Source organism: Nicotiana tabacum, chromosome 12 (genome assembly GCF_000715075.1).
Source record: "Nicotiana tabacum cultivar K326 chromosome 12, ASM71507v2, whole genome shotgun sequence".
Classification (NCBI taxonomy): domain Eukaryota; kingdom Viridiplantae; phylum Streptophyta; class Magnoliopsida; order Solanales; family Solanaceae; genus Nicotiana; species Nicotiana tabacum.
Genome location: NC_134091.1, coordinates 113,804,959 through 113,865,906, shown reverse-complemented (window position 1 = coordinate 113,865,906; position 60,948 = coordinate 113,804,959). Strand labels below are relative to the sequence as shown.

The 60,948-nt window shown below is 37.6% G+C and overlaps 1 protein-coding gene and 2 long non-coding RNA genes across 3 annotated transcripts; all 3 read right to left on the bottom strand.

Annotated features, from left to right (window-relative positions):
- Positions 1-867: 867 nt before the first annotated feature.
- LOC107800683 (F-box protein PP2-B11-like) lies at positions 868-1,819 on the bottom strand. The gene is made up of 3 exons (XM_016623908.2): positions 1,690-1,819; positions 1,498-1,583; positions 868-1,415 (listed from the first exon to the last, which is right to left on the bottom strand). The coding sequence occupies exons 1-3, from the start codon at positions 1,690-1,692 to the stop codon at positions 1,007-1,009; spliced, it is 498 nt and encodes a 165-aa protein (XP_016479394.1). The 5' UTR covers positions 1,693-1,819; the 3' UTR covers positions 868-1,006.
- Positions 1,820-20,303: 18,484 nt separating this feature from the next.
- Positions 20,304-20,799, bottom strand: LOC107791878 (uncharacterized). The gene is made up of 3 exons (XR_012697454.1): positions 20,716-20,799; positions 20,525-20,610; positions 20,304-20,442 (listed from the first exon to the last, which is right to left on the bottom strand). It is a non-coding gene; the product is annotated as an uncharacterized LOC107791878 (long non-coding RNA).
- Positions 20,800-33,581: 12,782 nt separating this feature from the next.
- LOC107791879 (uncharacterized) lies at positions 33,582-34,261 on the bottom strand. The gene is made up of 3 exons (XR_001649360.2): positions 34,146-34,261; positions 33,957-34,042; positions 33,582-33,874 (listed from the first exon to the last, which is right to left on the bottom strand). It is a non-coding gene; the product is annotated as an uncharacterized LOC107791879 (long non-coding RNA).
- Positions 34,262-60,948: the final 26,687 nt, after the last annotated feature.

Genomic DNA, 60,948 nt, shown 5'->3' with positions numbered 1-60,948 from the left:
GCAGGGATAGCTCCGAATCACCTAAACGTTTATGGGCATATCAGAAATGATATATTGAACAATAGTAATTGCTTCGCAATGACCGTTTCTCATTTGTTTTTGGCATTTTAGAGCCATAACATAGGAATTTAGGTTGATTTCAAATTTTTCGTGTGCTAATGTTCATGCAATCTTTATGAAATCGGTACGAATCCCCTAAAATTTTTGTAGGCCCACTAGAAACAACCTAATATGTTTTTTTCTTTTTGATGAAATATTGAGAATGCAAACCGTTAATTGATTACCAAACGGAATTGCGAAGGAAAATTATTGTATAAGTAGTATATGGTTCAGAAGATACGAACTCTTCACGCTTCTTTAAGCTACGACAACAAATTATCCAGTTATCTAGTTAAAGATCAACTGTAACCAAAGGAAAAGCTAAGAAAATTGCAAGGGCCGTTGAATAAGAAAAATCGTGTTCAATTTATTTATTTATTTTGGTCAAATTCGAAGTGCAGTTTACCATATACTGAGTTGGGAACTCATTTTCACAATGTAAGAACGCAGGGATTAAGCCATGATTTGAAACTTATGAGTTCGGAATTTTAGTCATCTTAAGTTATTAGACTCTAATTTAATAATATGTACGTATTCAATAAAGTTTTTAAGAGCAATATAGAGTTTGGACCACAATGCGATTTGAGGCCTCGGCAGGTCTGCGTTATGTTATGCAACTTGTTGGTATGTTTAGACGAGGTTCCTGCAAATTGAATTGTAGATGGTGCATATATTGAAGTTTCTGGATAGAGCTTTACAGATTATTATTGCATGAGTATGGGGTTGATTACAGATTATTATTGATCCAAGACCGTACACCAACCTAACTAGTAAAAAGGATAGATCATATATAAGATCACATACACTTACAACACGCTCACTCTTATCATAGAGAGAGATTTTATTAGAAAATCTGAAAAGACAAACACAACAACATGCAGAATAGAAAGGCTAGAGATCTATCCAATTAATTTGGACGAATGTCGAAGCCCTTAACAATGATGCCAGATTTCGAAGTGGCGTTATTGATTTCCATCAACCTCATTTCGACTTCACCATCCTCTCCTAAGTTGTTGAAAAACTCACCAAGCTTGATTTCTAACCAGCCATCGCTTCGAAGATGTGGAAACCGGCCAAGTTCTCCTGGTAATTCCTTTTTCTTCGAGATGAAAACAGTGGTACCCTCAATGCCTGCGTCCTTTGCCACCTCCTTCACAAATCTTAGCGATGCAATGGATCGTTCAAGTCCACGAGGGTTATCTGTTAACTTGAACACTAAATATACTGCATAACTAGTCGTTTGAATAAGATTTTTTGTCTCTATCTTTCCATAAATGTCAAGCCAATTTACGCTACGAAGCTCCGCCACTTCAATACTGTACAAAATGTTGAGATGCAAGTAATTAAAATATATATTTCTCTTTTTAATGAAATTTAGAGAGAGATAGAGAGACAAACTTAGGATCAACAGTTTTCCATGTCCAGAACTGAGGATTGTTCACCCATGTAATTGTAAGGTCTCTTGCCGCTATCCACTGTCCTTGCTGATTTAAATACAATATGTAGAACAATATATTAGGGTTCCTTAACATTTGATGAGTTGTTAAACACAAGAAGAGTAAGAATATATCAACGAGAAGAATAACTTACCATCTTTCTTTTATTGCTATGTATGATATGATGCTCTTTATATCTTTTTAGTTGGCTCAACTCCCTTTTGCTTCGTCCTCACATTTATAGAGCATTATTGGACTCCAAAATTTGTCACCATGTATAGTACTACTATAGTAGGTAGGTTTAACTAGAATAAATGTTTTTTTTAAAACTTGAATGTTAAAAACGTGTCTATTGGAAAAACCCTTAAGGTTGTCTTTTTAGGAACAGACAAGTTACTCCAAAAATTTATCACAATAGAGTGATAACATAAGTGTTGTTTTTCATTGGAAAAGACGTGTCAACTGACAATCCATTATTAGAAGCAGCAGAGTAGGTTTGCACATTTTACGACCATTTGGACCATTCATGAAGAAAACATTGACTGATATTAAACCTCTTCTTTCACGAGTCACGAGAGGAGTAGAGCTCTGGTAAATTTCAAATTTGTGTTTGTATTATAGGAAATTGAACAAGTTTGCTCCCGATTACCTTGTTGTTAGGGAAAAAAATTATTTTTCTATTGGCTTCACGGAGCTCCAACCTCAGAATACTTTTAAATCATAAAGTAATGGGTAAATTTAGTCCGTTTTGTTTTGGAGAATTTTGATATGTGACGTCTACATATTTCATATTAGAGCTTAGTTCATGGTAAAGGCAATACAAGACAATTTGCTAAATTTGACAACAAAGGATCCTAAGCATACAACCTAGTCTGCTGCCAAATAAAAGAGCATTTATTCTTGTTATACTAACTAGGTTAAGTTGGGCTCAGGTTAAATGGATGAACTTGTTTACCCGTAAAACGGTATAGTTGAATTTGTTCGTGGTTAGTAGATAAATGAATTAATTTGATCCGAAAAGTAACAAAATAACTGATGAAATATAAAATACTTAGCCTTAGAATGTAGATGGAACAGCAGAGCTGATGTGTCCGGGAACAAGTTTCTCGGGCACAGCAATGATAAGATCAAAAGCGAGAGAATAAAATTATATTAAAATGATGTATAGAATGATGTATACAATGTAGTATTAAAATGCACTTTTCACATTTTCGTACTAGTGATGCAAGTCTTTAGCATCTTGTTCCATACGGGGCTAGTGATACCCTGCCCGAACTAATTTTAGCACTAAAGAATCTGCACCTGAGTGGTTGCCGCACATCCCTTCGTGTACTTATCTCATGACATAGTTAGCTTCTGATGCTCTTAAGCACCGGGCCAACGGGCCTTGAAAAGATTTTCTGTATAATTGTCCTTTCTTGAAGCTATAACGTGCAACTTTGGAGCACAACGCTCTTGATGCTTTGGGACCTTCGGGCAACTTTCCACGCTCCGGGTTGTCACGCTTGCGAGGTTGAATCTGGCGACTAGTTTAATTGTCGGGATAATGCTTCCAGTCAGTTTAGCTTGCTCTAGTACTCTACATTGTATGATATTAGCTGAACTTCTTGGATCCACTAAAACACGTTTAATTTTAAAATCTAACACACTTAAAGAAATTATTAGTGCGTCATTGTGCGACAGTAGTAATCCGTCCACATCTTCGTCCGTGAATGTGATATCGTCTTCCCAGAGCCTCTTACTATGAGTTATCGACACTTTTATCTTCTTCCCTGCTGAAAAGGTGACCCCGTTAAGTTATTTTGGGTAGATTTGAGTCGTTCGAAAGTTTTTTCATACGAGAAGGTCATTTTAGAATATCGGTGTAACTTCTTTGAGGTAAGTATCTTTCCTAACTTTGTGTGGGGGAACTATCCCTTAGGACTTGAGTCGTATTTGCTATTTGTGTCATGTGAAAGCAGTGTACGCGAGGTGACGATTACATAATCGGTCTTATATGTGGAAATTGACCGGTCTAGACTCTTAAGCATCTTTTATGTATTTATTTTAAATTGTTAGAACATGTTATATCCTTTATTTGTCATGTCTACTATCACATGCTTTATTGGAAGTTGTCATTACATGTTACATTCTTTACTTGTCGAGTTTTCTCTTATATGATTTATTTGGAGTTTTTATCACTTTGTGTCATTATGTGATTTTTTTTATTGTGGAGCTACTCTTAGTTGAAATTGTCATCACATGATATCGTTTGTTGCTGGGTTATTCTCATGCATTTAGATGTAGTACTAGTTCGTGCCATCTCATTCATTGTTAGACTAATTCATACACTAGAGTCTGAAATTTGCCATTTCATGGAAGTACTTTCACTATCGAGGTTATCCTTCAACAATTAATTGGAATTGAAGTTATCGAGAGTCATTAATCTATTCTAATTGAAGTTTTGTTTAAAAGGAGTGTTGTTCTTTGTTGAGTTACTTTTCCGTTCATTTTGTTGCTGTTGAGATTCTATATACGTTGTGCTGAGTCGTGGGCTATTTGTTGTGAAAATATTGATATTGTTGAATCTTTGGAAAGGTTGTGGCCAACAGACACTTGTGATACGATTTGATATGTTGTATTTTTTAGATGATAGCACATGTGAATTGTTGTATGGTTTGGTTATTATTATGCGGAGTATAAGGGTGGCATTTCACCTTTGTTGTTATACGGAGTATAAGGGTGGCATTTCACCGTTGTTGTTATATGGAGTATAAGGGTGGCATTTCACCGTTGTTGTTATGCGGGACATAAGGGTGGCATCTCACTGTTGTTGAATGTACGGAGTGATACGGGTGGCTATTGTGTTATTGGCCGGGCGGAGTGATACGGGTGGCTATTATACAGAGTGATACGGGTGGCTATAGGAGAGATAACGGTGGAAATGTCAAGGATGATGTGTGATGGTTGGAGACATTGTGTTGGTAATTTTCGTGTGATGGTATGTTTTTCCTGGTGTTTGTCATACACCTTTCATGACTTGCTTTGTTGTTTCGATTTTCCTGGTGTTTGTCATACACCTTTCATGACTTTCTTTGTTGTTTGGATGAGCTATTCAATGTCTTTGATATTACTTGTTGACTTGGGCTGTAGTAGTACACTCGCACAAGCATACACTATATCATGCCACTTATACTAGCTCAGGAGTATGAAACTTGACATTTATTTATCATGCCCATGTGTTCTTGTGTTATTTGTTTCCATGTTGATATTGAGCCTTTGACCATGCCAGGCGGATTGTGATTTGTGAGCCTGTGACCATACCGGGTAGATTGTGGATGTGAACTTGAGATCATACCAGGCGGATTATGATTGTGAGCTTGTGACCATGCAGGGCAGATTGTGAATGTGGGCCTGTAATCATGCCAGGCGGATTGAGATTTTGGAACATGAGTTGTCCGTGCGGTTGTGATGCAAGATGTGGGCACGAGGTGTCGTGAGTATATGATGGTGGGTTGAGACCCGTGACTTGTGACTATAAGATGAAGTACCAAAGAGTGATTTCGTTGCGAAACTTGTGTTGCAGCGGCTTGATTAATTGATCATTAGTGTTTCATTAGTTTGTTTTAATGATACTTCATGGTGTTCTCATTGATTTTCTATTTATATCACTTGTTGGTTCTTGTTTCCATTTACCGATTTTCGCTTTCCGTTATTAGTTTTATATTTCTATATTGCACAGGTTATTTTGTCTAGTGAGTGTCTTGACTTATACCTCGTTACTACTCCACCGAGGTTAGTCTTGATACTTATTGGGTACCAATCGTGGTGTACTCATATTACACTTTTGCACATTTTTGTGCAGATGCAGCTACTTCAGAATCTGTTGGTTGTTAGATAGCAGATCAGATATTGCAATGGAGACTTCAAGGTACACCCTCTGTCGCGTTCGCAGGTATCGGAGTCACCTTCGGAAGTTATTTTTGTGCAGTTTATTTCTATTTTGGAAGAGTTATACTTATAGATTTTCTAGTAAATTCAATAGAGATTATGACTTGTACTACCGGTTTTGGGATTGTTGGCTTTGTATAGAAATTTCTGTTTCATATTTAATAGTTGTTGGTGCTTGAATTTTTCCATTAATTCAGTAACTGTTGGGCTTACTTAGTGTTAAAGACTTGGTATCATCACGACATCCCACAAATGGAAATTAGGATCGTGAGAAGTTGGTATCAAAGCTCTATGTTAATAGGAGCTACGGGTCATAAGCGGGTTTAGTATAGTCTTATGGATCGGTACGGAGACGTATGTACTAATCTTTGAGACGCTACGAAACTATTAAGAAAAATCTTCACTTCTTTCATTCATGTCGTGCGGATTTGTTGATTTCAAAGTTTGAGCCTTTGTATATTTATTCTCTCACATATGGTGAGGACATGTGCTATCGAATTAGCTGAGTAGACACCCACACCCCCTGCTAGAGCCGCGAGAGGCCGGGGCTGAGGTAAAGGCCGAGGAAAGGCACACAACGCAACTAGAGCACTTGTCAGAACAGGAGTTGAAGAGCCATAGTAGTTCCTGTTAGGGGACAGGCACAAGAGGCGCCTGTTGTTACCCCCATACTTCAGGAGACTTTAGCGAAGTTCCTGAGCATGTTGGTACATTGGTTGGGGCGGGATTGATCTCTGTTTCCCCAGATACTTCATAGGTTGGGGGATGAGCTTAGACTCCCACCGCCCATACGCCATAGCAGCGGGCTCATATTGGTCGAGTTCCAGTTGTGGTGCCAGTACAGCCTGTTATTCCGGTTCAGCCTGAGGTCAGGCCAGGGGCATTAGAGGAGGAGAAACTTAGACTTGCGAGGTTCAAGAAGTATCACCCTCCTACTTTCAATGGTTTGGCTTCAGAGGATGCACAAGGTTTTCTAGAAGAGTGTCATCGTATTCTCTGCACCAAGGGTATTGTGGAGGGGAGTGGGGTTGAATTTACTACATTCCAGCTGTCAGGGTAGCGTATCAGTGGTGGCGGGTTTACGAGGAGGGTAGCCCAGTTGATGCAGCTTCACTTTCATGGACTTCATATTCAAAAATGTTCTTGAGAGAGTTTGTTCCCCAGACCCTTCGGGATGCATGGCGCACAGAGTTTGAGCAGCTGCATTAGGGGCACCACGACGGTGTCGGACTATGCCATCAGGTTCAGTGAGTTTTCCCGTCATGCACCTATTTTGGTTCCTATAGTTAGAGAGTGATTTCGCATATTCATTGAGGGGATCAGTTATGATCTTAGATTCTGCATGGCTCGAGAGTTGCATATTGATACCCCATTTCAGTAGGTGGTGGAGATTGCTAGGATGTTAAAGCGTATTCGGGATGAGGAGAGAGAGGATAAGGTGACCAAGAGTCTCGAGGATTTAGAGGGTTCAGAGGATTATACTCTTCAGTTATGGCCCATCATGGCGGAGGCTCGGGCAGTCGACCTATTCAGTCCACACTCCAGACTACTGGTGTTGCTCCAGTTAGTCAAGGTACTCATGTGGAGCAGTGATCTTTTAGTGCACCACCGGCACGGGATTCCTACAACGGTTATTCCAGTTAGGGGTGTACATAGGTCGGGTTGGTTGATTTTCTAATTACCAAACCAAACCAATTATATCGGATTATTAAATCTAAATACCAAACCAATCTAATAAAAGTTGGGATTTTAAATCTTGATTTTTCTCGAGTTTTTCAGGTTTTCGGGTTTCTTTTCCATAAAGTCTTCATAGCACAAAACATAAATTTTTTGCTCCAAATAATTCCTTAATCCTACTAAGACAGGACTATATAAGGTATTTTCAATAAAATAACATAAATGTGAGATGAGTCATGACATTGTACTAAAATATTCAACAATAAAGATAATAAAATCGCATAAAATAAATATTATTAATAAGCCATAATGAAAATAAACATAATTTAAAATTACGACTAATAAGTACTATTATTTACATGAGTGACCACTAAAAGAAAAATAAGCTATACATTTTATCTAAACCATGAAAAAACTAGAAAATAGATATCCAACACTATTTTCATTCATAGTACAATTGAATTGAATGTCTTTTATTAACATTAGTATTGATTTGATTTTGGTTTAGGATTTATTTGACTTACTAACATTTATGGACGATTAAACTTATTGGAGCATCCAAAATTATAAGCCCTAGCTTGAAACAAACGTTAAAAGATAAAACTATGAAAAAGATCAAGAAATATTTATAATCTACACTACAATAAATATTTTATGTATTAAATATATTTAAAACTTTTATTCATATAATTAACCCGCGTTGCTTGGGTTTCGGTTTGATCTTTTTTAGTTAAAACAAAACCAAATCAAATATGGTCGATTTATTTTTCCAACACTAAACCATAATCGGCTTTTTTTCTCGATTTGACTCGGATTATCGGGTTGGTGGGATTTGTCGATTTTATTTGTACACCCCTAATTCCAGTTATCCGGCATAGACTCAGTAGCAGCAGCCACGTCCGTAGAGGGGTTGTTATGAGTGTGGCGATACTAGGCACATCATGAGAGATTGTCCTAGACTCGAGAGAGGCGGATTTCATCAGGGCACTCAGGCTACGGGCACCGTTCCAGTTGCTACTTCACTTGCACAGCCAGTTAGCGGTGGAAGACAGGCAGGTAGAAGGCGCCCTAGAGGGGGAGGTCCGGCCCGTTGATATGCTTATATGGTATGGCTCAGGCCGCTGCACCAGATGGTCTTGATACATGTATGGTTTGATTGTTATAGATGAGCATCATTCTTATTTTGATTTGGTTTTGCTTATCGGGGTGAGTCCTCTTATCTTACCTCACATATGGGTGAGTTTCGTGATTTTGTACTCTACTTATGTGTGTACCCCTGTTGGGAGATTCTATAGTGGTAGCCCATGTCAATTGTTTTGAATTGTTCACTATTGAAAGCTATGAGACTTGAAGTGACTTTCTATTATTCATTACGGTAGGTTTTGATGTGATTTCTAGATGGTTTGATTACGATTTATAATTTAGATGCTTTACCGGTACGGGAAATCTGTTACGTGTCATGATTATATTTTGCGGAATTGAGTTAGTGGAAGTTTTTTGTTGGTATGATGCGTACTCTACTTGTGGTTCAGAGCGGAGGATGGGATCCTCACATTTTATTGGATTTGATATGTTTGTATTGGGTTACATGTCGCGGTGGAGTTATATTAGGATGAGATACTTGTGATTAGTTCATATGCTTTTATCCACCCTTGTGGAATTGATTCATAAGTATGGTACTAATAGAGAGTTCTACATGTCAGGCTTGTTTGATAGTTCTCTCACGTGTTTGTCTTTGCATATTCAATCATTTTGTGTGCTTATTGGGTTTTAACTTGCGAGGTGTGTGCCCAGGTTGTGTTAAATATGACTTGTTGATTTGAGTGAATGGTTATGGGATCTTAATTCTTCTTTCATCGTTGTCAGTGTTGTGAATGTTTGGAACAGGGTTCCAACTGATATGTAGTTAATTGCCGGTGTTGGATTTGATTATGGCCAGCTATGGTGGCCAGAGATATTGTTATGGGCATATGTGTGATGTGTTACGTCGTGTGGTTGTACCTTATGAGTGTAGTCATGAGTTGTTGCATCCAGCTGAGGTTTATACCGTGTGTTGATGTGGGAATCAGATCTTTGGGAAATTATTAGATGGTGAAACATTTTGGTTCTAAGGCTTATTAGTGTGAGTTAGAGGAGAATTTTCAGTTCATATGGTGTTATCGAGCCTATGTAGATTGGGGTGACCAGGGATCACCCGAAAGTAAATGTATGGTAAGTTCATTCAGTGATTTGATGACTTTGGAACGGTTCTTGGAACGTTCAAGGAAGAACGTTTCATTAAGAAGGGGAGGATGTAACGACCTAACCAGTCGTTTTGAGAATTAGCATCTCATTCGGCAGCTCATGGTCTCGATCAACTTCGTATTATGCATTATGACTTGCATGTGTGTCCGAGTTCGGTTTTCAGATGATTCGGGATCAATTAGGAAGAATGATTCTTGTTTTAGAAGCTTAAGAAATAAGAGTTGATCGGAGTTTGACTTTTGGGTAGACAACTCCGGAATGGTATTTTGATGATTCCAATAGCTTTGTATGGTGGTTTGGGACTCATGTGTATGCCCATATTTGGATTTGGAGGTTCGTAGGTTGATTTGATGCATTTTTTCGAAAAGGTTTGACCGTGAGTTGAATGCGTGGAAGGTTAAAAGGTTTGACCGGGGGTTGAATTTGTTGATATCGGGTTTAGATTTTGATTCCGGGAGTTGGTATAGCTTCGTTGTGTCATTTGGAACTTGCATGCAAAATTTGACATTATCCAGGTTGATTTGATATGATTCGGCGCGAGTTGTAGAATTTGAAAGTTGATTAAGTTCGATTTGATATGCGATTCATAGTTTTAATGTTGTTTGATGTGATTTGAGGCCTCGCGCAGGTCTGCGTTACGTTACGCAACTTGTTGGTATGTTTAGACGAGGTTTCAGGGGCCTCGGGTGTGTTCCGGATGGGCTACAGGCAAATTCTTCATGCTTTAGAGTTGCTGGTTTCTAGTGTGCCTGTTGTTCTTCGCGATCGCGAAGTGTTTTTGGGTAATCAGTGATTTGTCCATCGCGGACGCGATAATGGTCATACATTCGCGAAGCATATGCAGCCATTTGTCCGCGTTCGCACCCGTCTCTCCTCGTTCGCGTAGTGGAGCTGGGAGCTAGTGGTGTTTTACTCATCGCCTTCGCGTGTCTCTATGTGCATTTGTGTAGCCTGTTGTCATTATTCATCACGTTCGCGAGGTGTGTGCCGCAAATGCGAAGCTTTATTTTTTCCGGGCAGCATTTAGTTCTTGTTGATCGTTAGGGTTATTCCGCGATCAAGTAAGAGGAATCACTAGGGCATATTATAAGAACTCTATTTCGAGGGCTTTTGTTATTTTATCACTTTTTGAGTTAGAGAGCTCAGATTTGAGCGATGTTTGAGGGGTTATTCACGTGTTGGATTGGATTAAGTGTTCTTTACCCGGAATTGATTATATTTCATGATTCCATAATTATTTTTATCATTAAATTAGTGATTTGAATTGGAGAAAAATGAGAATTTTTGTGAAAACTTTTAAAAATGTAAAATGATGAGTTGAAGGATGAATTGGTGTTGGAATTGGATAAATTTGGTATGGTTGGACTCGTATCGGAATGGGTGTAAGGATTTTATGAATTTTATCATGTTCCGAGGTGCGGGCCTTTTGGGTAGACTTTTTAGTTTTTATTAAATATCAAAGCTTTATTATCTAGAATTATTTCCTATGATTTTTATTTATGATATTAAGTTATTTTGGCTAGATTTGAGCCGTCTGGAAATTGTTTCATACAAGAAGGTCATTTTAGAGTATCGGTCTAGCTTATTTGAGGTAAGTATCTTACCTAACTTTGTCTGGAGGAATTACCCCTTAGGACTTAAGTCGTTTGTGCTATTTGTGTCATGTGAAATCCGTGTACGCGAGGTGACGAGTATGTACTCGGGATTATATATGGAAATTGACAAGTCTAGACTCCTAAGCATCTTTTACGTACTTATTTTGAATTGTTAGCACATGTTATATCTTTTATTCGTCATGTCTACTATCATATGCTTTATTGGAAGTTGTCGTTACGTGCCACATTTTTTACTTGCCGAGTTTGCTCTTATATGCTTTATTTGGAGATGTTATCACTTTGTGTCATTATGCGATTTCTTTTATTGTGGAGCTACTCTAAGTTGAAATTGTCATCACATGATATCCTTTGTTAATGGGTTGTTCTAATGTATTTAGACGTTGCACTAGTTCGTTCTATCTCCTAAATTGTTAGCCTAATTCATAGTCTGAAGTTTGTCATTTCATGGAAGTACATTCACGATCAAGGTTATCTTTAAATAATTAATTGGAATTGAAGTTATCGAGATTCATTAATCTATTCTAATTGAAGTTGTACTTAAAGGGGATGTTGTTTTTTGTTAAGTTACTTTTCTGTTCATTTTGTTTTTATTGAGATTCTATGTATGTTGTGCTGAGCCGCGAGCTATTTGCAGTGAAAATATTGATATCGTTGAATCTTTGGAAAGGTTGTAGTCTACGGGCACTTGTGATATGAGTTGATATGTTGTGATGATAACACATGTGAATTGTTGTGTGGTTTGGTTGTTGTTATGTAGAGTATAAGGGTAGCATCTCACTGTTGTTGAAAATATGGAGTGATACGGCTGGCTATTTTATTATTGTCCTAGCGGTGATATGGGTGGCTATTATATAGAGTGATACGGGTAGATATATGAGAGATATAGGTGGTTATTATACGGAGTAATACATGTGGTTATAAAAGAGATGAGGGTGGCAATGTCAGAGATGATGTGTGATGGTTGGAGACATTGTGTTTGGTGATTTTCGTGTGATGGTGTACTTTTTCTTGTATTTGTCATACACCTCGCATGACTTGCTTTGTTGTTTTGATAAGCTATTTGATGTCTTTGATATTACTTGATGACTTGGACTACACTAGTACACTCACACAAGCATACACCATAGCATGCCACTTATACTAGCTCAGGAGTATGAAACTTGACATTTATTACTCATGCCCATGTGTTCTTGTATTATCTGTTTCCATGTTGATATTGAGCCTTTGACCAAGCCAGGTGGATTGTGATTTGTTAGCCTGAAATCATATCGCGTGGATTGTGATAGTGAGCCTGTGACCATGTCGGGCGGATTGTGAATGTGAACTAACCATCATGCCGGGCGGATTGAGATTTTGGCACGTTAGTTGTCCGTGCTATTGTGATGCGAGATGTGGGCACGAGGTGCCGTGAGTATATAATGGTGGGTTGATACCCGTGACTTGTGACTATGAGATGAAGTAGCACAGAGTGATCTCGTTTTGAAACTTGTGTTCGAACGGCTTGATTAATTGATTGTCCTTTGTGTTTCCATATTTGGTTTTAATGATACTTCATGGTGTTCTTATTGCTTTACTGATTATATCACTTATTGGTTCTTATTGACATTTACTCATTTTCTCTTTCCGTTATTAGTTTTATAATTTTATACTGCATAGGTTATTTTATCTAGTGAGTGTCTTGACTTGTACCTCGTAACTACTCCACCGAGGTTTATCTTGATACTCAATGGGTACTGACCGCGGTATACTCATTCTATACTTCTGCATATTTTTGTACAGATTCAGGTACTTCGGAGTCTGTTGGTTGTTAGATAGCGGATCAAAAAGTGCTGTTGAGAATTCAAGGTACACTTGTCGTCGCGTTCGCAGACCTCAGAGTCACCTTCGGAAGTTATTTTTGTACAGTTTATTTCTATTCCGGAACAGTTATACTTAGAGATTTTTTAGCGAACTCAGTAGAGCTTATGACTTGTACTACCGGTTTTATGATTTTTTGTTTTGTATAGAAATTTTCGTTTTATATTTAATAGTTATTGGTTGAATTTAGCCATTAATTCAGTAAGTATTAGGCTTACCTAATATTAAACACTAGGTGTCATCACGATATCCCACAGAGGGAAATTGGGGTCGTGACACTACCCTAATTTTGTGGGCCCATCAGAAACGACCTATTGAGCAATAATCATTGCTTCTCTATATTTTTACTCATTTTTTGGCGTTTTAGGACCATAAAATAGGAATTCAACACGATTTCTGATTTTTCGTGTGCTAATGCCCACGCTATCTTCCTAAATTCAGGTGATCGTTCCCGAATCGCCTAAAATTATGTGGGCCCATCAGAAACGACCTAATAAACAATACTCATTGCTTCTCTATGGCTGTTCCTCATTTTTTCCGTTTTAGGGCCATAAAACAGGAATTCAGGATGATTTCTGATTTTCGTGTTCTAATGTTTACAAATTTTCATGAATCTGGGCGACGTGTTCCGAATCGCCTGAAATTTCGTGGGCTCATAAAAACGACCTAATGAACAATAGTCATCATTTTTCCATGACCGTTCCTTATTTATTTGTATTTTAGGGCCACAAAACAGGAATCCATCACTATTTTTAATTTTTCGTGTGCTAATGTCCACGACATCTTCATGAATTCGGGTGACGGGCTCGAAATCGCCTAAACTTTTGTGGGCTTATCAAAAACGACCTAATGAATAATAATTATCACTTATCTATGATCTTTCCTCGTTTTTTGGCACTTTAGGGCCATAAAAAAGGAATCCATGACGATTTCCAACTTTTTGTGTGATAATGTTTACGCCATCTTCATGAATTCAGGTGACGGGCTCTGAATCACCTAAAAAGTTTTGGGGCCCATTAAAATTGATCTAATAAACAATAGGCATGCTTTTCCATGACCGTTCCAATTTTTTGTGTGCTAATTTCCACGCCATCCTCATGAATTTGGGCGACGAGCTCCATATCGCCTAAAGTTTTTTGTGCCTATCAGAAACGACCTCATGAAAAATAGTTATCGCTTCGCCATGACCGTTCCCCAGTTTTTGGCATTTTAGGTCCATAAAACAGAAATTCAATTTAAAAATATGGTTCAATTTATTTATTTATTTTGGTCAAATTCGAAGTGCAATTTACTTCATATGAGTTGTGAACTGATTTTCATAATGTAAGAGCGTAGGGATAGCTCCGAATCGCCTAAACGGTTTTGGGCATATCAAAAATGATATATTGAACAATAGTAATTGCTTCGCAATGACCGTTTCTCATTTGTTTTTGGTATTTTAGGGCCATAACATAGGAATTTAGGTTGATTTCAAAATTTTTAAATGCTAGTGTTCATGCAAACTTTATGAAATCGGTGCGAATCCCCTAAAATTTTTGTAGGCCCACTAGAAACAACCTAATATGTTTTTTTCTTTTTGATGAAATATTGAGAATGCAAACCGTTAATTGATTACCAAACGGAATTGCGAAGGAAAATTATTGTATAAGTAGTATATGGTTCAGAAGATACGAACTCTTCACGCTTCTTTAAGCTACGACAACAAATTATCCAGTTATCTAGTTAAAGATCAACTGTAACCAAAGGAAAAGCTAAGAAAATTGCAAGGGCCGTTGAATAAGAAAAATCGTGTTCAATTTATTTATTTATTTTGGTCAAATTCGAAGTGCAGTTTACCATATACTGAGTTGGGAACTCATTTTCACAATGTAAGAACGCAGGGATTAAGCCATGATTTGAAACTTATGAGTTCGGAATTTTAGTCATCTTAAGTTATTAGACTCTAATTTAATAAGATGACTAAAATTCCGAACTCATAAGTTTCAAATCATGGCTTAATCCCTGCGTTCTTACATTGTGAAAATGAGTTCCCAACTCAGTATATGGTAAACTGCACTTCGAATTTGACCAAAATAAATAAATAAATTGAACACGATTTTTCTTATTCAACGGCCCTTGCAATTTTCTTAGCTTTTCCTTTGGTTACAGTTGATCTTTAACTAGATAACTGGATAATTTGTTGTCGTAGCTTAAAGAAGCGTGAAGAGTTCGTATCTTCTGAACCATATACTACTTATACAATAATTTTCCTTCGCAATGACCGTTTCTCATTTGTTTTTGGTATTTTAGGGCCATAACATAGGAATTTAGGTTGATTTCAAAATTTTTAAATGCTAGTGTTCATGCAAACTTTATGAAATCGGTGCGAATCCCCTAAAATTTTTGTAGGCCCACTAGAAACAACCTAATATGTTTTTTTCTTTTTGATGAAATATTGAGAATGCAAACCGTTAATTGATTACCAAACGGAATTGCGAAGGAAAATTATTGTATAAGTAGTATATGGTTCAGAAGATACGAACTCTTCACGCTTCTTTAAGCTACGACAACAAATTATCCAGTTATCTAGTTAAAGATCAACTGTAACCAAAGGAAAAGCTAAGAAAATTGCAAGGGCCGTTGAATAAGAAAAATCGTGTTCAATTTATTTATTTATTTTGGTCAAATTCGAAGTGCAGTTTACCATATACTGAGTTGGGAACTCATTTTCACAATGTAAGAACGCAGGGATTAAGCCATGATTTGAAACTTATGAGTTCGGAATTTTAGTCATCTTAAGTTATTAGACTCTAATTTAATAATATGTACGTATTCAATAAAGTTTTTAAGAGCAATATAGAGTTTGGACCACAATGCGATTTGAGGCCTCGGCAGGTCTGCGTTATGTTATGCAACTTGTTGGTATGTTTAGACGAGGTTCCAGGGGCCTCGGGTGTGTTTCGGATGGGCTACAAGCCATTTCTTCATGCTTTAGAGTTGCTGGTTTCTAGTGTGCCTATTGTTCTTTGAGATCGCGAAGTGTTTTTGGGAAATCAGTGATTTGTTCATCGCGGACGCGATGATGGTCATACATTTGCGAAGCGTATGCAGCTATTTGTCCGCGTTCGCACCCGTCTCTCCTCGTTCGCGTAGTGGAGCTGGGAGCTAGTGGTGTTTCACTCATCGCCTTCGCGTGTCTCTATGTGCATTTGTGTAGTTTGTTGTCATTATTCATCACGTTCGCGAGGTGTGTGCCGCAAATGCGAAGCTTTATTTTTTCCGGGCAGCATTTAGTTCTTCTTGATCGCGAGGGTTATTCCGCGATCAAGTAAGAGGAATCACTAGGGCATATTATAAGAACTCTATTTCGAGGGCTTTTGTTATTTTATCACTTTTTGAGTTAGAGAGCTCGAATTTGAGCGATTTTTGAGGGGTTATTCACGTGTTGGATTGTATTAATTGTTCTTTACCTGGAATTGATTATATTTCATGATTCCATAATTATTTTTATCATTAAATTAGTGATTTGAATTGGAGAAAAATGGGAATTTGATGAAAACTTTCAAAAATGTAAAATGATGAGTTGAAGGATGAATTGATGTTGGAATTGGATAAATTTGGTATGGTTGGACTCGTATCGGAATGGGTGTAAGGATTTTATGAATTTTATCATGTTCCGAGGTGCGGGCCTTTTGGGTAGACTTTTTAGTTTTCATTAAATATCAAAGCTTTATTATCTAGAATTATTTTCTATGGTTTTTATTTATGATATTAAGTTATTTTGGCTAGATTTGAGCCGTCTGGAAATTGTTTCATACAAGAAGGTCATTTTAGAGTATCGGTCTAGCTTATTTGAGGTAAGTATCTTACCTAACTTTGTCTGGAGGAATTACCCCTTAGGACTTAAGTTGTTTGTGCTATTTGTATCATGTGAAATCCGTGTACGCGAGGTGACGAGTATGTACTCGGGATTATATATGGAAATTGACCAGTCTAGACTCTTAAGCATCTTTTATGTACTTATTTTGAATTGTTAGCACATGTTATATCTTTTATTCGTCATGTCTACTATCATATGCTTTATTGGAAGTTGTCGTTACGTGCCACATTTTTTACTTGCCGAGTTTGCTCTTATATGCTTTATTTGGAGATGTTATCACTTTGTGTCATTATGCGATTTCTTTTATTGTGGAGCTACTCTAAGTTGAAATTGTCATCACATGATATCCTTTGTTAATGGGTTGTTCTAATGTATTTAGACGTTGCACTAGTTCGTTCTATCTCCTAAATTGTTAGCCTAATTCATAGTCTGAAGTTTGTCATTTCATGGAAGTACATTCACGATCAAGGTTATCTTTAAATAATTAATTGGAATTGAAGTTATCGAGATTCATTAATCTATTCTAATTGAAGTTGTACTTAAAGGGGATGTTGTTTTTTGTTAAGTTACTTTTCTGTTCATTTTGTTTTTATTGAGATTCTATATATGTTGTGCTGAGCCGCGAGCTATTTGCAGTGAAAATATTGATATCGTTGAATCTTTGGAAAGGTTGTGGTCTACGACACTTGTGATACGAGTTGATATGTTGTGATGATAGCACATGTGAATTGTTGTGTGGTTTGGTTGTTGTTATGTAGAGTATAAGGGTAGCATCTCACTGTTGTTAAAAATATGGAGTGATACGGCTGGCTATTTTATTATTGTCCTAGCGGTGATATGGGTGGCTATTATATAGAGTGATACGGGTAGATATATGAGAGATAAAGGTGATTATTATACGGAGTAATACATGTGGTTATAAGAGAGATAAGGGTGACAATGTCAGGGATGATGTGTGATGGTTGGAGACATTGTGTTTGGTGATTTTCGTGTGATGGTGTACTTTTCCTTGTATTTGTCATACACCTCGCATGACTTGCTTTGTTGTTTTGATAAGCTATTCGATGTCTTTGATATTACTTGATGACTTGGACTACACTAGTACACTCACACAAGCATACACCATAGCATGCCACTTATACTAGCTCAGGAGTATGAAACTTGACATTTATTACTCATACCCATGTGTTCTTGTATTATCTGTTTCCATGTTGATATTGAGCCTTTGACCATGCCAGGTGGATTGTGATTTGTTAGCCTGAAATCATATCGCGCGGATTGTGATTGTGAGCCTGTGACCATGTTGAGCGGATTGTGAATGTGAACTTATCATCATGCTGGGCGGATTGAGATTTTGGCACGTTAGTTGTCCGAGCTATTGTGATGCGAGATGTGGGCACGAGGTGCCGTGAGTATATGATGGTGGGTTCAGACCCGTGACTTGTGACTATGAGATGAAGTAGCACAGAGTGATTACGTTGTGAAACTTGTGTTCGAACGGCTTGATTAATTGATTGTCCTTTGTGTTTCCATATTTGGTTTTAATGATACTTCATGGTGTTCTTATTGCTTTACTGATTATATCACTTATTGGTTCTTATTGACATTTACTCATTTTCGCTTTCCGTTATTAGTTTTAAAATTTTATACTGTATAGGTTATTTTTTTAGTGAGTGTCTTGACTTGTACCTCATAACTACTCCACCGAGGTTTGTCTTGATACTCACTGGGTACCGACCGCGGTATACTCATTCTATACTTCTGCATATTTTTATACAGATTCAGGTACTTCGGAATCTGTTGGTTGTTAGATAGCGGATTAAAAAGTGCTGTTGAGAATTCAAGGTACACCTGTCGTCGCGTTCGCAGGCCTCAGAGTCGCCTTCGGAAGTTATTTTTGTACAGTTTATTTCTATTCCGGAACAATTATACTTAGAGATTTTTTAGCGAACTCAGTTGAGCTTATGACTTGTACTACCGGTTTTATGATTTTTTGTTTTGTATAAAAATTTTCGTTTTATATTTAATAGTTGTTGGTTGAACTTTGCCATTAATTCAGTAAGTATTAGGCTTACCTAATATTAAAGACTAGGTGTCATCACGATATCCCACAGAGAGAAATTGGGGTCGTGACACTACCCTAATTTTGTGGGCCCATCAGAAACGACCTATTGAGCAATAATCATTGCTTCTCTATATTTTTACTCATTTTTTGGCCTTTTAGGACCATAAAATAGGAATTCGACACGATTTCTGATTTTTCGTGTGCTAATGCCCACGCTATCTTCCTAAATTCAGGTGACCGTTCCCGAACCGCCTAAAATTATGTAGGCCCATCAGAAACGACCTAATAAACAGTACTCATTGCTTCTCTATGGCTGTTCCTCGTTTTTTCCGTTTTAGGGCCATAAAACAGAAATTCAGGATGATTTCTGATTTTCGTGTGCTAATGTTTACAAATTTTCATGAATCTGGGCGACGTGTTCCGAATCGCCTAAAATTTCGTGGGCTCATAAAAATGAGCTAATGAACAATAGTCATCATTTTTTCATGACTGTTCCTTATTTATTTGTATTTTAGGGCCACAAAATAGGAATCCATCACGATTTTCAATTTTTCGTGTGCTAATGTCCACGACATCTTCATGAATTTGGGCGACGGGCTCGGAATCGCCTAAACTTTTGTGGGCTTATCAAAAATGACCTAATGAACAATAATTATCACTTATCTATGATCTTTCCTCGTTTTTTGGCACTTTAGGGCCATAAAAAAGAAATCCATGATGATTTCCAATTTTTTGTGTGATAATGTTTACGCCATCTTTATGAATTCAGGTGATGGGCTCTGAATCGCCTAAAAATTTTTGGGGCCCATTAAAATTGATCTATTAAACAATAGCCATGATTTTCCATGACCGTTCCAATTTTTTGTGTGCTAATTTCCACGTCATCCTCATGAATTTGGGCGACGAACTCCATATCGCCTAAAGTTTTTTGTGCCTATCAGAAACGACCTCATGAAAAATAGTTATCGCTTCGCCATGACCGTTCCCAAATTTTTGGCATTTTAGGTCCATTAAAGAGAAATTCAATTTAAAAATATGGTTCAATTTATTTATTTATTTTGGTCAAATTCGAAGTGCAATTTACTTCATATGAGTTGTGAACTGATTTTCATAATGTAAGAGCGCAGGGATAGCTCTGAATCGCCTAAACGTTTATGGGCATATCAGAAATGATATATTTAACAATAGTAATTGCTTCGCAATGACCGTTTCTCATTTGTTCTTGACATTTTAGGGCATAACATAGGAATTTAGGTTGATTTCAAATTTTTCGTGTGCTAGTGTTCATGCAATCTTTATGAAATCAGTACGATTTCCATCAACCTCATTTCGACTTCACCATCGTCTCCTAAGTTGTTGAAAAACTCACCAAGCTTGATTTCTAACCAGCCATCACTTCGAAGATGTGGAAACCGGCCAAGTTCTCCTGGTAATTCCTTTTTCTTCGAGATGAAAACAGTGGTACCCTCAATGCGTGCGTCCTTTGCCACCTCCTTCACAAATCTTAGCGATGCAATGGATCGTTCAAGTCCACGAGGGTTATCTGTTAACTTGAACACTAAATATACTGCATAACTAGTCGTTTGAATAAGATTTTTTGTCTCTATCTTTCCATAAATGTCAAGCCAATTTACGCTACGAAGCTACGCCACTTCAATACTGTACAAAATGTTGAGATGTAAGTAATTAAAATATATATTTCTCTTTTTAATGAAATTTAGAGAGAGATAGAGAGACAAACTTAGGATCAACAGTTTTCCATGTCCAGAACTGAGGATTATTCACCCATGTAATTGTAAGGTCTCTTGCCGCTATCCACTGGCCTTGCTGATTAAATACAATATGTAGAACAATATATTAGGGTTCCTTAACATTTGATGAGTTGTTAAACACAAGAAGAGTAAGAATATATCAACGAGAAGAATAACTTACCATCTTTCTTTTATTGCTATGTATGATATGATGCTCTTTATATCTTTTTAGTTGGCTCCACTCCCTTTTGCTTCGTCCTCATATTTATAGAGCATTATTGGACTCCAAAATTTGTCACCATATATAGTACTACTATAGTAGGTAGGTTTAACTAGAATAAATGTTTTTTTTAAAAAACTTGAATGTTAAAAACGTGTCTATTGGCAAAACCCTTAATGTTGTCTTTTTAGGAACAGACAAGTTACTCCAAAAATTTGTCACAATAGAGTGATAACATAAGTGTTTTTTTTTATTGGAGAAAACGTGTCTATTGACAATCCATTATTAGAAGCAGCAGAGTAGGTTTGCACATTTTAGGACCATTTGGACCATTCAAGAAGAAAACATGACTGATATTAAACCTCTTCTTTCACGAGTCACGAGAGGAGTAGAGCTCTGGTAAATTTCAAATTTGTGTTTGTATTATAGGAAATTGAACAAGTTTGCTCCCGATTAAATTTTTGGCTTAACATTACCTTGTTGTTAGGGAAAAAAAATATTTTTCTATTGGCTTCACGGAGCTCCAACCTCAGAATACTTTTAAATCATAAAGTAATGGGTAAATTTAGTCCGTTTTGTTTTGGAGAATTTTGATATGTGACGTCTACATATTTCATATTAGAGCTTAGTTCATGGTAAAGGCAATACAAGACAATTTGCTAAATTTGACAACAAAGGATCCTAAGCATACATCCTAGTCTGCTGCCAAATAAAAGAGCATTTATTCTTGTTATACTAACTAGGTTAAGTTGGGCTCAGGTTAAATGGATGAACTTGTTTATCCGTAAAACGGTACAGTTGATTTTATTAGTGGTTTCTAGATAAGTGAATTAATTTGATCCGAAAAGTAATAAAATAACTGATGAAATATAAAATACTTAGCCTTAGAATGTAGATGGAACAACAGAGCTGATGTGTCCGGGAACAGGGTTCTCGGGCACAGCAATGATAAGATCAAAAGCGAGAGAATAAAATTATATTAAAATGCTGTATAGAATGTTGTATACAATGTAGTATTAAAATGCACTTTTCACATTTTCGTACTAGTGATGCAAGTCTTTAGCATCTTGTTCCATACGGGGCCAGTGATACCCTGCCCGAACTAATTTTAGCACCAAAGAATCTGCACCTGAGTGGTTGCCGCATATCCCTTCGTGTACTTATCTCATGACATAGTTAGCTTCTGATGCTCTTAAGCATCGGGCCAACGGGCCTTGAAAGGATTTTCTGTATAATTGTCCTTTCTTGAAGCTATAACGTGCAACTTTGGAGCACAACGCTCTTGATGCTTTGGGACCTTCGGGCAACTTTCCACGCTCCGGGTTGTCACGCTTGCGAGGTTGAATCCGGCGACTAGTTTAACTGTCGGGATAATGCTTCCAGTCAGTTTAGCTTGCTCTAGTACTCTACATTGTATGATATTAGCTGAACTTCTTGGATCCACTAAAACACGTTTAATTTTAAAATCTAACACACTTAAAGAAATTATCAGTGCGTCATTGTGCGACAGTAGTAATCCGTCCACATCTTCGTCCGTGAATCTGATATCGTCTTCCCAGAGCCTCTTACTATGAGTTATCGATACTTTTATCTTCTTCGCTGCTGAAAAGGTGACCCCGTTAAGTTATTTTGGGTAGATTTAAGTCGTTCGAAGGTTTTTTCATACGAGAAGGTCATTTTAGAATATCGGTGTAGCTTCTTTGAGGTAAGTATCTTGCCTAACTTTGTGTGGGGGAACTATCCCTTAGGACTTGAGTCGTATTTTCTATTTGTGTCATGTGAAAGCAGTGTACGCGAGGTGACGAGTACGTACTCGGTCTTATATGTGAAAATTGACCGGTTTAGACTCTTAAGCATCTTTTATGTACTTATTTTAAATTGTTAGAACATGTTATATCCTTTATTTGTCATGTCTACTATCACATGCTTTATTGGAAGTTGTCGTTACATGTTACATTCTTTACTTGGTGAGTTTGCTCTTATATGATTTATTTGGAGTTGTTATCACTTTGTGTCATTATGTGATTTTTTTATTGTGGAGCTACTCTTAGTTGAAATTGTCATCACATGATATCCTTTGTTGCTGGTTGTTCTCATGCATTTAGATGTAGTACTAGTTCGTGCCATCTCATTCATTGTTAGCCTAATTCATACACTAGAGTCTGAAGTTTGCCATTTCATGGAAGTACTTTCACTATCGAGGTTATCCTTTAACAATTAATTGGAATTGAAGTTATCGAGAGTCATTAATCTATTCTAATTGAAGTTTTGTTTAAAAGGAGTGTTGTTCTTTGTTGAGTAACTTTTCCATTCATTTTGTTGCTATTGAGATTCTATATACGTTGTGCTGAGTCATGGGCTATTTGTTGTGAAAATATTGATATTGTTGAATCTTCGGAAATGTTGTGGCCAACGGACACTTGTGATACGATTTGATATGTTGTATTTTTGAGATGATAGCATATGGGAATTGTTGTGTGGTTTGGTTATTGTTATGCGGAGTATAAGGGTGGCATTTCACCTTTGTTGTTATACGGAGTATAAGGGTGGCATTTCACCGTTGTTGTTATATGGAGTATAAGGGTGGCATTTCACCGTTGTTGTTATGCAGGGCATAAGGGTGGCATCTCACTGTTGTTGAATGTACGGAGTAATATGGGTGGCTATTGTATTATTGGCTGGGCGGAGTGATACGGGTGGCTATTATACAGATTGATACGGGTGGCTATAGCAGAGATAACGGTGGAAATGTCAAGGATGATGTGTGATGGTTGGAGACATTGTGTTGGTATGTTTTTCCTGGTGTTTGTCATACGCCTTTCATGACTTGCTTTGTTGTTTCGATTTTCCTGGTGTTTGTCATACACCTTTGATGACTTTCTTTGTTGTTTCGATGAGCTATTAAATGTCTTTGATATTACTTTTTGACTTGGGCTGTAGTAGAACACTCGCACAAGCATACACTATAGCATGCCACTTATACTAGCTCAGGAGTATGAAACTTGACATTTATTTATCATGCCCATGTGTTCTTGTGTTATTTGTTTCCATGTTGATATTGAGCCTTTGAACATGCCAGGCGGATTGTGATTTGTGAGCCTGTGATCATACCGGGTAGATTGTGGATGTGAGCTTGAGATCATACCAGGCGGATTGTGATTGTGAGCTTGTGACCATGCAGGGCAGATTGTGAATGTGGGCCTGTAATCATGCCGGGCGGACTAAGATTTTGGAACATGAGTTGTCCATGCGGTTGTGATGCAAGATGTGGGCACGAAGTGTCGTGAGTATATGATGGTGGGTTGAGACCCGTGACTTGTGGCTATGAGATGAAGTACCAAAGAGTGATTTCGTTGCGAAACTTGTGTTACAACTGCTTGATTAACTGATCATTAGTGTTTCATTAGTTGGTTTTAATGATACTTCATGGTGTTCTCATTGATTATCTATTTATATCACTTGTTGGTTCTTGGTTCCATTTACCGATTTTCGCTTTCCGTTATTAGTTTTATACTTCTATACTACACATGCTATTTTGTCTAGTGAGTGTCTTGACTTGTACCTCGTTACTACTCCACCGAGGTTAGTCTTGATACTTACTGGGGTACCAACCGTGGTGTACTCATATTACACTTTTGCACATTTTTGTGCAGATGTAGCTACTTCAGAGTCTGTTGATTGTTAGATAGCAGATCAGATATTGCAATGGAGACTTCAAGGTACACCCTCCGTCGCGTTCGCAGGCATCGGAGTCACCTTCGGAAATTATTTTTGTACAGTTTATTTCTATTTTGGAACAGTTATACTTATAGATTTTCTAGTAAACTCAATAGAGATTATGACTCAATTCAGTAACTGTTAGGCTTACTTAGTGTTAAAGACTTGGTGTCATCACGACATCCCACAAATGAAAATTAGGATCGTGAGAAGTTGGTATCAAAGATCTATGTTAATAGGAGCTACGGGTCATAAGCGGGTTTAGTAGAGTCTTATGGATCGGTACGGAGACGTATGTACTAATCTTTGAGACGCTACGAAACTATTAGGAAAAATCTTCACTTCTTTAATTCATGTCGTGCGGATTTGTTGATTTTAAAGTTTGAGCCTTTGTATCTTTATTCTCTCACATATGGTGAGGACATGTGCTATCGGATCAGCTGAGTAGACACCCACACCCCCTGATAGAGCCGCGAGAGGCCGGGGCTGAGGTAGAGGCCGAGGAGGGGAACACGACGCAACTAGAGCACTTGTCAGAGCAGCAGTTGAAGAGCCACGGTAGTTCTTGTTGGAGGACAGGCACAAGAGGCGCCTGTTGTTAAACCTATACTTCAGGAGGTTTTAGCGAAGTTCCTGAGCATGTTGGTACATTGGTTGGGGCGGGATTGATCTCTGTTTCCCCAGCTACTTCGTAGGTTTGGGGGATGAGCTTAGACTCCCACCGCCCATACGCCATAGCAGCAGGCTCACATTGGTCGAGTTACAGGTGTGGTGCCAGTACAACCTGTTATTCCGGTTTAGCCTGAGGTCAGGCCAGGGGCATTAGAGGAGGAGAAACATAGACTTGCGAGGTTCAAGAAGTATCACCCTCCTACTTTCAATGCTTTGTCTTCAGAGGATGCACAAGGTTTTCTAGAGGAGTGTCATCGTATTCTCTGCACCATGGGTATTGTGGAGGGGAGTGGGGTTGAATTTACTACATTCCAGTTGTCAGGGTAGCGTATCAGTGGTGGCGGGTTTACGATGAGGGTAGCCCAGCTGATGCAGTTTCACTTTCATGGACTTCATTTTCAAAATTGTTCTTGAGAGAATTTGTTCCCCAGACCCTTCAGGATACATGGCAGAGGATTATACTCTTCAGTTATGGCCCATCATGGTGGAGGCTCGGGCAGTCGACCTGTTTAGTCCACACTCCAGACTACTGGTGTTGCTCCAGTTAGTCAAGGTACTCATGTGGAGCAGTGATCGGCATGGGATTCCTACAACGGTTATTCCAGTTAGGGGTGTACATAGGTCAGGTTGGTTCAGATTTTCTAATTACCAAACCAAACCAATTATATCGGGTTATTAAATCTAAATACCAAACCAAACTAATAAAAGTTGGGATTTTAAATCTTGATTTTTCTTGAGTTTTTCGGGTTTTCGGGTTTCTTTTCCATAAAGTCTTCATAGCACAAAACATAAATTTTGAGCTCCAAACACTTCCTTAATCCTACTAAGATAGGACTATATAAGGTATTTTTCAATAAAATAACATAAATATGAGATGAGTCATGACATTATACTAAAATATTCAACAATAAAGTTAATAAAATCGCATAAAATAAATATTATTAATAAGCCATAATGAAAATAAACATAATTTAAAATTACGACTAATAAGTACTATTATTTACATGAGTGACCACTAAAAGAAAAATAAGCTATACATTTTATCTAAACCATGAAAAAACTAAAAAAATAGATATCCAACACTAATTTCATTCATAGTACAATTGAATTGAATGTCTTTTATTAACATTAGTATTGATTTGATTTTGGTTTAGGATTTATTTGCCTTACTAACATTTATGGACGATAAAACTTATTGGAGCATCCAAAATTATAAGCCCTAGCTTGAAACAAACGTTAAAAGATAAAACTATGAAAAAGCTTAAGAAATATTTATAATCTACACTACAATAAATATTTTATGTATTAAATATATTTAAAACTTTTATTCATATAATTAACCCGCATTGGTTTGGTTTCGATTTGACCTTTTTTAGTTAAAACAAAACCAAACGAAATATGGTCGATTTATTTTTCCAACACCAAACCATAATCGGGGTTTTTTCTCGATTTGACTCGGATTATCGGGTTGGTGGGGTTTGTCGATTTTATTTGTACACCGCTAATTCCAGTTATTCGGCATAGACTCAGTAGCAGCAGCCACGTCCGTAGAGGGGTTGTTATGAGTGTGGCGATACTAGGCACATCGTGAGAGATTGTCCCAGACTCGAGAGAGGCGGATTTTATCAGGGCACTCAGGCTACGGGCTCTGTTCCAGTTGCTGCTTCACTTGCACAGCCAGTTAGGGGTGGAGGAAAGGCAGGTAGAGGGCGCCCTAGAGGGGGAGGTCCGGCCCGTTGATATGCTTTCCGTGGTATTGCTCAGGCCGCTGCACCAGATGGTCTTGATACATGTATGGTTTGATTGTTATAGATAAGCATCATTCTTATTTTGACTTGGTTTTGCTTATCGGGGTGAGTCCTCTTATCTTACCTCACATATGGGTGAGTTTCGTGATTTTTTACTCTACTTATGTGTCTACCCCTGTTGGGAGATTCTATAGTGGTAGCCCGTGTCTATTGTTTTGAATTGTTCACTATTGAAAGCTATGAGACTAGAAGTGACTTTCTATTACTCATTACGGTAGGTTTTGATGTGATTTCTAGATGGTTTGATTACGATTTGTGATTTAGATGCTTTACCGGTACGGGAAATCTGTTACGTGTCATGATTATGTTTTGCGGAATTGAGTTAGTGGACGTTTTCTGTTGGTATGATGTGTACTCTACTTGTGGTTCCGAGCAGAGGATGGGATCCTCACATTTTATTGGATTTGATATGTTTGTATTGGGTTACATGTCGTGGTGGAGTTATATTAGGATGAGATCCTTGTGATTAGTTCATATGCTTTTATCCACCCTTGTGGAATTGATTCATAAGTATGGTACTAATAGAGAGTTATGCCTGTCGGGCTTGTTTGATAGTTCTCTCACGTGTGTCTCTTTGCATATGCAGTCATTTTCGCGTTATGCTTATTGGGTTTTAACTTGCGAGGTGTGTGCCCAGGTTGTGTTAAATGTGACTTGTTGATTTGAGTGAATGGTTATGGGATATTAATGCTTCTTTCATCGTTGTCAGTGTTGTGAAGGTTTGGAACAGGGTTCCAACTGATATGTAGTTAATTGCTGGTGTTGGATTTGATTATGGCCAGCTCTGGTGGCCAGAGATATTGTTATGGGCATATGTGTGATGTGTTACGTCGTGTGGTTGTACCTTATGAGTGTAGGCATGAGTTGTTGCATCCGGTTGAGGTTTATACCGTGTATTGATGTGGGAACTGGATCTTTGGAAAATTATTGGATGGTGAAACATTTTGATTCTAAGGCTTATTAGTGTGAGTTAGAGGAGAAATTTCAGTCAGATGGTGTTGTCGGGCCTATGTGGATTGGGGTGACCAGGTATCACCCGCAATTAAATGTATGGTAAGTTCATTCAGTGATTTGATGACTTTGGAACGGTTCATGGCACGTTCAGGGAAGAATGTTTCATTAAGAAGGGGAGGATGTAACGACCCAACCAGTCATTTTGAGAATTAGCATCTCGTTCGGCAGCTTATGGTCTCGATCAACTTCGTATTATGTATTATGACTTGCATGTGTGTTCGATTTAGATTTGGAGGTTCGTAGGTTGATTTGATGCATTTTGGCGAAAAGGTTTGACCGGAGTTGAATGCGTGGAAGGTTAAAAGGTTTGATAGGAGGTTGAATTTGTTGATATCGGGTTCAGATTTCGATTCCGGGAGTTGGTATAGCTTCGTTGTGTCATTTGAAACTTACATGCAAAACTTGACGTTATCCCAGGTTAATTTGATATGATTCGGCGCGAGGTGTAGAATTTGAAAGTTGATTAAGTTCGATTTGATGTGCGATTCATAGTTTTAATGTTGTTTGATGTGATTTAAGGCCTCGCGCAGGTCTGCGTTATGTTACGCAACTTGTTGGTATGTTTAGACGAGGTTATAGGGGCCTCGGGTGTGTTTCGGATGGGCTACAGGCCATTTCTTCATGCTTTAGAGTTGCTGGTTTCTTGTGTGCCTGTTGTTCTTCGCGATTGCGAAATGTTTTTGGGAAATCAGTGATTTGTTCATCGCGGACGCGATGATGGTCATACATTCGTGAAGCGTATGCAGTCATTTTTCTGCGTTCGCACTCGTCTCTGCTCGTTCGCGTAGTGGAGCTGGGAGCTAGTGGTGTTTTACTCATTGCCTTCGCGTGTCTCTATGTGCATTTGTGTAGTCTGTTGTCATTATTCATCACGTTCGCGAGGTGTGTGCCACAAATGCGAAGCTTTATTTTTTCCGGGCAGCATTTATTTCTTCTTGATCGCGAGGGTTATTCCGCGATCAAGTAAGAGGAATCACTAGGGCATACTATAAGAACTCTATTTCGAGGGCTTTTGTTATTTTATCACTTTTTGAGTTAGAGAGCTCGGATTTGAGCGATTTTTGAGGGGTTATTCACGTGTTGGATTGGATTAAGTGTTCTTTACCCGGAATTGATTATATTTCATGATTCCATAATTATTTTTATCATTAAATTAGTAATTTGAATTGGAGAAAAATGGGAATTTTTGTGAAAACTTTCAAAAATATAAAATGATGAGTTGAAGGATGAATTGATATTGGAATTGGATAAATTTGGTATGGTTGGACTCGTATCGGAATGGGTGTAAGGATTTAATGAATTTTATCATGTTCCGAGGTGCGGGCCTTTTGGGTAGACGTTTTAGTTTTCATTAAATATCAAAGCTTTATTATCTAGAATTATTTCTTATGGTTTTTATTTATGATATTAATTTATTTTGGCTAGATTTGATCCGTCTAGAGATTGTTTCATACAAGAAGGTCATTTTAGAGTATCGGTCTAGCTTATTTGAGGTAAGTATCTTACCTAACTTTATCTGGAGGAATTACCCCTTAGGACTTAAATCGTTTGTGCTATTTGTGTCATGTGAAATCCGTGTACGCGAGGTGACGAGTACGTACTCGGGCCTATATGTGGAAATTGACCAGTCTAGATTCCTAAGCATCTTTTATGTACTTATTTTGAATTGTTAGCACATGTTATATCTTTTATTCGTCATGTCTACTATCATATGCTTTATTGGAAGTTGTCGTTACGTGTCACATTTTTTACTTGCCGAGTTTGCTCTTATATGCTTTATTTGGAGATGTTATCACTTTGTGTCATTATGAGATTTCTTTTATTGTGGAGCTACTCTAAATTGAAATTGTCATCACATGATATCCTTTATTAATGGGTTGTTCTAATGTATTTAGACGTAGTACTAGTTCATTCTATCTCCTAAATTGTTAGCCTAATTCATAGTCTGAAGTTTGCCATTTCATGGAAGTACATTCACTATCAAGGTTATCCTTAAATAATTAATTAGAATTGAAGTTATCGAGATTCATTAATCTATTCTAATTGAAGTTGTATGGGTTGTTAAGTTACTTTTCTGTTCATTATGTTTTTATTGAGACTCTATATACGTTGTGCTGAGCCGCGAGCTATTTGCAGTAAAAATATTGATATCGTTGAATCTTTGGAAAGGTTGTGGTCTACGGGCACTTGTGATACGAGTTGATATGTTGTGTTGTTGTGATGATAGCACATGTGAATTGTTGTGTGGTTTGGTTGTTGTTATGCAGAGTATAAGGGTAGCATCTCACTGTTGTTGAAAATATGAAGTGATACGGCTGGCTATTTTATTATTGTCCTAGCGATGATATGGGTGGCTATTATACAGAGTGATATGGGTAGATATATGAGAGATAAAGGTGGTTATTATACGGAGTAATACGTGTGGTTATAAGAGAGATGAGGGTGGCATTGTCAGAGATGATGTGTGATAGTTGGAGACATTGTGTTTGGTGATTTTCGTGTGATGGTGTACTTTTCCTTGTATTTGTCATACACCTCGCATGACTTGCTTTGTTGTTTTGATAAGATATTCGATGTCTTTGATATTACTTGATGACTTGGACTACACTAGTGCACTCACACAAGCATACACCATAGTATGCCACTTATACTAGCTTAGGAGTATGAAACTTGACATTTATTACTCATTCTCATGTGTTCTTGTATTATCTGTTTTCATGTTGATATTGAGCCTTTGCCCATGCCAGGTGGATTGTGATTTGTTAGCCTGAAATCATATCGCGCGAATTGTGAGCCTGTGACCATGTCGGGCGGATTGTGAATGTGAATTTATCATCATGCCGGGCGGATTGAGATTTTGGCACGTTAGTTGTCCGTGCTATTATGATGCGAGATGTGGGCATGAGGTGCCGTGAGTATATAATGGTGGGTTGAGACCTATGACTTGTGACTATGAGATGAAGTAGCACAGAGTGATTTCGTTGTGAAACTTGTGTTCGAACGGCTTGATTAATTGATTGTCCTTTGTGTTTCCATATTTGGTTTTAATGATACTTCATGGTGTTCTTATTGCTTTACTCATTATATCACTTATTGGTTCTTATTGACATTTACTCATTTTCGCTTTCCGTTATTAGTTTTATAATTTTATACTGCATATGTTATTTTGTCTAATGAGTGTCTTGACTTGTACCTCGTAACTACTCCACCAAGGTTTGTCTTGATACTCACTGGGTACCGACCGCGGTATACTCATTCTATACTTACGCACATTTTTGTACAGATTTAGGTGCTTCGGAGTCTGTTGGTTGTTAGATAGCGGATCAAAAAGTGCTGTTGAGAATTCAAGGTACACCTGTCGTCGCATTCACAGGCCTCAGAGTCACCTTCGGAAGTTATTTTTGTACAGTTTATTTCTATTCCGGAATATTTATACTTAGAGATTTTTTATCGAACTCAGTAGAGCTTATGACTTGTACTACCGGTTTTATGATTTTTTGTTTTGTATAGAAATTTCTGTTTTATATTTAATAGTTGTTGGTTGAATTTTGCCATTAATTCAGTAAGTGTTAGGCTTACCTAATATTAAAGACTAGGTGTCATCACGATATCCCACAGAGGGAAATTGGGGTCGTGACACTACCCTAATTTTGTGGTCCCATCAGAAACGACCTATTGAGCAATAATCATTGCTTCTCTATATTTTTACTCATTTTTTGGCGTTTTAGGATCATAAATTAGGAATTCGACACGATTTCTGATTTTTCGTGTGCTAATGCCCACGCCATCTTCCTAAATTCAGGTGACCGTTCCCGAACCGCCTAAAATTATGTGGGACCATCAGAAACGACCTAATAAACAATTCTCATTGCTTCTCTATGACTATTTTTCGTTTTTTCCGTTTTAGGGCCATAAAACAGGAATTCAGGATGATTTCTGATTTTCGTGTGCTAGTGTTTACAATTTTTCATGAATCTGGGCGACATGTTCCGAATCGCTTGAAATTTTGTGGGCTCATAAAAACGACCTAATGAACAATCAGTTCCTTATTTATTTGTATTTTAGGGCCACAAAATAGGAATCCATCACGATTTTCAATGTTTCGTGTGCTAATGTCCACGACATCTTCATAAATTCGGGCGACGGGCTCGGAACCGCCTAAACTTTTGTGGGCTTATCAAAAATGACTTAATGAACAATAATTATCACTTATCTATGATCTTTCCTCGTTTTTTTGGCACTTTAGGGCCATAAAAAGGAATCCATGACGATTTCCAATTTTTCGTGTGATAATGTTTACGCCATCTTCATGAATTCAGGTGACGGGCTCTGAATCGCCTAAAAATTTTTGGGGTCCATTAAAATTGATCTATTAAACAATAGCCATGATTTTCCATGACCGTTCCAATTTTTTGTGTGCTAATTTCCACGCCATCCTCATGAATATGGGCGACGAGCTCCATATCGCCTAAAGTTTTTTGTGCCTATCAGAAACGACCTCATAAAAAATAGTTATCGCTTCGCCATGACCGTTCCCCAGTTTTTGGCATTTTAGGTCCATAAAAGAGAAATTCAATTTAAAAATATGGTTCAGTTTATTTATTTATTTTGGTCAAATTCGAAGTGCAATTTACTTCATATGAGTTGTGAACTGATTTTCATAATGTAAGAGCGCAGGAATAGCTCCGAATTGCCTAAACGTTTACGGGCATATCAGAAATAATATATTGAACAATAGTAATTGCTTCGCAATGACTGTTTCTCATTTGTTTTTGGCATTTTAGGGCCATAACATAGGAATTTAGGTTGATTTCAAATTTTTCGTGTGCTAGTGTTCATGCAATTTTTATGAAATCGGTACGAATCCCCTAAAATTTTTGTAGGCCCACTAGAAACAACCTAATATGTTTTTTTCTTTTTGATGAAATATTGAGAATGCAAACCGTTAATTGATTACCAAACGGAATTGCGAAGGAAAATTATTGTATAAGTAGTATATGGTTCAGAAGATACGAACTCTTCACGCTTCTTTAAGCTACGACAACAAATTATCCAGTTATCTAGTTAAAGATCAACTGTAACCAAAGGAAAAGCTAAGAAAATTGCAAGGGCCGTTGAATAAGAAAAATCGTGTTCAATTTATTTATTTATTTTGGCCAAATTCGAAGTGCAGTTTACCATATACTGAGTTGGGAACTCATTTTCACAATGTAAGAACGCAGGGATTAAGCCATGATTTGAAACTTATGAGTTTGGAATTTTAGTCATCTTAAGTTATTAGACTCTAAATTAATAATATGTACGTATTCAATAAAGTTTTTAAGAGCAATATAGAGTTTGGACCACAATTACTGGACTCGGTCGATCATCTCCTCCAGATTATAGCTCTGTCCCTGGTAAGAAGTTTTTGAAGGTGTAAATTTCTGCAAATTGAATTGTAGATGGTGCATATATTGAAGTTTCTGGATAGAGCTTTACAGATTATTATTAATTATTTTTTTTACAGATTACATTGCATGAGTATGGGGTTGATTACAGATTATTATTGATCCAAGACCGTACACCAACCTAACTAGTAAAAAGGATAGATCACATACACTTACAACACGCTCACTCTTATCATAGAGAGAGATTTTATTAGAAAATCTGAAAAGACAAACACAACAACATGCAGAATAGAAAGGCTAGAGATCTATCCAATTAATTTGGACGAATGTCGAAGCCCTTAACAATGATGCCAGATTTCGAAGTGGCGTTATTGATTTCCATCAACCTCATTTCGACTTCACCATCCTCTCCTAAGTTGTTGAAAATATACTGCATAACTAGTCGTTTGAATAAGATTTTTTGTGTCTATCTTTCCATAAATGTCAAGCCAATTTACGCTACGAAGCTACGCCACTTCAATACTGTACAAAATGTTGAGATGTAAGTAATTAAAATATATATTTCTCTTTTTAATGAAATTTAGAGAGAGATAGAGAGACAAACTTAGGATCAACAGTTTTCCATATCCAGAACTGAGGATTATTCACCCATGTAATTGTAAGGTCTCTTGCCGCTATCCACTGGCCTTGCTGATTTAATACAATATGTAGAACAATATATTAGGGTTCCTTAACATTTGATGAGTTGTTAAACACAAGAAGAGTAAGAATATATCAACGAGAAATAACTTACCATCTTTCTTTTATTGCTATGTATGATATGATGCTCTTTATAACTTTTTAGTTGGCTCCACTCCCTTTTGCTTCGTCCTCATATTTATAGAGCATTATTGTACTCCAAAATTTGTCACCATATATAGTACTACTATAGTAGGTAGGTTTATCTAGAATAAATGTTTTTTTTTAAACTTAGAATGTTAAAAACGTGTCTATTGGCAAAACCCTTAAGGCTGTCTTTTTAGGAACAGACAAGTTACTCCAAAAATTTGTCACAATAGAGTGATAACATAAGTGTTTTTTTTTATTGGAGAAAACGTGTCTATTGACAATCCATTATAAGAAGCAGCAGAGTAGGTTTGCACATTTTTGGACCATTTGGACCATTCATGAAGAAAACATGACTGTTTTTAAACCTCTTCTTTCACGAGTCACGAGAGCAGTAGAGCTCTGGTAAATTTCAAATTTGTGTTTGTATTATAGGAAATTGAACAAGTTTCCTCCTGATTAAATTTTTGGCTTAACATTACCTTGTTGTTAGGGAAAAAAATTATTTTTCTATTGGCTTCACGGAGCTCCAACCTCAGAATACTTTTAAATCATAAAGTAATGGGTAAATTTAGTCCGTTTTGTTTTGGAGAATTTTGATATGTGACGTCTACATATTTCATATTAGAGCTTAGTTCATGGTAAAGGCAATACAAGACAATTTGCTAAATGTGATAACAAAGGATCCTTAGCATACAACCTAGTCTGTTGCCAAATAAAAGAGCATTTACTCTTGTTATACTAACTAGGTTAAGTTGGGCTCAGGTTAAATGGATGAACTAACATAAACTAAGTTAATAATGATTTGGTTTTATTTTCTGCAAATTTTAGGGACAGTGCTCTTGCCCAGTTTAAACATTGTTGGTTGTATTGCAATGACTGAGTTTATTGTCTCAAGGGGAAAAACCATTAATTGTTGTTGTGATTATATACATTTGATTCACCATATTTCTGTTGGGTGATGTTCATGGAACATATTGTTAAAACGGCAAACGTATTGTCACGACCCAAAATCCACTATAGGTCGTGATGACACCCAACGTCGCCGTTAGGCAAGCCAACAGTGAACTCATATGATGACCCGATAGTTTTTCTAGAGCTTTAACCCCTAAATTCTGTGTTTCGAAACCTCAAATATCTCCTTTTAGCCTTCCTCGACTCGCATGCACAGTCCGAGTCTTTTTCGAAAAGCTTTTATGCGAAAAACTAATTAAAATGTGAAATCGTGCCAAAACAAAAAAAATTTATTTGAGTTGATTTCGTTCAACGTTTTGAGCAAATGGACTTGGGTCAGTATTTTGATGGTCTCGGTGGGTCCGTATCGTGCTTGGGACTTGGGCGTATGCGCGAGATCGAATTCGGAGGTCCCTAGCTCGAGTTATTGCAATTTGCTAAAAATTTGAAGTTTAAAGGTCTAGAGAACTTATGAATTTGACTGAAGTTTAACTTTGTTGTTACCGGGTCCGGACTCTGGTTCCGGAGCTTGGTATAGGTTTATTACTCTATTTATGACTTGCCTCCAAAATTCGGTATAAAACGGAGTTGGTTTGACGTGATTCGGACGTCCGGTTGTTAAAATGAAAATTCTTAAGTTTCATTGAAAATTTTATTCTTTTTGGTGTCTGATTCATAGTTCTAGGTGGTATTTTAGAGTTTTGATCTTGTGAGCGAGTTTGTATGATATTTTTGGACTTGTGTGCATGATTGGTTTGGATCCCCTAGGGCTCGGGTGAGTTTCGGATAGGCTACAGAGTGAAGTTGGAGTTAGAATCATAGCTGATGTCTTTTTGCTTCTGGTTTCTGTTGAATATCTCGCATTTGTGAGCATGGACTGGGGGACTAGTTTCTCGCATTTGCGAGTACTCTGTTGCCTTTGCGGTAAGGCCCAGTTTGCATTTGCGAACAAATCATCACAAATGCGATGATAGCAGAGGTATGGGTTGTTTCGCATTTGTGGGGTTCGCAATTGCGAACCCTAGTGCACCTGGTCAAAAGCTGAGTTAGACGGGATTTTGGTTCATTCTTTCAAAGTTTCAACCCTAAAAACCTTAGAGGCGATTTTCCCAATAGAATCTTTTCCTCAATTCATTGGTAAGTGACTCTAACCTACTTCCTTTCAATTACCCACTACATTTCATAAGATTTCAACCTTAAATCTAGGATTTTTATGGTAGAAATTGGGAATTTAGGTAGAATTAGGGATTTTTGTAAAATTGGAATTTAGACCTCGAATTGTAGTCGATTTTCGAAACAAATTACATAATCGGGCTTGGGGTGAATGGGTAATCAGGTTTTGGTTCGAATTTTGATGTTTTGACCATGCTAGCCCGGGGTTGACTTTTGTTGACTTTTTCAATAATGACCTAAACTTAACCTCTTTCATTTGTGGGTAGATCCTAAGGCTTATTTTGAATTGTTTGGTTAATAATTTGCTAGATCTAGTTGGTTCGGAGGTTTGTTCGAAAAGCAATGCCATGGTTGGACTTTGAGTCGATTGCAGAGCTAGGTAAGTGTTGTGGTTAACCTTGACTTGAGGGATTAGGACTTGTTTTCATATTTGCTACGTGTTTAAATATGTGTATACAGCGTATATGTGAGGTGATGTGTACCTATGCGTTATTGTTGGGTTAAAGCATATGGGTGAGACTTGTTTCCTTGTAATTTATTGCCTTCTTTAATTACGATATCCATGCTTAGACTAGTTTATTACTTAATTGATCGCTCTTTCCGCATCTATGAACTATTTGTGAGGATTGGATATTTTTGGAAGTTAAGGTTCGGTATTTTGGAACCGTTGTTGACGTAAAGTTTATTCTTGCTTATTCTATCTCCAAAATGTTTATATTCATTGCTACATGGTAAGGGAGAGTGTTAAAGTATGAAGGGTGATGCCTCGCCGATTATTGCTTCATTTATTGATTAATACATGGTGAGAAGGAGAGTTAAAGCACGAAGGGTGATGTCGTGCCATTATTATTATTTCATTGAGAGTTAAAAATAAAAGCATGAAGGGTGATGCCGTGCCATTATTATTATTTCATAGTGAGGTTGAAAGTAAAAGCACGAAGGGTGATGTCGTGCCATTATTATTATTTCATAGTGAGGTTGAGAGTACAAGCATGATGGGTGAAGTCGTGTCATCTTTATTCATTATGTTTATCCGTTTTAGTTGGTTGATGGCTTATTTGACTGTCTCATGTTGTCATTTCCTGTTGTAGTTATCATATCTTATACCCCCTTTCACATGTCTTCTCCCAATCGTACGTGTTTAATCTTTATTTGTTGTTTTGTTGCACGTATATCTTCGTTGTACAAGTTTAATTACGTGGGTGTCCTGTCATAGCCTCTTTACTACCTCGTCGAGGTTAGGCTCGACACTTACGGAGTAAATTAGTTCGGTTATACTCATACTATACTCTGCACTTCTTGTGCAGATTTTGGTACTAGTCTCAGCTGTACGTGAGGTGCATTAGCTCGGATTGGCATATTTGGAGACTCGAGGTAGATCTGCTGGTGTCCGTAGACCTTGAAGTCCCCTTCCTCTTTCCTTATTTACTGTTCATTTCATTTGAAACAATTGTATTTATTTCACACTCTATTTATAGAACCTCTAGAAGCTCGTGTACTTGTGTCTCCAGATCCGGGTTGTATTAGATATGCTGGTTATTATGCTACTTCGTACTTCATTTTAGTTTCATCTCAGTTTAATTGGTTTATTTATTTGAACTGTTTTAAGAAATTGGTTTAAGAATTTCTTTAATGTTGGCTTGCCTAGAAAGTGAAATATTAGGCGTCATCACGGTCCCGAAGGTGAGAATTCCAGATTGTGACAAGTTGGTATCAGAGCACTAGGTTGCCTAGGTCTCACGAGCATGCTTAGTAGAGTCTAGAGGATTGGTACGGAGACGTTTGTACTTATCTTCCAGAGGCTATGGAGTTTAGGAATAATTTCACTTCTATTCTTCTCTGTCGTGCGATTTTATTCTATCAATGATAATTGATCTCTTCTATTCTTGTTCTCTCACAGATGGCGAGAACACCTACTATATCTTCAGGTGGACAGCAGTCGCAGCCCCCAGTGGCAGCTCTTATGAGTGGCAGGGGTGAGGCCGAGGTTGCGCCAAAGGTCGAGGCAGAGGCAGAGCTCAGCCTAGAGCTCGAGCAGCAGCACCGGCAGTGGAGCCTCAGGTAGATTTTGAGGAGTAGGATCCATCTCAGACTGTACCTGTTAGACTAGCTCAGGTCCTGCAGGGGTTCATAGCCACTCCAGTGCTTCAGGACACTCTAGTCCGTTTGGTGGGCCTTATGGAGAGTGTAGCCCAGGCTGGTACATTTCCGGTAGCACCCGCCGTCTCTCAGGCTGGGGGAGGAGCACAGGCTCCCGCTACTCACACTCTGGAGCAGATGGCTCCCTAGTATCTGAGCAGTTTAGCCAGTTATTGCGGCACAGGACGGTGATAGGGCCACCACGTCTTTTGAGGAACGCCATGTCTTCTGAGGCTTTATTGAGATTGGACAAGTTTACCAAGCTCTTTCTAGTTCATTTCTCTCATTCCCTATTTTCTCGTGAAAGCGGATTTTGACGTGTGACAACTCTTGCAAAGGAAGGTAATTAAAAGAGAAGAGTCATCACCTAACGATTTTTAAGATGCGTTAGGGCACCTATTTTCAAATAACTTTGTTTAAACTAGTCCGCATCACCAAAGATCAGGTAAGAGGTAAAATTTCCTCAAAGAGAATGTATTAGGTACTCCTCGAGGTCCACAACTGTGGGGTTTGGCTGAATTTTAAACTATGTGGATTGTATTATTAGACTAGGTGATCAAATAAACAAAGGGAAGTATAGGAGTGGAGGAATCTTATCATAACACATGAGAATTGGTACAAATCCTTAATGATTACAAGGATACAACTACATTGGTCTATGTTAGATGACTAAGTGTAAATAACAAGTATATAAAGAAAAGGGGGTCCTAAGTTTTTTAGCCTAAAGGATCACCTCGTGCAACATAAATAATACTTCGCAACTCCCTTAAGGTAGGGAGTTACTCATATTATTCAGCAGGCACACACTATCATCTCCTTCTACCCAATTACTATGTTGAAGTCGTTACCTAAAGGCGCTCTAATTCAATTCTAAAATGTACCCTATGTGTGCACTATCCGTCCCATACCTATGGTCCAGGAGACTTTGGACCTCTATTTGGGTGGTTCTAGACTTTAACTAGGTTGCTCAAAATAATAAAACTAATCGCGAATTCAAAACAATTAGGACTGCACATAATAGCAAAGAGTGGCTCATGCTAGCCTCCACACATAACGACAAAGCATACAAACAAGTTCCAGGCTACACGGTAGACAATTTCCAGATTAAGACGTATCTGAGTCGTTAAGTCCTATGGCCATGATTTCTATATGATTCTGATTTCAAGTTGTACAAACAGTGCTGATGTTCCAAATTAACTAATTTGCATATTACAGGTGTTATAAAAACTATAGACATGATTTCTAAGTTGTTTGATTCTATAGCCATACTCTTTAGGCAGGTAACAATATCCTATAGGCAAGATTTCTAACGGTTGGTATCTGAACTTGATTTTGTCATACTTATCATATAGCCATGCTATCTAGGCGGCAGTATAATAAAACAACATAAGAACTTATTAGTTAATTAGTTAAAAACCTATAGTCATGGTATCTAGATGAGCATTAACAAAGGTATATATGATTACAACCCTATAGGCATGCTATCTAATAATCATATAGAAGTATACATGAGAGCAAGTAAAATATTTAGTCAAACAATCATACTTTGGAATAATGTACAGGCATTAGGCAAGTTGAGTGAAGTGTGTGATTTCATATAGGCATGGTTTCTAAATCGGCAAAGCATATGTTATACATCCTATAGGCATGTTGTCTAAACGCACAGTAATAACATCGAAATCAAGTATAGTAACGGCTAACATGTTTGAAGTAGCAAGTATTAGTGAAATTAGGTGAGATATGTGCGGTTCCTATAGACATGATTTCTATTAGCATGTAGAAGTGGAGCAAGTCAAACAGAATAGCAAATAAAACACATGGACCCCATAGGCATGTTCTCTACCCTTTATGCAAGAATAAAGCACACTCGTTCCCCAATTTCACTAACGCCCCAATTATTCATTATTACAAGTTACATGACCAAAATTGGAATAACACAAACTCAAAGATGACAAAATACAGACTGAAACAACTACGAGCCCCATCGAACAGTACATGCCCACTATAAAATAACCCAGTGAATTCTTGGGCCTTCAGCAGCCTCACCAACCAACAGACCTAAATCTCAGGCTCACAAGGACAATAAAATCTTCTTGAATCCAATGCCCAGGTCTAACAACACATATGGCCCAACACCAGGCCTAGCAATAACTTACTTAGCCAAATAGGTGCCAAACTTAACCATATAGGTGACAAACCGCTCATGGAATTAATTAAACAACTTTTCACACTTAACTCCTAAAGCTGTAACTAACAACAATTCTAACCAAAGCACATAGATGAGATCACATGAAACACTGACAAGTTCACAAGCAGGTTCATTCTTGTGTTCTCAGAAATAAAGCTAAAGTGATAGGATTAACCATCATAGGATAGTGAACTATTCCAAAAGAGTTTCAAAAGTAAAATGATTCAGAATTAGCCTAAAAGAACTTTAGACACAAGATTTAAACATGAAAATCTAATAAAGTCATAGACAAGAACAAATAGAGCACAACCTCCACATGAAAGTTTTAACATGAAGGCTTAGTGAAAAGCAACATAACAGAACAAGTTCATGTTCGAGCATCCACAGAGTTGAGAATGAGAAAAACTTTAACATATTGAACATCAGTCATAATACCAAAGTTCAGAAACAATATCAGAACTCATGATAGGTGAAAATATATCAACTCCAGATTAACAGGATATGCACACAGTAGGTCTTGATAACGTATAGGAGAATATTGCATCTCATTCTAAAGGCAATATTAAAGGGTACTGGATTGAACAAATCCGGGAGCACACGTTAAGTAGAAAGAAAGCATGTTTGGCTAATCAATGTGATCAAGAATTAAGTTATACATAGATGATTTAACAGGAAATAGAACATATTCTAGGCATAAATTGATTTATCACAAGAATTTAGAACTGGGTAGAAGATAAACTCAGGAAAAGCAGAAGATGTAAGCATTAAGACACACACAAACACACCAGGCTAGATATGCTTAAGAAAGCTAGAATTAAAGTTAGAATCTAGGCTAGTTTAGATGCTAGAAAAATACAGAATCACAAGAATAACTTCAGAGCAAATAGGCTGCAAACATAGATGACATAGTAGCATATTGATTCCTAAAAGTCTCAATGACATAGTTATACAGAGCAATAGCACACACGAATAGAGAATGAAACTGGAATGGCTGAAGGCACTTACCAGTTACCAATTAACGAACAAGCAAATGAGAAGAGCAATTTCCAGAAGTAATTCAATTTACAGTAGCAAAGAGCAGCAGAATCCCATCCCAGTGCATCAGAGTTCCCAAGGGTCTCGAATGAATCCCGGGCAGTGCTCGCACTGAGAAAGAACACAATCGAATTTGAATAGCCTTGGCTTTCAGCCGACCAAGGTCTCAAATTTCAGAGTATAATGAGTGAGAATGAGAGAATAATACAGTGATTCAGCAATAATCCTTTAGGCTTCAAAAGGGAACGGGGAAGGGTTTTATATAGTGGTAGAAGTTGAATGAAAAAACATAAAAGACGGTTAATTAAGCACAAAATAAGAAAAGAAAATAAATCACGCTCAAGCAAGGAAAATCGCATCATACCCTATTCCGATTCAGAATAGGTAAAAATCGGACAAACCCTAGTTTAACGAGTAGTCAAATAATAATTAGCCAAGAATCTCAGTGAATTGGACCCATACAACCTTGTTGAGAATGTATACAGATGGATTTTCATCTAAATATTTTAGGTTAAGGACAATTGCACTCTATTAGAAGAGGTAATACTTGCCAAAAACAGGAAAGTACTAAGTAATACCACGAGCATATGAATGATAATGAGATAGTGCAAATAAGGTAAGCAGATCGTGAAAGAATTTCATGATTTAGCCGGGTTTTGAAAGGGTTTGGGAGGCGGCGGCTAGGGTTTGGTGTAGGAGTGGGGAGATGAGAATGCAAAGGTGGCTGGGTGGGGAAATATCTCTAGGGTGTAGGTTATAGAGATATAAAGAAAGGGGGAGGACTATTGTGGGTCGTTGATCATCTAAGATCAATCGCCATGATTAAAAGGAAAGTGGGATCGACTGTAAAGCGGGTCACGACCGGGTTAGAGGTTGTTTGGTTAGGGCTTGGGGTTATTGGGCTAAGGTTTGGGGGTTTGGGCTGGTGTATTGGGTATGAAATTTATTTAAAAATTGGGACATAGTTTAAATACACAAAATTTATCAAAAATGTAAATTATAAAAATGAATAATAAATAATAAAAATATTATTCGTGCAGTAAAACAATAACTTATCATTATAAAAAGATAGGAAAAGGTATTTTGATATAAATAATATAATAGATACAATTATGTATAAAATACAGGCTATTATGCAAAGTTGTATAAAATAGCTTTAAAAATACAAAACTAATTATATAAAAAATTAATATATTATGATACATATATGTGGATGCAAATAATAAATTCGGATGATTAAGTCACCATAAAATAATTTAGAGGGTAATCAGTACATATTCAAGTAATTTAAATGCAAGAAAATCAATTTTAAAGCTTTTAAAAATTATGAAATATTATAGAAAATACTTGTATGACTCTCCTAAATTGGTTATGATGCAGGAATGATATGTTTAATCATATATGATGTTTATCAAAATATAAGGGCAAAATTGGGTATCAACAGTGGAGCACCTTATGAGGACCCACAGGATTATTTTGACCGCTGCCATGAGGTGCTGTGGAATATTGGTATAGTTGGGACCAATGGGGTCGGTTTTTCCATGTTTTAGATGACGGGTTCCACCAAGAGGTGATGGAGAGATTTTATGTTAACCAAACCAACTGGGTCGCCTGCTCTTACTTGGGATCAGTTCTCTCAGCTATTTCTAGAGACGTTCCTCCTTGTCATATGAGAGAGGATTACCGTAGGAAATTTGAGCGTCTCCAGCAGAGTAGTGACAAGTAGGTTACCGTTGGATATGATGGGGTTTTGAGGATGCAGGGTCATATTTGTGTGCCCAATGTAGATGGACGTCGTGAGTTGATTCTTGAGGAGGCCCACAGTTCTCGGTATTCTATTCATCCGGGCACCGCCAAGATGTATCAGGACTTGCGACATAATTATTAGTGGAGAAGGATGAAGAAGGATACAGTTGCATATGTAGCTCGGTGTCTAAATTGTCAGCAAGTAAAGTACGAGCATCAAAAACATGGTGGTCTTCTTCAGAAGTTAGAGATTCCTTAGTGGAAGTGGGAGCGTATCACTATGGATTTTGTTGTTGGACTCCCACAGACTCAGAGGAAGTTCTATGCGGTATGGGTCATTGTGGACAGGCTGACCAAGTCAGCGCATTTCATTCCTATTACAGTTAAATATTCTTCAGAGCGGTTGGCTGAGATCTACATCAGCAAGATCGTCCGTATTCTCGGTGTACCCATGTCTATCATTTCTGATTGAGGTACGAAGTTCACCTTGCACTTCTAGAGGGAAGTACAACATGAGTTGGGAACGCTGCTTGAGTTGAGCATATTATTTCATCCCCAGACAGAGGGACAGTCCGAGAACACTATTCAGATAATAGAGGATATGTTTCGTGCTTGTGTTATAGATTTCGGGAGTTCTTGGGATCAATTCTTGTCACTTACGAAGTTTGCCTACAACAACAGCTACCAGTCGAGCATTCAGATTGCTCCCTATGAGGCATTATACGGGAGGCGGTGCTGAGTGCTAGTTGGATAGATTTGGTACAGGATTCCTTGGATAAGGTCAAGATTATTCAGGATCGAATTCACACAGTTCAATCTAGACAAAAAGTTATGCCGACCGTCGAGTTTGCGATGTTGCATTCACGTTCGTAGAGAGAGTTTTGCTTCGGGTTTCACCCATGAAGGGTGTGATGAGGTTCGGAAAGAAGGGCAAGTTGAGCCCTAGGTATATCAAACCCTTTGAGATTCTTTAGAGAGTGGGTGAGGTGGGTTACAAGCTCATATTACGACCTAGTTTATCAGCAGTCCATCCGGTGTTCCTTGTGTCCATGCTCCTGAAGTATCACAGTAATCTGTCCCATGTATTTTATTTCAGCTTAGTCTAGTTGGAAAAGGATTTGACTTACGAGGAGGAGCCGGTGGTTATTCTATCCCTGCAGGTCCGACAGTTGAGGTCAACGAGTTACCCTTCAGTTCGAGTATAGTGGAGAGGTCATCCGGTCTAGGCATCCACTTGGAGTCCGAGTCGGAAATGCGGAATAGATATACACACCTTTTCACCAGTCCAGGTACTTTTCTATGTCCGTTTGAGGACGAATGTTTATTTTAGAGGTGGAGAATGTAATGACCCGATAGGTCATCTAGAGCTTTAACCCCTAAATTCTGTATTTTGAAACCTCAAATAGCTCCTTTTAGACTTCCCCGATTCGCGTGTGCAGTCCGTGTCTTTTTTCGGAAGGCTTTTATGTGAAAAACTGATTAAAATGTGAATTCGTGCCAAAATATATTCATTTGAGTTGACTTCGGTGAATGTTTTGATCAAACGAAACCGAATCCGTATTTTGATGTTCTCGATGGGTCTGTATCGTGATTTGGGACATAGGCGTATGCCCGGAATCGAATTCGGATGTCCCTAGCTCGAGTTATCGCAAATTGCTAAAAATTTGAAGTTTAAAGGTCTAGACAATTTATGAATTTGACCAAAGTTTGCCTTTGTTGTTACCATGTCCGATTCTTGTTCCGGAGCTTGGTATAGATTTATTACTATATTTATGACTTGTATGTAAATTTTTGTGTAAAATGGAGTTGGTCTAACGTGATTCGGACGTCCGGTTATTAAAATAAAAATTCTTAAGTTTCATTGGAAAATTTCATTCGCTTTGGTATCCAATTTGCAGTTCTAGGTGTTATTTTGGTATTTTGATCATGCGAGCAAGTTCATATGATATTTCTGGACTTGTGTGCATGTTTGGTTTGGAGTCTTGAGGGCTCGAGTGAGTTTCTTATATCCTACTAAGTTAAGTTGGACTTAGAATCATAGCTGATGCCTTTTTGCTTATGGTTTCTGTTGTATATCTCGCATTTGTGAAAAAGACTTCGCATTTGCAAGCATGGGCTGGGGGTTGGTTTCTCGCATTTGCGAGTACCCTGCCGCATTTGCAACAGAGGTTTGCTATGGGGACTGTGGGGAAGCTAGTTGGCATTTGCGATCAATTTGGTCGCATTTTGCGGTAAGGCCCAGTTCGCAAATGCGATGATAGCAGAGGTGTTGGTTGTTTCGCATTTGTGAAGAAAATCTCGCATTTGCGGGTTTAAGCTTGGTCAAAAGCTGAGTTAGACGGGATTTTGGTTCATTCTTTCAAATTTTCATCCCTAAAGACCTTAGAGGTGATTTTCCTAAGAGCTTTTCATCCTCAATTCATTGGTAAGTGACTCTAACCTACTTCCTTTTAATTACCCATTACATTTCATAAGAATTCAAACTTAAATCGAGGATTTTCACAGTAGAAATTGGGGATTTGGGTAAAACTAGGATTTTTTGTAAAATTGAAATTTAGACCTCGAATTGAGGTCGGATTTCAAAATAAATTACATAACCGAGCTCGGGGGTGAATGGGTAATCGGGTTTTGGTACGAATTTTGAGGTTTTGACTCAGCGATCCCAAGGTTGACTTTTGTTGACTTTTTCAATAATGACCTAAATTGAACCTATTTCATTCGTGGGTAGTTCCTAAGGCTTATTTTGAATCGTTTGGTTAATAATTTGCTAGATTTGGTTGGTTCAGAGGCTTGTTCGAAAGGCATGTCCGTGGTTGAACTTTGAGTCGATTGTGGAGCGATGTAAGTGTCGTGGTTAACCTTGACTTGAGGGAATATGATTGGTTTGCCTATTTTATACGTGTTTAAATGTGTGGGTACAATGTATATCTGAGGTGACGAGTACCTATGCGTTGTTGTTGGGTTAAAGCATACGGGTGGGACTTGTTTCCTTGAAATTTATTGTATTCTTTAATTATGATATCCATGCTTAGACTAGTTTATTACTTAATTGATGGTTCTTTCCGCATCTATGAACTATTTGTGTGGGTTGGATATTTTTGGAAGTTGAGGTTCGGTATTTTGGAACCGTTGTTGACAAAAAGTTTATTGTTGCTTATTCTACCTCCCAAATGTTTATATTCATTGCTACATGGTAAGGGAGAGTGTTAAAACATGAAGGGTGATGTCCTGCCGGTTATTGCTTCATTTATTGATTAATACATGGTGAGTACGAGAGTTAAAGCACGAAGTGTGATGCCGTGTCATTATTATTATTTCATGGAGAGGTTAAAAGTAAAAGCATTAAGGGTGATGCCGTGCAATTATAGTTATTTTATCATGAGGTTGAATGTAAAAGAACGAAGGGTGATGCCGTGCTATTATTATTATTATTATTATTTTATTATGAGGTTGAGAGTAAAAGCACGATGGGTGATATCGTGCCATCTTTATTCATTATGTTTATCCGTTTTCATTGGTTGATGCCTTATTTTACTGTCTCATGTTGTCATTTCCTGTAGTAGTTACCGTATCTTGTACCCCCTTTCGCATGTCGCCTCCCAATCGTAATTGTTTAATGTCTATTTTTTGTTGTGTTGCACGTATATCTTCCATCTATACATGTTTAATTACGTGGGTGTCCTGTCATAGCCTCGTCACTACCTTGTCGAGGTTAGGCTCGACACTTACGGAGTACATTGGGTCGGTTGTACTCATACTATACTCTGTACTTCTTGTGCAAACTTTGTTACTAGTCCCAGCTGTACGTGAGGTTCAGTAGCTCGGATTGGCATATTTGGAGACTCGAGGTAGATCTGTTGGCGTCCACAGACCTGGAAGTCCCCTTTCCTCTTTCTTTATTTACTATTCATTTCATTCAAACCATTGTATTTATTTCATACTCTATTTGTAGAACCTCTAGAAGTTCGTGTTCTTGTGACTCCAGATCCGGGTTGTATTTAGATATGCTGGAAATTATGCTACTTCGTACTTCATTTTAGTTTCATCTAAGTTTAATTGGTTTATTTAATTGAACTGTTTTAAGAAATTGGTTTAAAAATTTCTCTAACGTTGGCTTGCCTAACGAGTGAAATGTTAGGCGCCATCATGGTCCCGAAGGTGGGAATTCTGGGTCGTGACAACTAACGACTTAGTTATTCATTTTATTATTTTTGAAATCGTGAATCTTGATAGGTGAAGACATAAATGCGTTAAAGTCATATATTAATACAATTTAAATATTATACGAGTAAAAGTGTATCAAGGTTATACAAACCATAAACAAATTGTAGAATTATCCCAAAATCCGGTATCACAAGTGCATAAGCATACTAACGAGAAGAGTAGAATAATAATAATAATAATAATAATAATAATAATAATAATAATAATAATAATAATAATAATAATAATAATAATAATAATAATAATAATAATAATAATAATAATAATACAATATTTGTCCGAAATATAAATAAGACAGGATAAAGTAAATAGTACGATTGAGACTCTATGGGTTGTGGTGCATAGCCTGGAGTATAGCTCAACATAAAGTCTCGTTAGCAGTTGCACCTACGCGCCAAGATAACCACCAATTGAACCTGTCACATCCTGAACATTTAGTGCAGAAGCGCAACATGGGTACGTAAATCAACGCGTACCCAGTAAGTATCTAGCCTAACCCCGGAGAAGTAGTGATGAGGGATCGATATCGACACTTACTAGAGGTCCAATAAAGCAATATGATAAATCATAAGCAGATATGAAGCACGGCAACAGTAATGGGGTAAAACTGTAAGTTACATAACCTTCCAAAAATTTCTTTTAAAGATATAAATTTCTCAGTCTCGTATTCTATCTTAATATCTCAAATGTATCAAGTGTCAGTATCAAAGGGATAAAGAATACAGTATAAAATGCCAAGCATAAGTGGAAGGATAATCTCATGAATATTCGGACGACTAACGATATAATGCACGATTATATCCAGGTCGTACGACCCGATCTAGAATAATGTGTACACTGCCGAGGGTCGAGCGGCACGAACCATAGACGCATTTATTATACTGCTGAGGCGTTCGGCCGATCCATAAGAAAGGAAGGAACTTGTCGAATTATGAGACACGTGCTTGCAATATAGTACGTGAGCACAAAGTGAATATAACCTTTACCGTTTCTCAATATATATATATATATATATATATATATATATATATATATATATATATATATATATATATATATATATATATATATATATATATATATATATATATATATATATATATATATATATATATATATATATATATATATATATATATATATATATATATATATATATATATATATATATAAATGCAATTAATTAAGCCAACAGAATGAGTCCAAACAATTCAAATATTACATTATAAAGTCGTAAGTCTACCCGGACATAAACACGCTTCAGCTACGTACGGACTCTCGTCACCTCGTGCGTACGTAGAACCCACAATTAGTAGCACACAACAATTACATCACCTAAAGGGTAGATTCCCCCTTACAAGGTTAGACATGAGACTTACCTCGCTCCGAAGTTACATAACCGGCTCCAACGTCTCTTTAACTCCTCGACTCAAATCCAAACGTTCTGAAACTAATTAAACAATGTGCAAATTAATCAAAATACACTCCAATGCGTATAATTTATAATAATTCACAACTCTACTCGAAAAGTCAACAATGTCAACCCTTAGGCCCACTTGCTCGGATTTTAAAAATTTTCGAAGATGAACATTACCCATGACACCACGAACTCAATTATGTAATTTATCCCTAATTCCATTTCCAAAATCGTGCTCAAAATATAAATTACCAATTCCTAGGTTTTCTTCCGAATCCCATAATTTGTACAACATTTCAAGAATTTATAAGCCTAAATTCGTATATTTAACTCACACCTTGTAGAAATCACTTATCTCATGATTGACGATGAAAATGACGCTTCAAAATCGCTCCAAGGTCGGCTCCCATGGAAGAAATGAAATAAAAATAAGCCAAACTTCCGTACTTAACATAGCATTCTACCCAGCAATTTTCCGCATATGTAGAACAGTAGCCACACCTGCGGCGTCGCTTTTGCGACCAAAACTTTGCTTCTGCGGGGAAGCACTAGAGGCCAGCATTTGCACCTACGAAAAACGTTCCGCTTCTACGCAAACGCAGGTGCGATCCAATCTTTCGCGTCTGCGCTGCCTTCCGCTTATGCGATCAAGGATTCCGCTTCTGCGGATGCGCAGATACGCCCAATATTTCGCTTCTACAGCTCCCCACTTCCAGTCCAAATTTTGCTTATGCGACCAAAGTGCCGCATCTGCGACCAGCCTTCCGCAAATACGAAAACACGAGAACCTCTGCCATCAGTCTTAACCAAAAATGATCTGAAACATTCTAAACCTCGTCTGAAACTCATCCGAGCAACTTGGGTCCCCGTTTGAATATACCAACAAGTCCTATAACATACACGGACCTACTCGAGGCCTCAAATTATATCAAACAATGTCGAAATTCCGAATCGTACCTCGAATCAGACTTATGAATTGTCAAGTCTTCCAGTTTTCAAAATTCGTGCCGAAACATATCAAATCAACCCGTAATGAACCCAAATTTTGCACATAAGTCCCAACTGACATAACAAAGTTATTCCAAGGCTCGTAATCCCAAAGGGACATCTATAACACCAAGGTTCACTTCAAGTCAAACTTAGAAATTTCTAAAACTTTCAAATGTCAAATTTTCATAATAAGAACTGAAATTCTCCCGGACCACTTGACACTTAACTCAAAAAATAAGTCCAAGTTCGAAATCATCATACGAACCTATTGGAACCTTCAAATCCCGATTACGAGGTTGTTTACTTAAAAGTTAGACCTCAGTCAACTCTTTCAACTTAAATCTTCCGAATTTAGAATTTTGTTCCAAAACAACTCCGAACTTCCCAAAATTTAATTTCGACCATACGTACAACTCATGATACATGAAGTGAAGCTACTAAAGGTCTCAAACTGCCGAACAACGCGCTAGAACTCAAAACGACCGGTCAGATTGTTACACGAATAATTAAGGATTTACACTAATAGAAATTCGGCAAAAACCGACCGCGGTCTACCGACCAATTTTGATCGGTCAAAAAACCGACCAAAGTCGGTCAGTTTTTTAAAATATTTTATTTTTTTAATTAACTTTTACGAAACTGACCAACTTGGTCGGTTTTCTTTGGCGTAAAAATGCGGGAAACTATTTTTGAGTCCCGCAAAATTTATTTTTCAAGAAACCAACCAACTTTGGTCGGTTTATCATTTAAAATAAAATAAAATAAATATTAAAATAACCAGCCGCAATCGGTCGGTTAATTCGACCGATCATTTTAAAAAACCGACTGAATTCGGTCGGTAATTTTATTTTTTAATAAAACCGACCGACATTGGTCGGTTATTTTCGTGAGAAAATACAATTAAAGAGTATAAATAAAATAAAAGATAGTCTTAAAAAATGCACGAATGGTCTAGTGGTTGAATAGTATCATGCCACAGTATAGACCCCGGTTCACTTCCCAGATGGTGCATTTTTTAATTACATAATTAAAATACCGACCGACTTTGGTCGGAAAAAACCGACCAACTTTGGTCGGTTATTTCGGCAATTCTTTTTTGAATTTAATTGACCGACCAAAGTTGGTCGGTAATTTTCTGACCAACTTTGGTCGGTATGCTCTTCCGACCTTCAAAATACCGATCACACGTTAATGGTCGCGTTTTGGACGGTTATTGGCTATTACCGACCTACTTTGGTCGTTTTTTTGTACGATTTTTATCGAATTTCTAGTAGTGTTAGTAACAAACTATACACATACACATACACAGAGCCCTACTTTCTTTCTTTCTTTTTTTCTTTTACATTTTATTGGACAGTGTAGGCTGGAGAATCTTCAAGATGAAAAAGGTAGAATGTAGAAGAGAAAGATTTGTTGGTATATTGAAAAGTTGCGCTTAAGGTGGTTTTTTTGTTAGATTTTACCCCGGGTGTTTGGTATCAACATTGGAGCCTCGCTAAGAAAAAGTCCCACATTTGGAGGTAAAATACTCCCTAACAGAGACGACTCCATATTCAAGAATTGAACCCGAGACATCTCGTTAAAAATGTTACGCTGGTTATGATTGAATTCAATTGCATTAGAATGAAACTTTAATTTTAAAGCTGCTCATTTTGGTTATAATTATGTTGTATATAGATATTTTTTAAGCCTCGGGATAATATTCCAATGTATATACTACTCAACTACAAATTCGTCATTTGATCGATTTTTTTTTTTGTCGATATTTCATTTAATTTGCATGTCCGAATGTTTGGTTTACCGAAAGAACATCATTAAAGCAGATGGTTAATGAATAGATTGAATACTGGAAAAAATATGGCTCGTACGATATGCACTTATGTAGTGGCAGATAGAGTTCATAACTACAGATTCATCCTAACATATTATTTTTGACACGACACATAAACATATAGTTAGAAATCTCAAAAATTTGGGTATAAATGTCAGTGGCAGATGAAGTTTATAAACTAGGAGTTTATTTGAACCCATTATTTTTTTAAATCAAAATAAATATTTAGGGTAGTAAACATACGCGCACTCAATAAAAAGATGTTGATATAACAAGAGTGAGTTAATGCACTTGTTCTTGAATGAAAAAAACGTGTCTATTGAGTATAAACGAACCCTTATTTGATTTTCCATTTGGCAATAGACTACGCTGTACATTTGGGACCATTTGGACCACTCGGCTTTCACAAGTCACTAATTTTTGTCTTTTGAACGCATCAAATTTGTTTTCCTGTTATTAGAAATTGAGCAATTCTATCTTCAAACTTGTAATAGCAAACAAATAAGTGCTTCTACTTGCAATGGCTGTAGAAAGTCGATTTTTCATTTGAAATTTACGAAAAGTTTGCATAACGCATATATTTCATGCGTTATGTTTTCGTGCGTTATAAATATTTTGGTCATATTTAAGTTTTAATACTTATTTTCGTCATAAAAATAGTTTTTTTTGCATCATTTTGGTTCCAGACTTCATGTATTTTTATGTGGCTATGTTTTTGTTAGGCAACACGTCTTGCAACTTAAAAAGGAAAAAGGCAACCTCAAACTAAGGTTTGTATATTGTTTTGTACATTTTTGGTTTGTATTTTCTTGAGGTGTGTGTTGTGATGGGCTCCATTAGGTATCTAGTTGCCTAGTATAATGTATTATGACTAGAATGTGTGGCGGGGTTCGGTTTTCGGATGATTCGGGATCAATTTGGAAAAAGGATTCTTGTTTTAGAAGCTCAAGCAATAAGAGTTGACTGGAGTTTGACTTTTATGTAGACGACTCCGGAATGGTGTTTTGATGATTCCAATAGTTTCGTATGGTAATTTTGGACTTAGGCGTATACCCGGATTTGGATTTGGAGGTCTGTAGGTTGATTTGATGCAGTTTAGCGAAAATTAAAAAATTGAAAGCTTGGAAGGTTAAGATGTTTGACCGGGAGTTGACTTTGTTGATATCGGGTTCGGATTTTAATTTCGGGAGTTAGTATAGCTCCGTTGTATTATTTGGAACTTGCATGCAAAAACCCTTTTACTTGAATGTTAAAAAACGTGTCTATTGGCAAACCCTTAAGGTTGTCTTTTTAGGACCATTTGGATATTCTTGAAAAAAATAGGTGCAGATCGAGTTTTCTTGAGCAGAACCAATTAAGTTGCATATATATTAGCTAAGGAAGTGGCTAAACAGTAGTACTTTAAACCTTTTGTGTATTTTGTTGGCTTCAAATTATAACAAGTTTGGATACTTGTAATAGCAAACAATTAAGTGTTTCTACTAGCCCCTTTCTAACAGAAGAAATAGAGTTAAAAGATGGGACCTATCTAGTGTCATCTATCAAAAATAAATTGCTATTGAATGGTGATCCAAGTTATGAAAATTATTCAGTAAAGTCATTATTATATTTTTTGGGACAAAAGGGTCATCTGAATATACCTATATCTCTTATAAAATAAACCAACTTAGTTGGCACCCGTTTGACTCATCTTAAGACCCATATTACCAGACACAAAAGCTTAAACCCATCGGTAACCTGGATCAAACAAAATGGGTATTGTTTAAAAAATTAATTCCTAAGCATCTTTTTTTCAACTATCCCTAACCCCTCACATACCCAAATATATAACCAGAAGCTAAACTTTGAGATATTGTAGGTGTATATCTATAGAAAATTAGTAGCCCAATTGTTGATTTGGTCCGCGATTCTTAGATGTAGTGATTTCGTATGTGTCTGGATGCCTTGGATAGGTCCAACATGTGTTTATGAATTTGTCGGTACGATTGAACGGGTCCCCGGTGAGTTTCGCGCCATCCGAAGCATGTTTGAGATAACTGATATTGATGGTGTCTGGTGTGCTTCGCGATCGCGGAGCTTGGATCGCGTTTACGAAGAAGGGAGTGTGCATGGGGGTTCGGCCTTCGCATTTGCAAAGGGAGAGTCGCATTCATGAAAGGGGATGGGTCGTTAGACTTCGCGTTCACGGAGGAGCTGGTCACGTTCGCAATGAAGATGAGGCAGATGACATTCACGATTGCGTGACTCCTGTTGGTTTCGATAAAGGATTTCGGTCGATGGAAGATTCAGGCTTTGCGAATGCGAGGGTTAGGCTGTGTTTACGAAGGGTCTCATTGGCAGGGTTATTTTGAGTCCTATTTTTGGGAGTTAGCTAATGTTATTCAACATTTTGAGTTAAGGAGAATGAGAGGAGGAGATTTTTAAGATGGATTTTACTACAATCACTTGGATTTGATGCATACACTTTGAATGATGTATAAACTTTGAGTCCAAATGCTCAAATACTACAACAACTAGAAAATGCAAAAATGTTAATGCATCAAGAGATCTTATTAATGAGTAACCTAGATTCTGTACACATATGTAAGCTTATTAGATAATCTTCCCGGTATGTGAATATCTTTGGTCAGTCGTCCTTCATCAGACCAAAGCAAAGAGAAGCTTTTACAGAGTTAATATCTTAGAAGGTCACAGAACTATTAGAAATTTGTAACGATCCGCCCGGTCATTTAGAGGATTTGCACTTCACTCGATAGTTTGAGGGCATGAGTAGTTCCGTATGATGTATTATGACTTGTGTGTATCGTCGGTTTCAGTTTTCGGGTAATTTGGAATTAGATTGGAAGAATGAATTTTATTATTAAAGCTTTAAGTTGGACGAGTTGACTAAGTTTGACTTTTATGAATTAGACTCCGAAACCGAATTTTGATGGTTTTGGTAGGTCCGGATGGTGATTTTGGATTTGGGCGTATGCCCGGATTTGCATTTGGATATTTCTAGAAGGATTCGACGCTAATTGGCGAAAGTTAGAAATTTGAAGATTTGGAATGTTCATAAGTTTGACCGAGAGTTGACTTTGAGGATATCAGATTTGGATTTTAGTTCCAGAAATTGGAATAGATTCGTTATGTCATTTGATATTTGTGTGCAAAATTTGAGTTTATTCCGTATAGATTTAATATGTTTCAGCGCAAGTTTTGGAAGTTGAAAGTTCAAAAGTTTATTTAGTTAGATTTGAGGTGCGATTCATCGTTTCGATGTTGTTGTGCGTGATATGATACCTCGAGTAGATCCGTGTTATGTTATGAGACTAGTTGGTATATTTAGACAGGGTCCCGAGTGGCCCGGATGACTTTCGGACGAGGTTCGGATCATTTTTATCGCATGTTGCATTTGCTGAAGGAGGCTGGTTCTGGGCAAAATCTGGTGTGGTCACACTTGCGGACCACTGGGTACAGGTGCGAGGAATGAAGTGCAGAAGCGGAACTGGAGGGCTGGAACTATGGTCGCAGAAGCGAGAATAATGGCGCACCTACGACAACGCAGGTGTGATCAGTTGGAGCACAGATGCGAAGAGCTTCGCAGAAGCAGAAATTGTTTACCGCAGTTGTGAGGGGGTACTGGGCCAAGCTGTTTTCGCATAAGAGAAGAATTGTTTTCGTAGAAGCGAACATCGCAAGCGACCTACTGTCCGCAAACACGAACAGTGCTGGGCAAAATGCTTTTAAGTTCGAGGGTTCGATATTTTTACCCATTTTTAAATTTTTGGATCTCGGTTTGGGCGGCTAAGGAGAGGAAATTCACCACATGGATTGAGTAAGCCTTCTTGACTCGCTTGTGAATATATTTCATGAATTAATCTTCGTTTTCGGCGTATGATTATTGATTTTGAAGAGAAAAATCGGAAGAGCTGTCTATAATTCCATAAAATGAATTTTCGAGTTTTGAACATCGATACAGAGTCGGATTTGAGTGAAACTAGTATGGTTGGACTCTTAATTGAATGGGTTATCGGAATTTGTGTATTTTATCGGGTTCCGAGGTGCCATCCCGAATTTGACTTTTTCGTTGACTTTGGACTTGTGATTAAAGATTCGACCTTTATCATTTGGAATTATTTTCTTGGGCATTATTTGATGTATTTGAGTTGCTTTTGGCTAGTTTAAAGCCGTTCAGAGGTAGGTACGTGCGGGATGACATATTTGGAATATCTCTTGGCTTGCTTGATATTGGATTTGGTATGTTAGAGGTAAGTAACACTACTAAATTTTATGATGAGGGTACGAACCCCCAAATATATGTGATATGTGTTTGGTGTTGAGGTGACACATATGATAGGTGATGGGCGTGTGGGGCGTGTACCGTATGAATTATAACTCGGTTATTTCTGTGGTACTGTGTAGTTACCTAATCTTATTTGTATCTATGAAATCTCTTTGTGCTAGAGTAATTAAGTTGTGATCCATGTTAAAAACCATGTCTAGGCTATAAGCTTAATTTGTTGGGACCTACTGAGGTCATTTCTACTTTTGAGTTATTTACTTACATTGAAATTACATACTCAGTCATACGCAGTCATTTGCATATCATATCTTAGACTCTGTTACTATTTGTTGATACATCACATAATATTTGGGGCTGATTTTCATGACATTGTCTGCTCGAGAGACTATAGAGATTGATGACCGAGTGAGGCCGAGGGCCTATTTGTGAGGATGTTTATGGGATCGAGCTGTACGTCGCAGCAGGTATTATTGATTCATGATGGGATCGGGATGCACACCGCAGCAGGTATTATTGATTCATGCCATGATTGGATTATTATAGCGCTTGGGTTGGATCTTCCCATCCGGAGTCTGCACACCCACAGTGAGCATAGTTGTTATTGATATTGGACTAGATCTTCCTTGTCCAGTACTAAGTGGCTGAGTGTGAGGATTTATTTATGTTTGGGCGGGATCTGCACTAGGCTGGATCTGCCCTGTACAGTACTGAGTGAGTGAGTGCGAGGATTTTTTATGTTTGGACTGGATCTGTCCTGGGCTGGATCTGCCCTGTACAATGCTGAGTGGCTGAGTTTGCTAAGTATTGAGCGTGATAAGTGAGAGTGCGAAACAGTGAGATTGAGTACTCTGAGAGTATGAGTACATGAGTTCATCACTAAGATGAATTGCATTTGACATGCATACTTGAGATACATGCATAGAGATGCATTTTTCTCATACTGTACGGTATTGCTTCATTCATGACTTCACATATACATTGACACGTAGGCATAGAGATGTATTTTCCTCATGCCATTTGAAAATGAAGCATTTATAAGTTAAAAGTTTTGGGAAAAATCATAGTTTTACAAACTTACTCACATTTTGGTGATTTAGGTAAAAGATTTTTGTTGTCCCTGAATACTTGAAAAACATGCCTATTTTCCGGAACTGTGAACGAGCTGAGCATTATATCTCTGAGTTGCTTCTTTTATCACTTTTATTATGTTGTTGTGAACTGTTGTTGGCTATTGGTGTTGGACTCCGACCTTTGTTCCAACTGGTCACTACTTTCAACCTAAGGTTAGGTTTGTTACTTATTGAGTACATGGGGTCGGTTTGTTATTTCTGCACCTTATGTGCAGATGTTGGATGCTGATGTTGCTGTGTATTATGGGTTTTGACTGTTGCTTGAGTACGGGAATTTCAGTTGTGTGAGCACGTGCTTTTGGGCTTATAAGTCCAGTAGTGTCCCTATGAGTGAAATTTGTGGCTCGATGAGTGGTTGGATGGCTATATGATGAGTATGATGTGACTGCGAGATGTGTCCAGATGATTTGAATATGATGAGAAGAGTTTGCTTGGGATATAGAAAGGACTATTGGGTGATTGATTTCTGTCTTGATGTGACATATAGTCTCGAGTTATGAGTGCATTGGAAGATCTTTTATGTTGTTTATTTGTGGAGCGAAGTACATTATCAAGTCTTGTTGATGAGTTCAGACTCAGGAAGATTAGGTTATTTCGTAGTAGTTGTGGTTGTGAAAGTATATAAAAAGATGTCAGTTTGAGGCTAAATAGGTGGGTTATCACATACAGGGTAATCTACGGATGTGTGATCCTTATGATATTGTCTGGAGGCTTTCTTTTCTACCAATGGGTTATATTTGTGCGATTTGAGTTTGGATCGGTTGTAATAGTTGACCAGACCATCACGAGGATGAATACGAGATTTGTAGTTGATTTGAGGTATTAGAAGGTTTGTGTTACATGAGCTTATGAAGGATTTAGTTGAATCTCACTGCGGTATTATGATAGTAATGGGGTATGGTTATTGTAAGTTATCAGATGTTTTATTCCATGGCTGTGAGCCAAGTTTCGGAGTCTGCTATCGACGAGTTGATTGCAAGGTTATGTGTTGTATCAGTTTCGGTTTGAGGTATACTCGTGAATCAGTTATGACTTGCATATGTTTGGATCGAGGATGACTCAAATGAGTGAATTTTTTGATGCGGGTTGTATTAAACTCTATGTGTATATGGGAATCATGGAATGACTGAGTGGTTATTCATGAAGGATGTAGTGTGGGTGGAGTAGAAATTTGCTTGGTTGCGTTAAGGTAGGGGTTACTACTTTGGGTGTCATCGTGCTAATGGGGCATAGGTTGTTTGGCCCGTCTGGGTGATGCAATTGAGATTTGAGCAGAGTGGATGACTCTTAAGAAGGTTTTAATGGGTTTTATGATTTATATGTAGCAATTGAGAATTTTCCGGAATTGTATATGGCTAGAATATGAGATTTACATTGGATGGTGTCGAGACTCGCGGTATTTCTATATCATTATGGATTATACATTTCAGTATCAAAAAGGTGAATAAAACTAATTTAGACTCACAGAAGGTCTCTTCAGAGTGGGTGTCTCGGTTTTAGTACTTTTGGGGTGCTTAAGAGGGAATACAGTGGCTTATGGGCCTTAGGGCAGTGTGATTTTATTCTAGGATCTCGTGGGGTGAGTTTTGTTTAAGGATCGTGGCATTCTGGAAAGGATAAGTGTCACTTTAAGGGTAATTCGGAAGGAACTCAGAGAAATAGGACAGTTTAGTAGTAGGTTGGATCAGCACAATAATAGATATGATCGATTCTTTGGGTACTTATGATGTGGTGAGTTTCTATAGATGTTTTGTGGCAATACTCTTGAGTTTGGCGACCCGCGTGGCTTACTTGAGTTAGGGAGATTCAATTTTGATAGCTTGGTTATGTGCAAATGGGTTTCGAAGAGTTTTCAATGGTTTCTACCACGATTCGAGATGGATATTTCCTACCGACGTGAGGAGCATGTTATGTATTGTGATTTTCTCCTAGGTGATATCAAATTGAGGGTTTTCAATTGACCGGGTATGCATTCTGCTTGTGACTCAGGGTTGATTATGAGATTCTTATACTTTTCATATGATGGCATTATAGATGAAGTGTGGTTTAAGATTGGGATTTGCATGTGCAAGTATATGATTCAGTTCTAAAAGGATGATCATAGATTTATGCAGCACAAACGATTTCGGATGTTGGCACTAATTGGTAATACCTAAGTAGAGTATACATTCAGAAGGCACACTATGTTTTGACTTATGGATGCTTCATTGGTATTGCGATACTCGCTTGGTTGATCGACTGCTGGTATTCATATTCTGCTATATGGCACGGAAAAATTATAGAAGTATTCCTCGTGGGATGATCGTGTATGAGAGATGTGTTTGACATTCAGGCGGTGGAGCTCGGATGAGATATGATGACTCTTGTACTCTAAGGATTTGGAAACTGGAAGTTCTCAGAAGTAGAATGTTTCGTGGTTGTGGATTGTGAAAATGTAGTCAAAGCTATCCGGATGATGGTATGTGTTATGGTTAGGTGATCGTGGACTTTTGGAGGGTTAATTATCTATTTGTGGATGACCAGGGTTGATTTGGGAGCTCATTAGTAGGCCTAATGAGGATGTGTATTCTACACCTGGTCGGATTTGTTGGCTTAGAACTGTTAGTGTTAAGGGGTGTGTCGTTCGATTAGAGTTGAGCTTATTCATGTTCTACTTTATTCTAGGAGTTACTCTTCTATGCTATGAGGGGTTGTGATTTATTGGTTATAGGCACACATGGTGCAGTTCTGTTTGGGTCTTGTAGCGGAATTCGAGCGGAATGGTTATTAAGGTGTGGAATGGTTATTCCGCCTTGGTTATGGCTTTTTTCGGTTGTGATATATGGTATGATTTTCTTCTCCGTGGTTATGGTCATGCACTTTCGGTACTAGACGTCAAATTGCGTGTTGTTGGTGATTTTGAGCATTGTGACTTGAGGTATTTCGTGTGGGCTAGTATTTGGATGGGGTCATGCATTGCAGCGGAGTATGTTGGGATATGATCCTTTATCTTAGATTCGTGTGTTTTGTCTCTACAGTGTGTGATGGGTTCTTAGATGTGCGTTGTGGTGTTACTTGTTGATCTTGCAGGACAACTTTCTTATTTGAGTTATTTTTCATTTTTGGGTGCATTGAGTTATTGCGTATTGGTGCATGGATTGCATAGTTTGTGGATCTATGTTATATTGGTGTGGCAGGTCAATAGAATATTTGTCTTGATGAGGTAAGGTCATTGGACCTAGAATGGATACTATCGGATTTGATTACAGTGTGTTGGGGAAATAATATCGGGAGTCGTCTTAGGATTTGGCTTTTGTTCTAATTGGGTGAGAGAGGGCTTCATGACTTGTTGATTTGATGAGTGGTTATGATTTTCTACTTGTTTCTTTTATCATTGGCAATGTACAAAGGTTCAGAACAAGATTTTGGTTGATATGAGGTTCGTTACCGGTGTCAGATTGGTTATCGAGTAGCTATTGCGGACAGATTATTGCTATGAGTGTTTGAGTTATGTGGTATATCATGTTTGTGTCTTGGGTTATGATTATGGCTTGGTACAGCTTGTTCAGACTTATACAATGTGTAGATGCGAGATTCGAGTCATGTAGGAAATTCTGGATGTTAGAAATTGGATTCTAAGTTTATGCGCTAAGGTTGAATTAAGGATCTTCAGTTAAGTT

Bases quoted from the DNA above. Each gene is read 5' to 3' on its own strand.
- LOC107800683 (XM_016623908.2), bottom strand. The intron at 1,416-1,497 runs GTTTGTCTCTCT...CATTTTGTACAG, and splicing joins TGGAAAACTGTTGATCCTAA to TATTGAAGTGGCGGAGCTTC.